At 40.8% G+C, this 72,089-nt stretch overlaps 1 protein-coding gene across 4 annotated transcripts; it reads left to right on the top strand.

The window, feature by feature from the left end:
- The first annotated feature begins 26,021 nt into the window (after positions 1-26,021).
- Positions 26,022-68,504, top strand: LOC148038126 (pentatricopeptide repeat-containing protein At3g09040, mitochondrial-like). Of its 4 annotated transcripts, XM_087669228.1 has the most exons (3): positions 26,098-26,105; positions 64,240-64,371; positions 64,921-68,504. In XM_087669228.1, the coding sequence occupies exon 3, from the start codon at positions 65,057-65,059 to the stop codon at positions 67,874-67,876; it is 2,820 nt and encodes a 939-aa protein (XP_087525354.1). In that variant the 5' UTR covers positions 26,098-26,105; positions 64,240-64,371; positions 64,921-65,056; the 3' UTR covers positions 67,877-68,504. The 4 variants fall into 4 exon arrangements, with proteins under 4 accessions (XP_087525348.1, XP_087525354.1, XP_087525351.1 ...); XM_087669222.1 differs by lacking the exon at positions 64,240-64,371 and having other exon boundaries at positions 26,022-26,105; XM_087669225.1 differs by lacking the exons at positions 26,098-26,105; positions 64,240-64,371 and adding an exon at positions 26,118-26,391.
- Positions 68,505-72,089: the final 3,585 nt, after the last annotated feature.

Genomic DNA, 72,089 nt, shown 5'->3' with positions numbered 1-72,089 from the left:
GCTATGGAATCACCCATGTACACACTAAATTAACAAAACGCCCGAAAAGGATAGGCGTCCCCATCGACTTCTCGCACAAAGAATCCACTTTGTGTATGAGCCCCGGTCATAAAAGTTTACGAAATCCACCGTGGCATAGAATCCACCGTGTAATATGCCTCCTGGCATCAAATTAACTTTCGAACTAACCAACTAACTTTTAATTGCATGGAAATATTACACAATCAGCTCATAAGTAGCATTGTCATATGCATGCCTCACCCTATAAGGCCCAAAGCACCTTCTCACCATCTTGCAAACACTGCTATGTTGATTGTCCAGGTTGCTATCATACACGAATACCCAATCTCTCTCTTCCACTACTTTAGGTGAATCACCAATACCCAATACCCAATACACAATCTCTCTCTTCCACTTCTTTGAGCTTTTGCAATGTACTTTGTACATCCTCTGTCCTTCACTCAAGTTGCTGAATGCAAAGAGCTATGAGCTCCTCTCTAGACATATCCTCCTGCTAAGGTAAAACACTCTAAATACACACACCTCTGTTGACATAGTTGGCTTTTGTCCATACATCAACTCCGAAGGCATAAAACATGTAGTAACACTGTGAGTAGTGCAATCTTCCCAAAGAGCATAGGGTAACATCCTTGGCCAATCCCCAATCCTTCCACCACAAGCTTTGACTAAAGCCTTCACTATAGGTGGATGACGTCTCTTGCTCTTCCCATTTCCTTTTGGATTATATGTAGAAGTCAAAGCTAGTTTAGTACCACATTTAGAGAAGAATTCCCTAGCTTCATCTGCATCCAACTCTCCACAATCAACAATAATCTTACCCACACAACCATATTGGCAAAGTTCTCCTCAAGCAAAAACCTACATATGACACTAGTAGTCTTTATTCTTAGTGCTCTTTCCTCAACTTGATTGGTAAGATCTTCCTTTGTAAGCAAAATATATCTCATCTGCCATAGCCCCACCGGCATAGTAATCAAATCAACAACCCACTTGTCATGTATACAAAGTGGATACATTAGATGTAACTCATCCCTATATTGTATTGAAGAGTACAATTGACACTCATTGCATGTCTCCAAAAAGTGTGATAAATCCTTTTACATCCCTTTCCACCAATAGTACTCTTTAATCTTCTCATAAGTAGCCCATACTCCTCTATGACTAGCCCATACACATCCATGAATCTCATGTATAACCTACAATTGCATAGCTTTGTCATAGATTACACATAAAGGGATTCCACCCCTTCTCTTAGGATGCTTCCAATCTTACAAGATTTAACCGTAGCTTAGAGAAAAATTGAAGAGAATTGAGAGAATCGCTAATTGCAAAAGAGTAGAGTTGGGGCAAAAATGCACAAGAGACCAATTGGGTACAGTTTTTTCCCATGCATGGGTAAGCATATTTCCCATACATATATTTATTTTTTATTTTATTATCTTGGTGCTCAAAATACAAAATACATCTTAAAATAGACCCATACATTTCTCTTCCTTTACAGGTTCTTCTTTCCCAATTCATTTCTCCAAAGTAAACTATCTTTCCTCAAGATAATATCTAAAAACGTTAATCTAAATCTAATCCAAAAAAAAACATAAAAATGCTAAAGAGCATGAATCAAAATATAATAATTATGCCCTGCTCATGAACCCAATATCTAAAAATAATTTTTGCACCATAGGTGCTCTTTGAAGAATAACATCTTCACTTAATAATCTGCTACACCAAGCACAAATCACATTAGTCCCTACCATCAAACTACCAAGCATGAGCAACCTATGTTATATGCAGGCCTACGCATGACAAGTTACAATCGTGCGGTAATTAAACAATGTTTAAATTTCATAAAATAAATTAAATCATCATTTTATTTACTTATAATGCTTCTTATTATTTTGATAACAAGTATATTTGCATCACCACTGAGGCTTGCAAGAAGGCCCTATGGTTAGGTCGTCTAGTTGCAAAACTTGGTAGTACTTCTATGACTCCTACTTTGCATTCGACTTCTATGAGTGCCATCTAGTTGGCATGTAATCCGATCTTTCATGCAAAAACCAAGGACATTGAGGTGCATTATCACTTTATCAAAGAGGTGATTGAGGACAAGTGCATAGAGCTTGTTAAGATATCTACAAATGAGAATCCTACTAGTCTACTCACTAAAAGTCTTCTAGTTGAATATTAATGCATTTCTTAAAAAGATAATGGGCATAGGATGATATGATGCCATGTATATATTGTACTTTTCTCATCACTCTTGGCACATTCGCCTTTAAGTGGAAGGTTGTTCGAGATTAAAGGATGCATGTGCTTAGTCACCTATATTTACCTTGTACTTAGTGCCTGCACACTTGTACACTATAGGCGGTAGCTACCCATCACTATCATCTTTATCCTTATTCTTTACTATGATAGAATAATAAAAGGAAGATAGGTCATGCATTGTGAGTATTGGAGTTTCCACACACGAGTCTTGCTCTCTTGAGTTCAAAACTCCATAGCCATTGCTCTTACTTCCACTTGTGCTCTTCTCACTCTCACTCATATTCACTATTTCACATCTAGTTTTCTTTCTTGTGGTCAAGCTTGCTTGGTTTCTTGCTTGAGGATAAGAAGAACATGGTTTGTTTGAGCTTGAGAGAGAATGTATAATGGCATTCTAAGAGAGAGATAGAAGGGTGTAGAAATGTGGAGAAGCTCTTGAGGGAAAGAGAGCTATGTGGCCATATCCCATTTGCATTGAGTCTTGGGCTCACCTCAATATTTTGGTTTCATTGCCAAGACAAGATATGGATGCCTCAATTTACACTCCAATATGAGGAGGTGCGTAGAACTCCAAAATCCATTTTGGAAGAGTAATAATTTATTGCATTAAATTTGATGAAAACAAGTGAAAACTAAGTAAAAGTTGAAGGAATAGGTGCAAGAAATATTATCTTGCATTGTGAATACTTGCATTAACCATTGGAATTAGTTCCTTCTCCAAAAGTGTATAAAGCTTTCAAAATTCTACTCAATAACGTAATAGAATCCAAACAATTGTGGATTCGAGTGATCAAACCAATGCAACACAAAGGTTCAAGTTGTTCATGTTTGCATTGGCTCAAGAAACACTTTGTGGTTGGCCAAGGCTAGGTGCTCCCTAGCCCTCCATAATTTAATATTAGATATCCATTTGACCACTATGAGATCTCAATAATCAAATGAGTGTCATGTCACAGTGTTAGATTGAATACATCACTGCAACATTGTAATGAACCACAAAAATCTTGTAGTGATCCACTGTGACTAGGTTAAAGACATTTCCATTATTAGCCTCATTGAGCAAAATGTCCTCACCAACACAACCCCAAATTGTCACAGACAATCAACCAATACTAGTGACGGTGTTGAATAGAGGAAGAGGAAGGACGGCACGAGCAAAGTTAGTCCAAACCTAGGCATCATCTATAGACAATAGAAAAGTTTAAGAAATGGGTTAAAGAAGCTCAAAAGGATAAGCCTAGATTAGAGGAGAAAAGGTAGAGTGCTTAGGACCTAATGAGCACCAAACCACCAACTAACTCTAACGAAGTGAAATCCTTTGAGGTGGAAACTACAATCCCTCATTAACACAAAGAGATTATAGAATCAACTCACCCTTACTTCAACAGGCCTACAAGACAAAATGTAGAATAAGCATAACAAGTTTGAGGAAGTGGATCCAGCTTAAGAACTCAAATAGGTTCCACTTGGGCCATGGTATTCTTAGGTATTCTGTTGAAGAGAATCTAATCATTTTAAAGGCCTTTAAGATTGTAGATGGAAATGAGAGCTAGGACCTTAAAGAAGAAAGTGAGGGACAATTCTTGCCCTCAACCAATCTGACTTCTAGAAAAACCTTAGGCACCTTAGGAGTGAGCATGTTCTAGGAAGGAATCAAGATCCATATGGTTTTGCTAGTCTTTGCCTTGGGAGATGTAGCTAAAAGAAGGGTAATATACACAAGAGCAAGAATGATGATAGTCAATGAATAAGTATGGAGCCACTAACAAAAAAAGGAAGCTTCAATCTCACATTGGTGATTGTTCTAAGTTGAAACCATTGGGAATCCTCAAGGATTGGCTAGTGAGATTTATGGGAGTCTAATTCAATTTGGACTACAACATTTGTGGTCATGAAGGGAGTGAGAATTGTGGGAGTCTAATTCAATGCGAACTTTGTGGTCATGAAGGAAGTGGACTATAATCTTACCTTGGAAGGCCTTGAGAGAAATGCTTAGCTAATAGAAAATTGTAAAAATGGATTAATCTTATTTTAAAATGAAATAGAAGTAATGAGGGTTAATATGGCATGTAAAAAACCTTGTGTGGATATAGATGCAATTCTTAGTCTCTTATTGGAAGGCATTGAACCAATTACCAAAGCCAAGCCATTGACCTAGTACATGCCCATGCCTAAGGATGAAAGCATTAGATACACATCTTGGTGACCTAGACCCACCATTCATAAATATAGAGGAGTTTAAGGAAGTGAATCACTAGAATGAGGGCTACCAAGAAGCAAAGTTCTAGTCTATCAATTTATATAAGAAAGAAGTTAAACTAGAAGAGGTTTGTGAGGGTATCTTGGGACTCACAAATGAGCACCATGCAAATGATAAATGACAATATAACCCATGAGAGTCCTTAGAATATATATGAGTTTAGCAAAGCCTTGAAGTTACTTTGTAGAAGGTTTTTTTTTTAAATGGGTTAGCTTACCTCCAACCTCTAGAGAGCCTAATAGAAAACCTTACATGAAAATGGACTAGTGCATACAAGAAAAACTCAACCAGAGTCAAGATGAGGAAAGATCGGCTATCTAGTTGCACAAGTTAGCCTAGCTTAGGAGAGCATAGAGAATAATAATAATGACAAAAAATGTCATTAAGAAAATTCAAGCTAACCCTAACTCAACTTTTGATCAATAGAGTAAAGTCAACAATTCTGACTATAAAGGGCTAGAATATTTGGGGGCTCTAGATCACACAAACACGAAGGAGTTGAAACCTAAACTTCATGACATGTTTTAGGTGAAGGAATTAGCAAAAGTGATCAGTTCCCATTTGACAACCTTGGCTAAAACTCCTCAAGCTCAAAATTTAAGAGTAGTAGTGATAGTGATGGAGAGATCCCTAAACCTAGAGGAGTCAATGTATCTCAGAGATATCTACCATTGCAACAAAGGAGGGACAGAGAAAAGGAGACAAAGGAAAAGGATAAGTTCAAAGAATAGAAAGACTAGCAGAATCAGAAGAGATCCATTGAATGCAATAATAGAGATGGAGTGATGGTAATTTGGGAGCCAAGAGATAGTCTTCAACTTGTGAGCCCATAGAGGGCACAACAAAAGTTGAGGAAGTCAACCTAGTTGGAGAGAGTGAAAAGCCAAGGCTGGTGCATATAGCTTTGGATCTCACCATTAAAGAAGAGGCTAAGTTGATTGCATTGATTAAAAATTAGTGGATTTTTTTCCATAGAATGATTACTTTAACCTTAAGGATCAAAAAATTAATAGATCTATTTGCATGAGATTACTCAAACCTTAAGGATGTGCAAGCTAGCATAATAACTCATAAAATCCCCATGGTGCTAGAGGTGAGATCAAGAAAAAAATGACATTATCCTAAGAATCCTAAGCTTTCCCAAGCTAAAAAGGAGGAAAATAATAAGTTACTAGGCATATGGTTCATAGAAGTGATTGAACACATAGAATGGACATCACCTATCATGGGAGTCATGAAGAGGAATAAAAGCTAGTGTGTGTCGATTATAAAAAGGGATTAAAAGGGTGAACACAACCACCACAAAGGGAAATTATTGTCTATCTTATACTGAGCATATGCTAGAAAGAGTGGCAAGGAAGGAAGGTCACAACTTGTTGGATGGATTCTCAAGATACAATCAACTGCAAGTTCATGTAGATGGCAAGAACAAGATTGCCTTTGCCATTAAATGGGGTGTGTGCCTATATATATTGTGATGCCTTTTTGGTTGAGCAATGTACCAACCACCTTCTTGTGTAGATATTACCCTCTATGTTAAAGGAGGTTACAACTTGTTGGATGGATTCTCAAGATACAACCAAGTGCAAGTTCATGTAGATGGCAGGAATAAGATTGCCTTTGTAATTGAATGGGGTGTGTGTCTATATATGTTGCGATGCCCTTTTGGTTGACCAATGTACCGACCATCTTCTTATGTTTTTATCTACATAGTCAAGGATATGATATGGAAGTTTATATAGGAGGTGTTTGTGAATGACCTATATGAACTCAAGATATTTTAACAAACTTAAGCAAGTGTCATGTGGTGTAGGGAATATCAACCATCATTGAATCCCTTCATGTGCCAATTTTGGGTCAAGCACAAATGCATCATAGGCCATATAGTTTCAAGGATTGAAACTACCCACAGAATCACAAATATTAAGGTTATTATAGTTCTTCCACCACTAGAGAATGTAGAGGAAGTTTGGTGCTTCTTAGGTCATATTGGGTAATATCTTGGAGTTTGTTAGTGATTTAATTACCAAATTCTTAAACAACGTGATAGAGCATCTCCTCTTTACCTTCATGATTATACATGGAAAGTCATCTCATGCTATCTTTAAGCTAATGGCTAGGAAAATTTTAAACAATAAGGCCCTTATTTTGCAATATCAACAGAAACAACCTCTCCTTGAAGGGGAGAATAGGAGACCAAGCTAATAATGGACTTCTGGCATATAAAGCATCAATTAAACTCCATTTAGGTTGACCAATCAAGTTGATGCTATATTTCCAGTGTAGTTCTTAGTTTTGAGCTTAAGGATCACAATTCAAGAATGGTGGAAAGGGTATGATAGCCATATTCAATAGAGAGTCTTTGATGTGGATGATCCAAACATATATTTGTAGAAAGGGTGGGTTATAAGATGAAGAAAACAAAATTTTCAAAAACTTGACCCTCATTGAGTTAGGCATATTAGTTCCTCAAGTAATGCCTTGATAAAAGACCTAATAGAAAAAGGGATGGGCTACTACATTGAAAGCTATATTAGAAGATACTACTTGTCTAAGATGCCAAGACATGAAGAGTGCTTGTAAGAGGGCAAGAGAAATCAAAGCGAGAGTTGTGTACATTGAAGAAGTAGATTATGAATATCATGAGACTCTCCCCCTTGCATTCATTAAAGTAAGACTAGTCTATAGAAGGGAATAATTTGTATTTTTTCACATTGATGAAGTGCCACACTAAATTGTCTTGCCTTAGGATGTATGGATGCAACTTGGAAAACCAAAACTTGTGGCAACTAATGCTTGAATTAGTCTGTACCATGGTAGATCCTACTCTTATTTAGAAAAGTACCAAAGTCTAATGACAATTGAAACTCAAAGTGGGCCAATAGTGTTTTATGTGCTTCTTAACCAAGTGGGTGCAAGAGAATGAGTATTGGTTGGTAGGAAATTTAAGGTGAACATGGATAGTAGGGTGAAGTACAAGGATATAAGAGTGTAGTTTAGTCTACAAGTGATATTTTGGCCACCTCCTACAACCAAAATCCTAATGTATTAAGAGAAAAGAGGAAGGAAATCAACACAGTGTGGAAGTAAGGACTAAGCAATTGTATGATAGCAAAATAAGTGTTACCATCTAAGGCACATACTCATAAATATGCATATACACCAAAAACAAACTATTTTTATCTAAGTTGTATACATGCCCAAATATAAATATGCATACATGAAAGTAGCTATTATTTTATAAGCCATTCAAATGTATACTCACCACTCACATGTGTCTACACACATGTACATGTTCTAGCTCATGGCATAAATCTCCATTTGCTGGGCCAAACTAAATGTGACAAAACATAACCTAATGGAGCAAATTGTGAAGGGACCTTAATGTATGCTCCACTATTCAATATAAGCTAAAAATGAGTCAAGGTCTTTGTATATCACTTGGCATCTTGGTAGGTACAAGGAATGTGATGAAATTGAAGTTATATAATCCTAGTCATTTTACATATTTAGTGCTTTCTTGGGTGGAATTTTTTTCTAGTTACATATTTTTAAATTAATCTATACTATTAGTAACAAGAACTTTTGGGCTTGTCATGTGTCAAAAAAGGATGGTACATCCACAATGTCTATCAAGCCATCCAATTGTCCCTTCAAGCCCATCCCCTTGCACGCACGTGTGTGTGTGTGTGTGTGTGTGTGTGTGTGTGTGTGTGTGTGTGTGTGTGTGTGTGTGTGTGTGTGTGTGTGTGTGTGTGTGTGTGTGTGTGTGTGTGTGTGTGTGTGTGTGTGTGTGTGTGTGTGTGTGTGTGTGTGTGTGTGTGTGTGTGTGTGTGTGTGTGTGTGTGTGTGTGTGTGTGTGTCTCCCTTGCATGTGAAAATGCAATATTTTGGGATGAGGGTGCTGCCAAACATTTGTGTCTTTCTCCCATTTCAAGCTTGCACGAGTTGAATTCAAAGGGGGACATTTAGGGGCACAATCAAAGGTGGTCATAGCTAGAAGCCGAATACGATAGTAGCATGGCCAAAATAGGGCACACCTTCTAGCATTCGAGATGATCTATTGTGTTATAACTTAGCTCAACATGGTAGTGGCAATAGTTGGAAAGGATGATGCTTGAGACATTTGGGTTAAGAAAAGTTTTATGTTGGTGTTCACATGATTGTGTGTGCTTGGAAGACACTACCTCTAACTTGGACAACTACTCGTCCGAGGCCTTAATCTTAACTAGCCTTGATTTCAACATTCTCAATATTGTTGTGAGAAGTAGAGCACCAACACCAAGGTCTGATGCAAAAGCATATGGGCCAAAACTATCACAGCCAATGGTGGCATGAAGCATTGTGGCAACAAGTGGGTTTGGATTAAAACCTCTTTGCAGACTATACTACGCTAAGAAAAAGGTCAACTATCCCTGTTATCTTGGGTTATTGGGGGGGGGGGGGGGGGCTCAAGTTAGAGGAGGGCCATCATTTGATTCACTGGCTCTAGCGGCATTTATTGTTTGCCTACCAAGGCCTCAAATGCCCTCCAAGCATCACCATAGGAATTGCCCGATACCATAAGGAAACTCCATGAAAATCTCTCTTTCTCTCTCTCTGCCACCCTACCCCCCACTCACACACACATACACACACACAAAGGTGTGGAGCCTCCCCCTTCCACCTCTTGACAAGGATGATGATGGCAAGGATTGAGGTAGTAGGGAGTGCATCAACACAATGGTCGGCATCAACCTTAACATTTTAATATGGCGAGCTTCCTACCAGAGGAGCTAGGCTTGTTAATAAACATGACCTTCATCCACCTCAAACCGCCTTTGTAGAAGCAGGCCTCACATCTTCACAAGATCACCTTCTTGCACAACTGTTGTTTCTCTCAAGAATCTAGATCTCCATTTCAATAGGTTCAAGCTCCCAGACATGCAATCTTGCCCATCTTGGGGCCAATGCATAGTGTCTATGTTGGTCATTTCCAACACATGTATCTTTGTTTATGTGCTAGTGACATAAGCACGTGCCTTGTAGCACTCATGTTTGTGACCTCCTTCTCCTCCAATTTTTTGATGCAAAATTTCACAATTCTTATAAAAATTGTCATGTTGGAGCCCCAAGAGAGACACCAGGGAAAACGGGTTTCTACTACAAGAAAATCTATCTTGTAACATCAACAAGCTTTTGTTTCATTCTTTAGAGAACCACAACAAGGAAAAGAACACCACTAGCAAGAGATCTTTATGCAGCATCATAGAAACCTCCCATGGCTTTAACTTCAACAAAATTCATCATTTTCTTCATATTCTTCATAGAATTCATCAATCAACAAAGAGAACACAAAGAAAATACCACTTTGAATGGAAAAATATCACATAGTATTCATCTTCATTGTCTTCATAGTTTTTTCTCACATTCTCTTATAGATAGATACATTATTTGGCATAGAATTGGCTATCTCTAACTCTCTCTTTCTCTCTCAATCAATAGTACATCATATCCTCACTACAATACTCAATAAGCACTCATAATTATCATTCTTTGGTCATGGATGCCTCTTCCAAAAGGTGTGTCTGATATGAAAGGTCACCAAAGCCACTACAGTGACTCTTCATAGCTCATTACTGTCACTTCACTCCAGTCTTCTCTTGAGTGTTCAACAACTACTTCTTCCACTTCCTTGAGCTCTTTTGAACTTACATTCACCTCTTTCCAAGGCTAGAAAATTTTCCCAAAGTCACACATACATTCCACAGAACACTTACAGAGGCATACAGAACAGAATTGAACATGAACAAAGCAGGATTAGAGGCTCTACAGAAGCTCAATAGAGGGTTACAGAAGGTCAACAGAAGGCATCAAAACCACATAATTCATACTAAAACCATTCCAAACTATCAAAAACCATTCAATGAGCTTTCAAATTATCTAAACTTCCATCAATCATTAATCCATGCTTCATACAAAAGAAAATCAAAACACAATAGAAGCTATCAGAAGCAATCAGAATATCATGGAGCCTCATATTTCTACTAAAAAACATCATGAGCTTCCAAAACATAATCAATCTCATCCAAAACACTCTTAAACTCTTCCAAAACAACCAATCATTACTCAAAATCCTTCAAAAATCAACCATTCAAGCCTCAAAACATACAAAAATCAACCAAAAAACCTAGTCATTTTAGTATTCAACGTATCCCCACACTTAATAAGGGAGTATCCTCACGACCTTAAAAAAATGGAGTACAAGTTCATTAAAGATCTCAACTCGATCTTCTTTAGTATCTTCAATAAACCACCCAACCATGACCCCAACTTATCACCTGTATCTAAGAAAGGATACAACGAAAGGAAACACCTTTATCCATTAACACATCTTATATATAACATAAAAATATAATAAATTCATAAAGGATATAAGAGGTTCTTCAACTTTGTATTTTAAGCTTTTCATCCACCATCACCATCACTGCCAATAGTCAAAAAGAAAGCTCTCGAACAAATCAAATATTCAACCACCATGAACTCGTCATATAGAAATTAACACAACACAAACACAGAACAACCATATGATTGGCACCTCTAAAAGAGAGATATATCATTAAGAAGCATAAAAGATACATCCACAGGTATTAATGAAGATGATCCCTCTTGAAGGCTTGATGATTACGAAAACGATCCATGGATAAGGATTCATCTAGAAAAGTTTTTGGAGGATTCTAGAAGAATTGAAGGCAACACATCCTTTCTAGTAAAATAAGGTATCTGCTAGGCAAACAAAGGGCATGAAAATACATGACATCCAGTTGTTGGGAATCAATGTTCACATTGACATTCATACATAACTTTGGAATGACCTTTTGATCATTATGTAAATGCCTATGCATATATGCTAGGTACCAAGCAAAGTGGGCTGTCAATCTCACTAAAGGATCTAGAGATTGTGAATATTGTTGGCCAAAATGGAGATCATTTTGATACGCTTGACTAGCAATTGTCCACTTCCCTTGAATTAATAGCCAATTAATCAGTGGTCCCATAAGAGAATCAATTGAGCTCCATCATCTTTTTCTTGGAATCTGCTGATCAAATCCTTCATACCCACTAACCAACAGAGGGGGCTGAGAAATTGAAGTGGTAAGAGATGGAAGAGGAATAGGTAAAAGAGGATGAAGAGATGGATAGGCAAAATCATAAAACGAGGAATAAGCTAAAGAAGGATTAGCTGAAATTTTAGGCGAATCACTTAAGAAATGTATTAACTGATAAACAGGAAAATTAAAAGGAATATGTATGGATGGGGAAGGACAAGATGGAGAAGGGAAAAATATTATATCTTCAATGAAAGAACAATAGGTAAAGATTGGAATTTAAGATGCGCCCTGAGGTTGGAAAAGGAGAGGTAAAATGACTGTTGAGTTGGATTGATAAAGGGAAAAATAAGCATCATATCAATGGGCCATTTGTTGATAATAGGATAACCTAGGAAAGGATGGATCTATAGCAGATCATCAATGGTAAGCATCAAAGAAGGACAAATCAAAGGGATGGTGCTTGGAAAGATAAGCTAAAAGATCCACCCTCAATTGGTTAGTGTTATGCATATGAGTAGAGGCTTTATTTTGTATTTGATTCAAGACTACAGAATCAATCATTGTATGCCATAAAATGTCAGGGCAAGCAACCACTTTGAAAGAATAGCACTGGAACATCTCATCGATCCTCAACTCCAAATATTTGACATACAAGGCAGCTTGTAAGACCACATCCCCTACATACCAAGCTAGATCTTCATCATCTGGAATTAACAGATCACCTCCTAAATACATGTAAGACATCAGCATTGTATCCAAAGTCACAGGTCTTCAAAGACCATGCGGACTACTTCTGTCAGCAAATCAGAAGACTAGGCTCCACTCCGTGGAAGAGGTAGATCCATCGTTGAGAGCTTAATATAGAAGGCCAACTTCTGCAACTGATAGTGGACAAAAAAGGAATGGTGAGGAGGAATATGCTCCTAAAATTGCTCAAATGAAGACCATAATAAGTCCATCCTGGACTGAAGCCTTTCCACTTTAGCTTAGAACAAAGGGCATAACGTGGCCCGTCGTTGAAGAACTGCCAAGTCCGTAGGGATAAAGTAGAAACTAGTTGCCCAGGACTTTGTGTAGTAGATCGAGATTGAGCCAACTAATCTTTAAGTTTCTATATCTGAGCATGGCTCTGGTCCAAGATAGCTGTGGTGGATTTAAACTACTCTGCTTGGACAGCTATTACCGCCTTCATCTCTTGACCCTCCTTCTATAACCTATCCCTCTCCTCTATCATAGTAACAACTTGAGACCTAGCTTCTACCAACTGAGCTTTCAACATAGAGATTTCATCTGTCTAGGTATCCATAAGCTTAGTCAGTTGCTCCATTTGCCTACAAAGGTCAGAAAAATTCTCCTGAGCAGAGGTTAACTTAGTATTGGCCTTATTCATAGCTCCTCCTAAGATTGTTGAACTTCTTCATAAAATGAAGAATAAAACTGTTGTATAAAGGCAGAACCGAAAGTTCAATGGAGCTCTAGATATCCTTGCATAAAAAAGGAATGGCATCTCCCATGACCAAGCGGTGCACACTGAAGGCATAGTAATGTCCAGCATCCCATCTCTATGGGCTCTGAAAAGATTTGGCGTCTGAAGGAAAGCAAGCAATGTGCTAGAGGATTGAGTAAGAACAGTAATGGGAATGGGAGGAGGAGGAACTGGAACTAATTCGGCCACCCTCTTAAGGCGTTTTCTCTGCACGACTAATGGAGGGGAAGAATCATCATCCTCAATGATCACATCAGCCTCTTCATTAGGAGGAGGAAGAACTTTGGGAGGATCAATTAGAGGGAAAGGGACTTCCTTAACAGGAATAGCATGTGTCAAGAAGACATGAAGGTAAGACCCAAAGGTGACATTAGTCACATTTCCTCAAGTAACTCGAACAAAATGTTGATCCATCTTGGACAGGAGGTAAGTACTCCAATCAATAGTGATACCTTTCAAAACCATACGTGAAGCTGTGAACAACTCCCTGGAGAGGTAATGAGATGGGGTTTTGGCAGGCATAAACCTATCCTAAAGAAATTGGCATGTCTGCTTCCAGAGGGGATTGGCAATCATGGAGACACTGACTCTTGACGCGGTAATAACCTTCTTCGGATCTAGAACATCTTGAGTCTGCTTTTGCAACAGCTTCAAAATCTCCTCATTGGAAAACAACTGATGGGCAGAAGGGATAAACTCCCCATGATATGGCAGACAAAGAGCCTTGCCCAGACTCTTAGGTGTCAAAAGAATAGTAGTACCATGGACAGAACTAGACCTCTTATTGTAAGAGGCTAAAAAGTGATCACAAAGGGCAGGATCATCTAGAATTAGTAGTAAGGAAAAACCCGCAAACTTGGATAAGCCCGCTTTACCGACAAGGTCGGAATCCAATAATAAGGAGTAATCATGCGATAACAAAGGGACATACTGGATCGGGGGAGGGGTACGAGGTGCCATTCAGATGGTTTTACATACACACACCACACACATTGCCTACAAAACAACAAGATAACCATAAATAAGAGATCGACCACACAAAGACGTGACTGACCGACTAACCACCCCAAGCATCTCACATCCTAAAAAATTCAGTATTACCTCTGTACATATGCGATCGAAAGCTTCATGCAATGCAAGACAAACAAACATCCTCAAGCCTCGTAGTATCAGGCAAAAAAGAAAACTATAGACCGTACCAGTAATTGTGTCATAGCAACCAAACCATAATATAATAACAACCCACTCATAACATGACCAGAACTTCTATAATCAAATTGGGCAATAGAAACAACTCGAAAGACTGCACGTGCCCATCCAGCAAAGTGCATTTATTGAAAAGAGAAAAAAATGTAGTGAGGGGAATGGTTTAATGAATGGTTCGTTTTAAGGAATTATTTACAAATGGGTGAAATATTATTAGGTGTTAAACCTTAAAAAGAAAACGACGGTTCCTTCTTAAAATGTTAATCACAAATTATTAGGGTGAAGCAGTGTGTTAAACAAAACCTGGCCTCCTTTGCCCAGACTAAGGTCTATAAACGCGGATTTATTCATTAGAAATTAATGGTGTGTGGAGCGCTTTTTTTGCCAGCGCATGCTTTTTGTGGCTAGTTCATTTTTAATTAAAATTACATGCGTTTTTAGTGCATGAAGTGCATGTTAAGTGAATAGTAGGTTTATTTTAATTTATTAGAAAAATGTGTATGTGGCATGAGTGCACATGGAAAAGTGGGTGATTAAAGTTTATTTTAATAATTAACCAAGGTTATGGGGTGGTTAAAAATAAATAAAGCAAAAAATATTTTTAAAAATGCATAACAGGGTTGTGTATGCAAGAAATTGAATGCGCATGAATCAGTCCCAAGATGCAATGAGTCCAAAAAAACAAAAGCCACTAACTGAAAAAAAAATGTGACATCTCATTTTTTAAAAAAGGAATATCAAGGCAAAGTTAGTGTGGTCCTAGTTTGGTTGTTATTAGTGTTTGTGTGTTTTTTTTTTCATTTTTTAATGTTGTTGTTGTTATTGTTGTTATTATTATTATTATTATTATTATTATTATTATTGGTCAAATTGTGATTGAAACAGCTTTAAGGATGGGAAATATCAAAAAGAAGCTTGCTTAAATATTTCTAGAATTTACCAATAATTTTTCAAAAATTTTGGCTAATTTTCAAGCATTTTGGCATTTGAAAATAATTTTTAGTGAACAAAAAAAATCATTAAGTGATGAACAGAGGAATCGAATATCCACTTATCATTCATCAGTATGAGAAAATGGCCAAACTTTTTCTAATATTTTTTGGGATTAATTTCTTATTTTTATGATTTTTTATGAATTTTATTCATTTTTAAATATATTTAAAAGGAATTTGTGAGTTTTTGAAGTTTTAGAAATGAGTTACTAGCATTTTATTTTGGAAAAAGATTTCAAAAAATGCCCAATTTGACAAAGAATTGTTTTTCTATCTTTATGGAATTCTTTTAGATTTTTTATAAATTTTTAAGGATTTTTAAAGGATTGTTATGTAGTTTTGAAGGTTTTAGACAATTTTATAATAAAAAATGGGGGTACTCGGTTACATGTGAACGAACGGCACGCACCACTGCACAGATAAGGTCGAACATGCGTCCTCGCATGTTGTGAACATTGGCGAACAACTCTCGGACACGACACAACCACCCCTGCGCGCGCACGAACACCCACAAGTGGTGTTGTGGTATTATTTGTGTTTGTGTTAATCTTTTTTTTTTTCCAAAAATAGGGGAAGGAGAGTCGGTGGCAGGGGTGTCTATAGGGACGGAGGGGGCCTGCAGGAACAGGGGTTAGGGGGGGTAGTGGGGAATTGTGGGGGGGGTTCGGTGGGGGAATGGGGGCCGAGGGGGGAAGGGGGGGTAAGAAAGGGTGGTGGGGGAAGGGGTTGATAGGGGGGGGAAAGGGGGCTTAGAAGGGGGGTGGGTTGGGGGCTGGGAATAGGGGCTTAGGAGGGGGGTGTGAAGGGGAGTTGGGTGGGGTGTGGGATGGGTGGCATGTGGGGCTGGGGGATGGGGTGGGGTGTGGGATGGGGGCAGGAGGGCTAGGGAATGGGGTGGGGGGTGGGGTAAAGGGGGCGGGTGGGGCTGGGGGGTGGGGTAAAGGTGGAGGACGGTGACGGCGGGCGACTCAATGGAGTCGGCAGTTATGGCTCTAGGGGCAGCAGATAAGGGAGGAGAAGAAGAAGAAGAAGAAGAAGAAGAAGAAGAAGAAGAAAGTGGGAGACACAGGAGAATAAGAGAGGGGGGGGAGATGAGAGAAAGAGGGAAGGAGGAGGGAAGGGGTCTCGGGGAGAGAGAAAGAGGGAAAGAGAGAGAAAGAGAGAGGGAGAGAAGAAAGAAGAAGAGGGAGGAGAGAGAGGGGGGAAGGGGCGGTTACGAACGGGAGAGGGGGGTTTTTTTTTTAAATTTATGTTTTGTTTGTGTTTTGTGTTTTTTTATAAGTTAAAGAAATAAAGAAACTCCTCTTGTTCCACACGCAAAGGCGAGCACGGGGGTAAGAAAATTTGCAATGCTAGGATCGAAACGGCGGGCGAGGTGTCTGTGCGAATGAAGGATGACCTCGTGGATGCGGAGACACGCGTCCAAACCCGAAAATATGGACACGTGCGAAAGAGAAAAAAACACGAGGCACGCAAAACACACAAAAATTAATATTGGAAAATTCGTCCACTGGAATGAAGTATGGAAAAAAGGAAAAGTGGGTAGGATGACGCGTCAGACCAACTTCAAAACGTGATTCTGACTGGGATATAATGCGTTCACGTGAAAAAATCCACAAAAATACACCCAAAACAAGACATACTGCAGATCTCATCAAGACACTCCAAGTGCAAGAGATGGCGTTGCAGGGACTCGACATCTCCCAAGCATTCATTGATGGTCACATGCAGAGAAGGTAGCTCAAGTTCAACAGGAAAGACGGCTTTTATTCCATACACCAACTGGAAAGGAGTTTGTCATGTAGTTGCCTTATGGAAGGTTCTATATGCCCAAAGGGCCTCTATAAGTCAATCATCCCAATCACGACAATGTGCGTCTATCGTTCTAGTCAGAATCGAGCAGAGGATGCGATTGATAACTTCGACTTGGCCATTGGCTCTAGGGTAATAGGGTGTGGACTTGTGATGACAGATCTTGTACAGTTCTGTCAACTCTTCCATGATCTTATTAAGGAAATGGGTACCTCGGTCCACTAACGAGCTCTATGGAACTGCCAAAATGGATGATGATGTTTTCATGCAGGAACAAGGCCACACTATTACCATCGTCCCACTTCAGAGCTTTAGCTTCACACCACTTTGTTACATAGTCTGTACACACGAAGATATATCTATTTTGCTTCCATCTAGTTGGCAGATCAATTGGGGCCCACAAAATCAATCCCCCACTTCTCGAATGACTTTAAGGGAAGAATGGGTCACAAGGGCATGGCACTGGATTTGGTAAGCTTTCCCATTTGCTGACAGGCATCACACCGTTTGCAGTAATCCTAGGCATCCTTATAAAGGGTTGGCCACCAATATCCTGCAAGTAAGGCCTTTCTAGCTATCGCTTCTCCTGCAAAGTGTCCACCACAGGGCTCGTCATGGCACACTTTCAATACTATGCCGATTTCTTCTCCTACAACACATCTTCATAAGACTTCGTCCTTGCCTTTCTTATATAGAGCACCTCCTAACAGGGTGCAGGGGACTGATGCCAACAAAAGCTTCTTCTTCTCATGGCTCGAGATGCCAGGGGATGCTGTTGGGTTGCCAAGAGGTTGGCTATGTTTGCGTACCATGGGGTAACTGTTTAACTAGAAACAAAGAAGCATGAGGAAGTTCTAGATCATCTTGCTCTTTTTCATCGCTTTGAGGGATTCACGATAGATGATCAGCCAAGACATGAGAGCGACCGGGTTTGGTAACCACTTCAAAATTGAACTCTTAAAATAAAAGGAGCCATCTCATCATTCTTCCCTTCACGTCTGCCTCATTCATTAGGAAGGACATGACTTCATGGTCCATGTAGAATTTGAAATGCGTCAACAATAGATAATGTCAAAACTTCTCCAAAGCAAACACAATTACTAGACACTCAAGCTCCGTCACTACGTAGTTCCGCTCTTTGTCGGTTACTTTTTAACTTGCAAAATAGATTGGTTGATCTAACTTAGAGGGATCCTTTTGGCATAAGATTGCACCTAGGCCTTCAACTGATGCATCAGTGTGCATATGGAACTCCTTCGTTCAATTAGGAGACTACAATGAATCTTTTGTAATAGCCCACATGGCCAAGGAATCCCCTAAGTTGCTTAAGGTTAGTTGGGGCTCTCAATGTGGCAATCTTCTCAAACTTAGCAGGATCTGTTGTTGTCCCTTGTGCAGAGACAATGTGACCGAGAAGAACTCCTGATGAGATGCCAAAGACACATTTGTTGGGGTTGAGAGAAATCCCATACTCTCAACATCTGTCAAAGCACTACTCTAGGTGTCCCCAATGCTCACGGATTAGGCTATAGACACAGAAGTCATCAAAATACACCTCTATGAAATCATGTAAATGGTTCCGGAAGGCAATCATCATCACTCGTTGAAAAGTAGCAGGAGCGTTACAGAGCCCAAACGGCATGTAAGTATAGGTTCCCCATTCTATTGTGAAGGTTGTTTTAGATTGGTCTTCTTCTGCGATTTGGACTTGGTTATATCCGTTGAATCCATCCAAGAGGGAGTAGAGCTCATGGCCTACCATTATGTCCAACAGTTGGTCTGTGAAAGGGATGGAAAAATGATCCTTCTTCATCTTGGAATTCACCTTCCAAAAGTCCACACATATTCGAAGTTTCCCATTCTTCTTAGGTACTACCACAATGGGCGAAACCCATTCACTGTTAGCCATTGGATAAATGAACTCAACTTCAAGGAGCTTCAATAATTTGGCCTTGACCAGAGCGGAATAATTGGGATTCATACGCCTCTGTCTTTGCCTCACTGGTTTGGCATCAAGCTCTAGGTCGATGTGGTGACTTGTTCTAGTGCTTGCCTCTTTATTGCGTCATTCATCAGGGGTTGGCTCCAATCAGTTAGTTTGTACTCAATTGAATAGAATCAAAGAGACTTCAATCTCTAGAGGACTCTCTTGCCAACATCTCTTCTACTTCCTCCTTTTCTACGTCTCTGAATTTAGTCTTCAAACCACTACTACAGAGGGGGAGATATTCCATTTTGAAGGTATCAGTCTCATTTTTCTGAGAATCATTGTTGTGCCATCATCATAATAATGCCAGCTTCTGACAGTTTCAATAGTGTATGTTGTGAAGAACACTCTATCTGCCAACTTCTAGTGGGTTACTAATTGGACAAACGGGAGATTGTCAGTACACCATACGTCCCACGTGTCCTACTGTTGAGCATCCATGAACAAATTCCAACTCTTTTCTTTCTTGTTTTTTCGAACCTCCACTGACCACGACTCTTGAAGCTTCTTCACGATCTCCCACTTGATGATGTCTTGAAACTGCTCAATGAATGCCAAATCTTCCATAGATGGTTATTCTCTCTATTTTTGCACTTTAGTTTGTTCCCAAATAATTTCCCACTAAGATGCATGTCTCCATTGCTTCAACTAAAAGAGGAAATAGTCCACCACATAGAGCATGCATCATGATGGTAATATATGCTTCTGCCATTGTGGAATGAACTTCTTGTGCAAAGTGGCTTTGGTAATGAGAATCTCCAACTCTTCAATGGAAGAATGAACTTTGCAAACATCCATTGGATTCTTCTCTTCTTGGCAATGCCATTTCCTTCATTTTCAGCCTCTTCTGATGCTTGTTGATGGTAAGTTTCCTCGGTTGTGCACCAAAAACATGGAGCCCCAAGAGAGACACCAAGAAAAAGGGGTTTCTATTGTAAGAAAATCTATCTTGTAACATCAACAAGCTTTTGTTTCATTCTTTAGAGAATCACAACAAGGAAAAGAACACCATTAGCAAGAAATCTTCACGCAACATCATAGAATCAATCCTCCCACAGCTTTAACTTCAACAAAATTCATCATTTTCTTCATATTCTTCATAGAATTCATCAACCAACAAAGAGAACACAAAAGAAACACCACTTTGAATGGAAAAATATCACCTAGTATTCATCTTCATTGTCTTCATAGTTTTATCTCACATTCTCTTATAGATAGATACATTGTTTGGCATAGAATTGGCTATCTCTGACTCTCTCTTTCTCTCTCAATCAATAGTACATCATATCCTCACTAAAATACTCAATAAACACTCATAATAATCCTTCTTTGGTCGTGGATGCCTCTTCCAAAAGTTGTGTCTGATATGAAAGGTCACTAGAGCCACTACAGTGACTCTTCATAGCTCGTTACTATCACTTCACTCCAGTCTTCTCTTGAGTCTTCAGCAGCTACTTCTTCCACTTCCTTGAGCTCTTTTGAACTTACATTCACCTTTTTACAAGGCTAGAAAACTTTCCCAAAGTCACACATACATTCCACAGAAAACTTACAGAGGCATACAAAACAAAACAGAATAGGAACAGAGCAGGAATAGAGGCTCTATAGAAGCTCAACAAAGGGTTATAGAAGGTCAACAGAAGGCATCAAAACCACATAACTCATACTAAAACCATTTCAAACTATCAAAAACCATTCAATGAACTTTCAAATGACCTCAACTTCCATGAATCATTAATCCATGCTTCATACAAAAGAAAATCAAAACACAACAAAAGCTAAACATAAGCTATCATAACTAATCAGAATCTATCAGAACATCACAGAGCCTCATATTTCTAGTGAAAATCATCACGAGCTTCCAAAATATAATCAATCTCATCCAAAACACTCTCAAACTCTTCCAAAACAACCAGTCATCATTCAAAATCCTTCAAAAATCAACCATTCAGGCCTCAAAAACAACAAAAATCAACCAAAAAATCTAGTCATTTCAGCATTTAACACATGTAAATATTTCACAAAGTCAGTGTTATCCTAGAAGAGAGTACTAATGTCTCATATGGTTAATTTAATGTAAGATAAAACTTTGACACTTCTTTCCTTGTGCATGAAACTCTTTTAACATTCCATATTGGTGTTTGTTGTGTCCTCTATAGTAGTAACAATGTTCACTTTTACAATTCGAGAGAGAGATAAGAGCATTTCTTTGTGGTTCTATGGTCTTCAATTAGTATTTGATGAGATGACAAGTTTGTGCCTAAAATTGTAGCTAAGGTATTCTCTTTTGATTGCTTTATTTTGAGAGAGATGCATGGGTTTGTGAATGTCCTATTATAGCACATTTGAGCCTTTATCCATGATGGATAAATCTTGAAACAAGTATTGTAATAGTTCTTAGTGTGAGGAAATGTGCATTTGTGTATGCATATGTTTACGCATGTCATTAGGAACAAAGGTTGAGTTTGACAACTATAAAGTAATCTTACTCTCCATATATAATCCATGCATTGAAATTCATGTGTTATGTGAAGAGTTTGGAGGGATGAATAGTTGTAGAAGGTTGGAATGAGAGAGAAGCTTTGCATGACATTGCATAACTCAGGTTATAAAGATATCTTGAGCTTTGGGATGCTTATTGGTTGATTGTTACTTGTGATTACTTGAGTCATCCTTAATAATTGACTTAAATTTTGATGACAATGAGATAGTCCAATTCACTATCACGAGCAACAACATCAATTCCAACAAGACAAGGTATGTGATGGAGATATTGGAGTAGCAAACACTAGCATCATAGTTAGATGCTAAATGCTATCGAGTGATGTCATATATATATATATATATATATATATATATATATATATATATATATATATATATATATAGAGAGAGAGAGAGAGAGAGAGAGAGAGAGAGAGGCCATTTTAGATGCACTAAATAGGCATATGCAAGAAAGGGCATACAAATGATGGGTGATTTAAAGGAGTGGTATCTAAAGCAAAAAAGTGTAAGAGTTCACTTAAGCTCACGTGGGTTTTAATGTATTTTCACTAATATTATGGATGTGCAACTACAAAAAAAAAAGGTAGCATTTTGGATGGTTTCTTATTTGAATTGACATTGCTATGATGCACAATGCTTATTTTTAGCTTTATTCTTACTTAAGATTATATTCAATACTTACTAATAAATGTGTATAGCTAAGCATGTCCCCATGTTTTATGCAACTTCATTCATATAAGGGCATATTAAATAGTATGCCAAGAACGGAGATGCATACAATGCATTTTGAAGTATTGTCGCTTCCATAAGAACCTTTCTTTACATCTTTGGGGGGTGGGGGCGAGGGGTTTGTTGGGTTAGTCACTCACAAGTGTGTAAGCATATCAAGTGGATTTATTGGGAAGTCCCTTTTTAATTTACACATAGAAGGGTTATCATTCAATAGGGGCATCCACATTTTGAATAGAAAAAGGGTATGTTTTATTTATGAATAACTATATGTAATATATATAATATTAATAACATAATATAAGTATACAAGTATAACATTGGTATGTTATTATATTATATTAATGATATGATGCTTCTAATGAGTAAATAGTTGGTCATTCATGCTTTGATGAGCCTCATATGAAGGGTTCTTAGTTCCTTTACCTTTAAAGAGATATGTGATTCCCACCACTCAGTCAAAAAATCAAGATGGAAGCCACATTGATCATGGACAAGGCACACTACGTCTTGTGTTGCATAAAAGGTCAAAGAAGGATAAAGGACTAAATAATTCACTACAATCAAGGGCTATGTCATGCCTATTTTGTGACATCAAACCTAAGGTGCTTATAGGATCCTATTGAAGTGTTAAAAAGATGTAGCCATAAATGTAGCATTATGAAGACTCACTAATTTTGGTACTACAACTTGGTACTCCATGTATAGGGCTTCAAAATCACAACTTGGTACTTTGTACATAGGGCATCAAAGTTCTTTAATTAGAAATAATTGGAGCAAGCCTTTGGGGTTTCTCAAGGTTCGTTTCTTTGTGTCTTCACCACCCACTACTCTCGTGGATGCTTGTAGAGCAATATTGAAAAGTTTGTAATGATCAGGAGGGTACATAGTGTGATTTAGTGAGCGAGCCATAAAACCAAAATATGAGTACCTTTGTGCAAACCATCTTGCCATATGAAGTGTGTCTCAGGATGAAATGTGCCCTAATTGTTACTAACATTGATGCAAAGCATTGGCCTAAATTTGGTGTGGCGCACCAATAGAATCTAGGTGCTGTGCTATGTGAATGTGTATTCTTGCCATTATTGTTGAGTCATTAGTTTCTTACAATTAATAAGTTTGTGACCCTAATCTCTTTGGATTTCTTAGCAAGTGCTTGTGACTTCATAACCTTTGCAGTTTGATAACATTAGTTTTCGGCCTTTACACTCTAGTAAAACCTTTGACCTCTTCTCTTACGAGGCCCTTTGTGATCAAGCCCTTGTGGTCATTAGTTTCTTACAGTTAATAAGCATGTGACCCTAATCTTTTTGGATTTCTTAGCAAGTGCTTGCGACTTCATAACCTTTGCAATTTGATCACATTAGTTTTTGACCTTTACACTCTAGTAAACCTTTGACCTCTTCTTTTAAGAGGCCCTTGTGATCAAGGTCTAAATTTGATGGTTGTTTTTTATATTAGTGCTCATCAAAACAAGTTAAAATTTTTTGTACATGTCAAATGACATATTCTATTATGATTAACAAAAGCTTTTAGGGAGCAGATGTATGTCAGTTTCCCTAAAAGCTTTAGGGGGAATAAGTGCATGCCACATGGTGGGATGTGGGTGGGTGATCTCTATGTGTGTGTGTGTGTAACTTGTTTTGCGTCCCCAAATGTTAGTATATATATTCGTTATATTATATACTATAATAATTACATTATTATATGCATGGATTATATTACATATTATAAAAATTATGTTATATTGTAATGTGTGTGTGTGTGTGTGCACACAGACATACACACAAATATAAATACATAGAATAACAATTATAATAATCACATTATACCTTATACTACGTGCATATGTATATACATGCAACATAATGTTAATATAATGAAATTATCATGTACATACTATTCATTATGTATTGTTTATTCACATTATCATATAATTATAATAATTACGTTATATTATGCTATACATTATATTTATATATTATAATCATTACATTAAATTAAAATTATTAAGTATATAATTATACTTAAATATGTGTTATATTTAATTATATTTTATATTAATGATATATTTTAATTAATATATTATATAATTAATTATAAATTTGAATTATTAAATTAATAACATAATTATATATGTTATTAATAAAATGTTAGTTCAAATAATATAATATAGATTATACTATATATTACGATATGATAATATATGTATGTATATATGTAAAATTATAATTATAAATTTAGGTTATATATTATACACTAAATATAATTAATATATGCGAAATATTCACACACACACACACACACACACACACACACACACACACACACACACACACACACACATGTTATATTTGGTTATAATTATCAATCTTGAATCTCCAAACTAACAACCCCTATTTATTTTCACAATTGGTTAAAAGGTAAAAGCCCGTAGTAAGGCTTTGCCTCATTACTTGAATGATCATTGTTGAATCAACTTAGTTTTTTTTAAAACAAAAAAAATTGGAAAGAGAGGTGAAACTAGCAACTTCAGTATTAAGAAGGTGGACAAATTTTATGCTATCTATATACTTGTGGATGATGGCCAATAGACAAAGTTTGTATAAATATGCCATTATGTCACTATGTGCATGTATGAGATTTTTAAATCTATAATATAAAAAAATATTTATTAATTAGTAAAAATTTTTATTTGTTATATTGAAAATAATATGAATTAACGTACCATGTTATTTTGAAAAAAATTAAAATAATCATACAAATTACATAATTATCTAATTATTAAATAATATTATAATCTCACATTAAATACAAAAATAATATTTTAAATAAAAAATTATTTTAAAAAATACATCATTCAAACATAAATATGGTAAAAATTAGGTGTTATAATAGTTATTTCAAACTTTAAAAATAATAATGATAAAATCAAACATCAATTAAGTAGTACACTTAAATTCAAAATTTTTAAATTATTTACATGGAAGTTTTATGCAATGGTAGATAACACCAAAAGAAAAACAAAATATCATTTTTCTAATGAGATAGCATTGAGACATAAATTCTTTACATGAATACACAATCTAATTAACTTATTTACATAAATATTAATTTTTTTCCAACATTCATATGCTTTAAAAAAAACAAATGATCATTAACATGGAAAAACTACTTATTAAAAATATTATAATCTCACATTAAATACAAAAATGATATTTTATATAAAAAATTTGTTTTCCTAAAAATAATAAATATATAAATCAAACATTAATATTGTAAAAATTAAGTGTTATAATAATTATTTCAAACTTTAGAAATAATAATTATAAAATCAAACATTAATTAAGTAGTAGAAAGTACATTTCAATTCACAATTTAAAAATGATTTAAATGGAAGTTTTATGCAATGGTGGATAATACCAAAAGAAAAATAAAATATCATTTTTCTAATGAGATAGCATCAATGCATAAATTCTATACATGTTTACATAATCCAATTAATTAATTTTTACAAACATTTAAAAATATTTTCTAACATTCACAAATTTAATTTATTTGAAATTTGAAAAAAATCACAAACATTGAAAAACTACCCACAATTTTAACTTCAAAGGTAGACATCAAACACCACTAAACGAGAACCTTATCTTCTAGAAAGTCAAACGCCATTTAGCTTTTCTTTGTTTACCTTGCGAACGCGATCAAAGGCTACAAAAACCTAGCTGTGGACTGTGCGAAGTCTGCGGTAAGTTAAACGACAGGCAAGTTATCATGCAGCAGTGAAATATAGGCACACAGATAGCTTGCAGGAAAATATCAGAATCAGAGTGAGAGAGCAGCTGTGAAAGGACCCAGGGCAACTTTTGGAGAAATGTGTGGCACATGTGCCGGGCGCAGGGAAAGGAGGGATTATCTATTTCAGGCTATGGGTAACAGAATGCGAGACGATTCGCTCTGTGGTGACGTAGTTGGATAGCAGTTAATGAAAACCAATTGATTGTTCAGTTCTGCAGGACTTGCAGTTGACAAAGGTACCATGAAATCTACTAATTTTTCCATGGTGGGGTGTTTCCACTATGCAAGATTGATTGGCCTGTTCAAATGACCAGAGCTGCTTGGAGGATTGAATATGGGGGGACTAGTGCATGTATCAAATTAACGTTGTTGTCACATGGTGGATCATTCCGGCATGCAAGATAGATTGGCCTGTTCAGATGGCCAGAGCTGCTCGGAGGACTGAACATGCTGGGACTGGTGCATGTATCAAACTAACATTGTCGTTAAAGTGTGGCATTCTAACTGTCAAAATTGTCAAGGCGAAGTGAACAAGCGGAATCTATTCTTAAGATATGCATGCCTGAAATGGCACATTTATAGGCAAAGACTCAATGGCCCCCTTTATAGAGGTCGCGGGAATTTTGTCTTGCCAAAACTCAAATGGCTGGAATTTAAGTATCTCCCTCTAGCGCGGAGCTAGCTATCTCCATTTGCACCCGGTTCTTTTGCTCAACCACTCCAATACATTGAGGGGTGTAAGGAATGGAGACCTGATGCTTGATGCCTTTGTCCTTCCAAAACTTTTGCCCCATTATTACTTTGAGTACTCCTCTAAATGCACATTTGATGAAGGAGGGATGGGAAGGATTTGAGAATTAGTAGCTCAAAGATCATGCTCAAATTGAAATAAAAGTATCAGGTGTAGCCATATATATTTTTCTGCTTCCTAGAAGGAGCAACAAAGAGGGGTTTTGGCTCATACACATCAAATGGATTAAATAAACCTAACACCAAGCTTGGCTGAGATGAAGGTGATGGTTACTAGTCGTCTAGAATGATCCCAAAAGTGGTATGTCCTCCCCAAGCTGAGAGGTGGCCATCCTCGCCAGTTGAATGCCATGGCTGATATGCACCTCCCTCAAGTGTGTATGTGGGTAAGTCGTTGGTAGCACGTGCTAAAGTAGATGGAGGAATATGTTGAGGAGTGTAGAGAAAACATTGAGCATGTACGAACATGACTAATACATAATCAACTTAGACAAGAACACATAGGGAAAAGGAGAAACTTATGACGTATCACCTTGATTTAGTACTTTCTATTTTACTTTGATTGCTTCAAGGTAGACAGAGATCCTTAAGTGGGAGGAGTTGGTTATGATGGTCTTGAATTGGGAGGAGTAGCTCAAAGGTCAAATCCTCCAAAGACAAAGGCTTTGGCAAGTCAATCTTTCTAAAAGAAGAGGAAGGACAATAAGGAGGAGGAGGAGAAACCCAAGAAAGAAAAGGAGTCTACTTGCCACATTTGTGGTAGGACAAGTCGTTGAAAGAAGAATTGTTGCGATAAGGACAAGAAGATTCAAGGACAACAAAAAGGAGAAATTTATACAAAGGACTCAGGAGTGGTGGCTATTCCTTTATCAAGAGCTTTCCTACATTTGGAGGTGATTGAGAATTCTACACCAATGGCTTTTGGTGCAACGATGTGGACAATGGCGCTTCTTGTCACATGACTCTTTCCCTTGATGGCATTGCCCATGTGTAATATTTGCAAAGGCAATTCTGATTGGAGATAGTTTGTCAGTTTCTATCAAAGGCAAGGATGACATGCACCTGATTCCGGATGCCCATGGTGGTGTCCATACATTAGAGGCTCTTTATGTGTTGGGCTTAGGCTATCGTCTATTTGCAAGGCATGAGGAGAATGGAGTCTACAAGAGGTGGACTTTTTCGGACTCTTCTTCTTTCTTCTTAGACATAGACCGATGCTACCTGAACTATGAGTACCTTCAGAAGCTGGCTTGTAGGCATTTTGTTTTGGATTGCTAGATGTTGGGGTGATCTACCTACCATGTGTATCTTGCATACGAGGCAAAGAACATAGAGATGTGATTCCCTACAAGGCCTTGTGGAGGGCAAAGGATCCCTTGGAGCTTGTTTTAATGGACATATGTGGAATGGTGAGGATAGAGTCTCTTAAGGGGAGTTTGTATTTTATGCTAATTGACAAATTTAGCAAGATGACATGGGCGTATTTCTTGGAGCTCAAATTAGAAGCATTCTCGTATTTCAAGTATTGATTCATCTTCGAGGAGAATTGGTTTGGCTAGAAACTAAAGACCTTGCAATTCGACAAAGTTAGAGAGTTTATCTCCAACAAATTTGCTCGATTTTGTATAGATTGTGGCATTTGTCAAGAGTTTGCCAACACGAACACACCTTAGGAGAATGGCAAATTGGAGCAAAAGAGCTAGAGCGATCAAGATGGCTTGTACACTGTGTTGGTTTCTTCAATGGAATGGTGTGTCCCATGTGGAGTGTTCATCCTTCCTACAAAATCAATAGATTTGTGTACCAAATCTAAAGGGGATAAGAAAGATTTACCTTCTAGTAGCTTTAACAGCTCGGTACATGAGGATAAGATTGTACTTGGCTCGTATGATCTCATATTGGTTGTAGACTCCTTGGTAGTCCAGTGTTTCTGCTCTTATGTCGGATCCTTGCGGAGCAAGCTATGAAGCCTACTCCTACTCGAGTCTTTGCATGGAGGGTTTTGCAGATTGAAGGGGTGTACACATGTTCAAAGCCATCTTTTCTCTGTGAACCTATTATTGATGACGAGCTCTTCAATCAAAAGCCTAGCTCTCTTCAGTTCGTATAACAAAGCACAGACTGATACAGAACATAGTTAGGGTTAGTGTAACTTAGAGACAACAAACACTGAAGAAGATAACGAATAAATGAATGAATGCTGAATATATATGATGCTCAATGCAGTAAACACACTATACAAAGGTGGAATATTGACCCTTGAACTGCCACATCTCAAGGACTGGGGCAGAGAGTATGAGCAAGAGAGTGTGCTATAGTGTGATGGATCCTGAAATGTAGTAGACAGCCTATGTGAATGTCTGGCAGTAGCAAATGCAGGAGTAGGGAGTTGGAATAGTGGATGGGCAGCAAATAGTGGAGTTTTGTCAGGAGAAGAGCAAGCGACAGCTGCAACACCAAAATGCAGCGATAGATGATGATGTAGCAGCTGTACGACAGCCAGAACAATAAAACATAGCAGATTTCCCCGACAGGACCTACGGAGCTGCGTGTGGACAACCAGAGTGCCCTTTCTCTGGCAAAGAACCCGGTGTTTCATGCTCACACGAAGCACATTGAGGTTCAGTACCACTATGTTCGAGAGCGGATCGTGGATTCGGAGCTGGCTGTGGCCTATTGTCCCACCGCGGACAATGCGGCTGATCTCTTCACGAAGCCTTTGCCTCAGGCTTCTTTGCTTCATCACATGTGGTTGTTAGGTCTTTAGACCCTCCCAGGATCTGAGAGGGGGTGTTAGCCTGCTCTATTTCAGTATCAGTCTGTCATCTCCTGGTTGTGAGCTCCTGTCAGAGTCTGGCAGGAGACAGAGGAGCTCTGTCAGTTTAGGTATAGCTGTTTTTTGTGGCAGTCAGCCTTTAGAGGCTGCTTGTTGGTGCAGTCGGCCAGTTCGGCCAAGTCGGCTAGTTTCTAGCCAAGTCGGCCAGTTTTTTGGCTAGTCGGCCAGTTTTATGGCTGGGGGGCTATATATAGCAGCCCCCCCCATCAGCCATACACATTGTTTTCGCAGGTTCAGCACAGTCTCTCTCCTCTCCCACTCTGGCATCGGTTCTGCCCTTGTTTCCAGCCTGATCTGGTGCCCTCACTGACGCTTTGGGCTGCGTGCAGGGACTGATCAGTCCATTTCAGAGTATTCAGCATTCATTTCAGTCAGTGCAGATTTTCTTCCTTCATTCTCTGCTTTCTCTCTCCCTCTTCTCTATGTTCGTGTTTTCTTCTTCCGTTGCGCACTCTCACAGGGTAAGCTTGTACTATTTTGTGATGTGTTGGGTATACCATCCCTACTTGCATCTTTTGGGTCAAAGTTACTTAATGGGCCGCCATCCCTAAAATTAACTTTCCATCACCTCCCCCCCCCCCCCCCCCCCCTGTTAGAAGTGGTGCAGCAATGGAAGCATAAACATGTGCTGAAATAAACTGCTAAACACAAGACAAAAGAAAAGAAAGAGATAACACAATACAGATGAGAACTCAGATGTATGCTCGGGAAATGGAATCCATATACCAAGACATGAGACAGTACATATACAATGTGAGTCACCGGCTGTGGAGGCACTGGCACTTGCTCCCTCTCTCCAAGAACTGTCCAGTAATGAATGAATAAGTGGAGGAGGGAGTCAGACAATATATAGGACAAATAAATGCCCAAAATATGACTGATCGGCCAGCATTAAATGCTGGCCGACTAGTTGCAAATAATGCCTAAACCATAATAAACAATGGCAAATAAAATGCCTAAAAATGTCTCTGTGCCCAGCCTGTCGTACCACAAGTACAGACTCAACCATGAATTGACTAATCAGCTAACACCCTCTCTCAAATCATGGGTGATCTGATACAATACAATATACAATGATAATGTTGCATCATAGTACATACAACAATGTCCACCAGAGCAGAACCATGGATACCCAAGTAGTGGGTGTGCAAGCCACCACCAAGGTGCCTTGGTGTCGATGTCGATCGTACCAGCTCTTGAAGATAGAGAAGATCATAGCAGCTCTCAATGTCTGTTAACAATGCCCCTGATGTAGCATACGTGACTATCTTGTCACCAACGCCGCAGTGCAAAAATGACCATGGATTCCTCATCTTTGACTAGACCGCCAAAGTGTTCCCTCATGTGAGCTCCAGACGAAAGCCACCTGCTCTCTGTCAAGTAACTAGGCCATCATGAACCTGGATGTCAATCCCAGCTCCAGGATTTGTACCTTCTAGACTTCGGTCTATGCGTCAGGGATGTTTCTCTCTGGATCCTGTGCATCTGTATAGAAATATAGATGAGGCGTGGTTGCCCCATCTCACCACCCTCTCACACTCCCTCTCTGGCACTGGAGAGTCGTGAGGAATGACCTCATCACCACCACTAGAAAGCAGCTGAGGAAGGGGCCACTAAGCCCTTCCCACTATCCGAAGAAGAGGATCCTGTCCGCACCTTGTTGGACTTTGCCTTGGCTAGAGGAGCCGAATCAAAATCTGAGGTAGATGATGACTCATCAGAGGAGTCCGCATCCCGCTTCGCCTTCTGTTCCTGTTTCTTCCTGGAAGCCGCTAACTCTTTGCAGTCCTTCTGTAAATGACCTTTCTTGCCACAGTGATAACACTGGGCCTTCGACTTCTTTGTCTTCAAACCCCTCTCTAAAACTGCAAAAGCCTCACTGGAATCTCCATGTAGCATATCATTAGTAGATGTGCACAAAGGAGCCATTTGGAGAGGATGTAGAACAGAAGTAGAGAAAAGAAGGTATTTGGAGAGGGAACACAGCCAAAACACGAGCACAGACTACAAAAACCAAAAGTTCATATACAGTATAACCCAAAATCTGATCAAAAGAAGACAAAGGCTGCTGTTAGAAGTCAAAAAATTGGTTCAAAATTGCCAGAAACAGCAAAAACGGCCTGTTTTGCCAGTCGCCCAGCCCAAAAGAGTGCTGAAAACAGCAAAACGCAGGCTGTACACTGCATAAACAGGTGTAGGGAACTGTTGCCAGCAGCTTGATGATGAAAACACAGGCTGAAACAGATGGACAGGCTGTATGGATGCTGACATCAGCAAAAAACGCAGGTAAAACTGGTTGCCTGATGGGAGCAGCAGCTGCCTGATCAGCAAGAGGGAAAACAGTCCTGAAATCAACAACAAAACACAATAGAAACACGAATCCTAAAATCTAATACCATGTCAGAAGTGGTGCAACAGTGGAAGCATAAACATGCGCTGAAATAAACTGCTGAACACAAGACAAAAGAAAAGAAAGAGATAACACAATACAGATGAGAACTTAGATGTATGCTCGAGAAATGGAATCCATATACCAAGACATGAGACAATACAGATACAATGTGAGTTACCGGCTGTGGAGGCATTGGCACCTGCTCCCTCTCTCCAAGAACTATCCAGTGATGAATGAATAAGTGGAGGAGGGAGCCAGACAATATATAGGACAAATAAATGCCCAAAATATGATTGATCGGCCAGCATTAAATGCTGGCCGACTAGTTGCAAATAATGCCTAAACCATAATAAACAATGGCAAATAAAATGCCTAAAAATGTCTATGTGCCCAACCTGCCGTACCACAAGTACAGACTCAACCATGAACTGACTAATCTGCTAATCCCCCCCCCCCCCCCCCCCAAGAAAAAAGTTTCAGTGTGGTTCCATCCTTCTTTGTAGGGCTTGGTAGGCCACTAGGTAGCTAACGAGCACCCTTTGTCCGATGCCTTGTTCTCTCTGTGGTAATTACTTGGGCTTTCTTGGTAAGATAACCATCGCCTCTGTAGACTTGGTAGGCCATTGAGTAGCCGACGTGCACCCTTTGTCCGATGCCTTGATTGCTTTGGGTGGGACGCCTTGGGGTAAACATTGGCAGTATTACCTTTTAGGCTTAGTTTTGGGCTTGAGAAAACACGCTTTACATTTGATTAGCATTTTGAAACAGCCCCAAAACATGCTTAATTAATGAAAAACACAAATTTAGTGCGTGGTTCGATAGAGCTTCAGTGGTCCCCCAAAACCCTAAATTTTTGGGGCACCCACATCAGCCACTTACCATATGCTGTCCAGCCATCATCGACTGCCCTAGGCGGCCCATTTTCAGCCATTGCCTTGCTGTTTGAAGGTCTCCATTTACTACGCCATCTTAGTGCTTGATGAGACTGTGTTTTCAGTATCTAGAGCCAGGCCACAAGCTGTTGCCATCTCTTCCACTGGGTGACTGCTGCAGTACCTACGTTTTTGCTGTCCAACAAGCTGTCTATATGAGCAAACACCTCTCTTGTTATCGCTTGATAGTTCTTTGCCTCGGGTGATCAATTTTTTGCCTTTTGCTTGTGGTATATTGCTGCGTCTACTAGATTTCAGTCTCTGGTTGCTGTGTTTTGGTGACTAGCATGCTACCCTTCATTATTCAGCATTCTCTCATCTTTGAGTGGTGGTTACTACATTTGGAATCCATCTTCGGTGGACGTCACTCTTTCTTCTCTTTGTGTTTGTCTTTGTGTTTTGTATTTTGCATTTAGGGTTTGAGTTTTGCTTGTCTTTGTTGGAGTTTTTGTGTTTCAGTCTTGGTTTTACATGCTATGTTTCCTTAGTGCAAACCTTAGCATATCTTCACATGGACAACAAATACAGGGTGCTAGCAGTTTGCAAAACAAGATGGGAGTGAGTGGTGGGTGGCCTATCTCCTATAGATGGATGGGCCTGTGAAGATATGCTAGGGTTTGCACTGAGGAAACACATCATGTAAAGATTGAAATACAAAAACTCAAATAGAGACAAGCAAAACTCAAACTCTAAACGCAAAATGCAAAACACAAAACTCAAACACAGAGACAAACATAGAGAGAAGAAATTGTGAAGTGAATGAATGTTGTAAATGAATGTAAGAGTGTACAGAATGCCCAAGGGCAAAGTAGTGTAATGTCGGAGAGTGACGTTTGTCGAGAGATGGATCCCAAGTGTAGTAACTACTAGTCAGAGATGAGAGAGTGCCAAGGCAGAGAACGAGCGATAACAAGAGAGGTATTTGCGGATGTAGATGGCTTGTTGGATAGCAAAAACACAGGTCTTTCAACAGTTGTTCAGTGGGAGAGATTGTTGTGCTAAGAAATGCACTTAGCCACTTAAATAGCCCCAAAACATGCTTATTTTAGGCTTATTTTAGCCAAAACCCTAAAACGGGGAGCGGATCTAGAAGTTAAGTGGAAGAGGATCTAGAACCCTAATTTTCTATAAATTGGCAGCCAACCCTCCACTCTTTCACAATCTCGTTTTTCAGGTTTCAGGTGTTACCAGCTTGTTGCCCATACCCCGGTCACGGAGAACATCTCAGCCCTTGTTGTCCATCACAGTTCCCTATAGTTTGGCGCCTGTTTTCAGCCCTGCACACGCTGATTGTTGCTATTTCTGCCTGGTAACTGACTGTTGTTCATCTATACTGCTGTCGTACAGCCTGCCACGCCAGCAAACTGCTGTGTTTGCAGGCTCCAGCTGCCGCCCTGACAGTTTTCTCTCTCTTGTTTGCAGTCGTTGTAGTCTTTCTCTCTCCTGCAGGCTGTCTTGCCTGCGTTTTCAGTCCTTCTCTCTTCTGCAAGCTGTCATGCCTGCGTTTTTAGTCTTTCTCTCTCCTGCAGGCTCCATTTTTAGTCTTTCTCTCTCTTGCAGGCTGTCTTGCCTGCGTTTTCAGTCTTTCTTTCTCCTGTAGGCTTCGTTTTTAGTCTTTCTCTCTCCTCTCTTGCAGGCTGTCCTGCCTGCGTTTTTAGTCTTTCTCTCTCTTGCAAGCTCCGTTTTTAGTATTTCTCTCTCCTCACTGCTGTCTGTATCAGATCCAGCTTCTCACTGTTGCGTTTGCTGGTGTTCGACATCCAGAGGCTGCCTTGCTGCAATTCGGGATCCGTTCGGAGTACGACACACTCTCGAGCTCATTACCCCTGCCTTGATCCTAGAGATACAGGAATTCGAGGTCCAGTATTCATTCACTGCATAGTGTGTTTGTTGCATGAGCATCGTATTATTAGTAGTCATATCATTTCATTTATTCACTGTGTTTATTGTCTCTGAGTTACTCTAACCCTAACCTTAACTGTGTTCTTTTTATCAGTTAGTGCTTTGTCGTACGGTTTCTGTTTATGTTTCTGTGTTAGGGTATTTTTCTTTACATGGTATCAGAGCCTGGTACTCTTTGAGAAGCCTAGGCCTTTGATCTGAAAGCTCTTTGCAAGAAGCAAGAACAATAGTAGGTTCAAATGACTTCGAACACATCAACACCGATTCAGTCTCCAGATCAGCCTATGCTGAGAACCAAGCGAGAGTGGGCCGATCAGCTTGCTCCACAAAGTTTCGATATGGTGGGAGAAACATCTGAGTACATGGAAGAAAAGATAGGCAAGCTGACCTATGAGGAATATAAATTGATCATAGCCTATCGATAAAAGAAGATTAAGGAGCTCGACCGAATGATTGCCCTTCAAGAAAAGCTTTTAAATGAAGGTATGCATGGATTTCACTCTTCAGATATTGCGCGTAAGTTTGATGATGTTGCAGGGCCGTCAAGACCTCCATCAGGGATGGGTCCCCCTCTCGGAGAGCAAGATCCGGAGTATGGTCCATTTTTTCAGACTCTTCTATCCTCTTCGGTGCAAGGTACTTTTGATTCGTCTTTTGTGTCTTCTTCTTTTATCTCTTTTGTTTTGCAATATACTGGTAGAGATCATGTGGAAGAAAGAGTCCAGTCTGTTGACCACGGAAAAGGTCCTCTAGAGGACCAATTCTTGTATGTTAACACACGTCACGGGGATTATAAGAAAAAGCCAGGTAACTCTTCTTCTGTCCTTCCTTCTCTTCCGTCTACTTCACATAATTAGATTGAATTTGGTGTTCCTTTCACTTCATTACATGGTGTATTATTATCTTCATAGTTTCATTTTCAATCTTTAAATGATAAAAATGAATATAAAGAATTTGCACCTCATACATCTTACTCTCAAAACCCACCCATCCCACCACATTCTTCCGCTGATTCACCACTTCCATTTGCACCATTTATATTTTCATTTCAGACACCTCATGTCACTCCGCACATTACACCGGGGGGTTATGGAAACATAGGCACATCCTTTAGGACCTCATCCTTCCCTCAGCCAGGTGGTGTTCCACCTACCTCATATACACTTTTGGGATCATTGCAGCCTGGGTATCCCACTCAGTCTCTCCCGAGTGTGAATCAGTTGCCTCCACAGTTTGCCTCCATGACATTGCCTAGTGGATCTTCTGGTCATAATGCTGTGTCCTAGCCTTACTTTGGACAAGGCTACTGTGTCCTAGTGCCTCCAACTACACCGGCACCTTATGGAAACATTCATGTTCCAGTGTCTCCGCATCAATCGGCACTCATTGGACACTCACAGCCTACTTCTGCCTACCCACCTCTTCCCTCTCCTTCTTACTCTTATCAGACACTCTCACCTCCACCATCTTTCCCACCATCATCTTACTCCACCCACCCGACATCTCATGGTTCTAGCTCATCTTCTGCCAAGAATGCATTTAATGACAAGACTCGTTTTAACGGGTCAAACTTTACTACTTGGTCGAATTTGATGAGACATGTCTTTGATTCACAGTACCTATGGGATCTAGTGTAGGGGTTGGAACCCCAAACGGATCCCACATTTGTTCCATACGAGGTCGTCCACTCATGGAAGGCTAGGAATGCCTCCACTATTGTCGAGCTGATGTAGGGCTTATTGCCAGAGTTTCATTCTTAGCTTCAGCATTTTGACTTAGCGTCAGAGCGATGCACACTTGACTGACCGCTATGCGGCTCGAGATAGGACCCGTCGTATTAATCTTGACCATGAGCTTCAACTTTTCAAAGTCATTGCCTCAATCTGCTTGCGAATGATACTGCTAATCTCGTCAGGCCGAATATTTATTACCATTAGCATCTGTTAAGTATATTCCTGGGATGACTTGAAAGTCAAGTTGGCTGAGTATCGGCGTCTCCTCGTTGAATTCTCCACTACGGGAACTCCCAAGTCCTCTGACGATCAGGTCACATTGTCCCTAAATAAACTCCCCAAGAAATACTTCAATTTTGTGGAAGGAATAGTTTCAAAGTCTACCATGCCTACATTCTATGAATTTAAGTGTCAGCTGTTGCGTTACGCACGGTTGTTCGATCAGTTTCATATGAATTCCTCTTCAGAGGGGGCTATTCTTACTTATTCTCAGAAAGGGCAACAAGGGAAGTGCAAACCAAACCAAACCTCCACTCAAAATCAAAATCAATCTCAAAAGCTAAATCAATTTGGGGATTCTCAAGGAAACTCCCAGTCACAACTCAAACCTGGGTGGCAGAATGTACCTAAAAAGAATAGGTATTGTCAATATTGTCAAAAGGCTGGCCATTTTGACGACGAGTGTCGATCAAAGGCACGAGACACAACACCAAAACCTAAGTCTCAAATCCCCGTCCCTCAGTTGGGCAACCCCCAAGAGGGGAGGCAGGGTGATGGCAAGGGGCAGTTTAAAGGTCAGACTCACACTGCTACCGCACAATCATCTCAGTTGACAACGTTCTCAACTCCAGAGGGCTTGTCTAACTGGTCTGCAGAGGCCCATATCGTCTCCATAGAGACATTAGATGCGAGTCTCGTCCACATCTGTTAGTTGTCTCCCGACGAGGTTACTGCAGAGGCCCACACATCACAGCCAAGCACTTCAGTTCCAGTTTGGATTGTGGACAGTGAAGCTACACATCACATGACTCCTATAGAGGACATTTTCTGTACTTGAGCCCCTGCAGCCGGGCGGATCCGTGTGTAGGAAACAACTCCTCGGTCAAGATTCAGGCTTATGGTTGCGTCAGTTTTGCCACTGATAGGGGTCCGGATCTGGCTTTGCTGGACAATGTATATCATGTCCCTCAGCTTGGGATGAACTTGTTATCTGTTCAGCAGCTTTGCCGGTTGGGGCAAGCAATTTTCTTTACAGCGACCACAGTTGAGGTCCTTGACTCTCTGACTGGTTTAGTGATTGCTCATGGTGAGGCACAGCCTAATAGTCTATACCGCATGTCACACTTTCTAACCGAGCTGACCATCGAAGGCTCCGTGTTCTATAGCTTCTAGGCCTTAGCCACATCTCGGGAGCCTACACACAATGAGCGTCTTTGACATTTTCGCTTAGGGCATCTTGGTTATGACTCACTTTATGAGTTGTCACACCGTGAGCTGGTTGAGGGCCTTCCATGCCTGAAGCTAGCTCGAGATGTCTGTAAAGCCTGTCAGCTCGGGAAGTAGCACCGTATTCCATTTCCTCAGCAGTCTACACATAGAGCTGAGGAGTCTCTTAGATTGATTCACGTTGATCTTTATGGGCCGACATCCACTGTTGCTTTGAACGGCGCGCTGTACTTCTTTTTGATAGTGGATGATCATTCTCGATACATATGGGTGTACTTCCTCAAGTATAAGTTAGATGCTTTCACATATTTTTCTGCTTGGGTATTGCTGGTTCATAACTAGATTGGTTGTAGTGTTGAGTGCATGAGGAGTGATAGCGATGGTGAGTTTATCTCCCACGAGTTTTTCGAGTTTCTACAGAAGCATGGCATTTCTCGCCAGCTCACCTCTACCAACTCCCCCTCTCAAAATGGAGTCGTAGAGCGTAGAAACCGCACAGTCATGGAAATGGCATGCTTTATGCTGTTCGCAGCAGAGCTTCCTGAGCGCCTTTGGGTCGAGGCTGTTAACACTTAGGTGTACATCCTCAACCGGTGCTCGACTGCGGTTCTTCCTCAGAAGACCCCGTATGAGACATTTTTTGGCTCTCGGCCTATTATTTTCCATTTCAGAGTCTTCGGGTATCGTGCACACACACACACGCCTGATGACAGATAGGAAAGCTTACTCCCCGAGCTGATCTCCTTATTTTTGTGGGATATTCCTCTGAAGCGAAAGCCTATCGTTCTGTTGGTAGCATAACACATGGTAGTTCTCCTCAAGGCAGTTTCCCTACCCTTGCTTGCTTGCTTTGCTTGTCTTGCTAAGCCCACCGTTTTTTTTGCCTCTCACATATTCAACACATGATTGGCACATACACTCACTTTTATCATCCTTAGGCCCTTATCCTCGTCAGTGCGAGGGATTGGCTTGCTAGTTTTGTGACTAACTTGGGTTTAAAACTCTCTTTATCTTTTCTTATTTGTCACTTAATCGACCGCTGCTCCTATATTACTAATGTATTTTCAAAACACTTTTCTAAAAAGAAAAAAGAAAAGAAAACAAACAAGTCCATTGTTGATTCCATCCGCCTTTGTAGGCCTTGGTAGGCCCTTGGGCAGCCGACGAGCACCCTTGGTCCGATGCCCTAACCTCTCTGGGGTGATCACTTGGGCTCCCTTGGTAAGATATCCATCGTCTCTGTAGTCTTGGTAGGCCACTGGGCAGCCGACGTGCACATTTTGTTCGATGCCTTGACTGCTTTGGGATGGGACGCCTTGAAATAAATCAAAATTTAGGTTGGCCTACTTTTCTCGCTCTATTTTGGGTCTGAGAGGGTGTGTTGTGCTAAGAAATGCACTTAGCCACTTAAACAGCTCCAAAACATACTTATTTTAGGCTTATTTTAGCCAAAATCCTAAAATGGAGAGCAGATCGAGAAAGTTAAGTGGAAGAGGAACTAGAACCCTAATTTTTTATAAATTGGCAGCCAGCCCTCCACTCTTACAATCTCGTTTTTGCAGGTTTCAGGTGTTACCAGCTTGCTGTCCACACCCCGGTCACGGAGGATATCTTAGCTCTTGCTGTCCATCACTGTTCCCTATAGTTTGGCGCCTGTTTCCAACCCTCCACACGCTGATTGCTGCTATTTTTGCCTAGCGGCTGACTGCTATTCATCTGCACTGCTGTCGTACAGCCTGCCACGCCAGCAAATTGCTGCGTTTGCAGGCTCCAATTGCCGCCCTGACAGTTTTCTCTCTCTTATCTGTAATCGCTGTAGCCTTTCTCTCTCCTTAGGCTGTCCTGTCTACGTTTTCAATCTTTCTCTCTTGCAAGCTATCTTGCCTGCGTTTTCAGTCTTTCTCTTGCAGGCTATCTTGCCTGCGTTTTTAGTCTTTCTCTCTCCTGCAGGCTGTCTTGCCTGCGTTTTTAGTATTTCTCTCTCTTGCAGGCTGTGCTTTTAGTTTTTCTCTCTCCTACAGGCTCCGTTTTTAGTATTTCTCTCTCCTCACTGCTGTCTGTATCAGATCCAGCTTCTCACTGCTGCGTTTGCTGGTGTTCGACATCCAGAGGTTGCCTTGCTGCAATTCGGGATCCGTTCGGAGTACGACACACTCTCGAGCTCATTATCCCTACCTTGATCCTAGAGATACAGGAGTTCGAGGTCCAGTATTCATTCACTGCATAGTGTGTTTGTTGCATGAGCATCGTATTATTAGTAGTCATATTATTTCATTTATTCACTGTGTTTATTGTCTCTGAGTTACTCTAACCCTAACCTTAACTGTGTTCTTTTTATCAATTAGTGCTTTGTCGTACGGTTTCTGTTTATGTTTCTGTGTTAGGGTATTTTTCTTTACAGAGATGACATCAACCTGTTGCTAGGCACCAGATGTTGAAAACATAGGTTGATTAGGTGCTATGATGATGTAGCAAATGGAGACCTTCTAAGGCAATGGCTGAAAATAGGTTGCCTAGGGCTGGATAGTGATGGGCTATAGTCATGATGATTGGACAACCGATGCTAGATTGTTGATGGTTGAAATCTCCATGGTAGAGTGAGAAACTTGCACAAAAGGATAAGGTTGAATGATGGGCAATCTATCTATTTATAGATATTGAAGGGTGTCCCAAAAAATTAGGGTTTTGGGGAACCATTGAAACTCTCTTGAATCGTGCACCAAGTTTGCATTTTTCATTAATTAAGTGTATTTTGGGGTTGTTTAAAAATGCTAATCAGCTATAAAGCATGTTTTAGCTCAATAGGGTCTAGCTTATGAGACATAGACACTCTCTAGGATCATGTTTCTTTTTAATGAAAGTTTGCTAATTTTGATTTTTGGGACTGTCATTAGAGCTAATTAAGTTATAATGCATTTTTAAGCTCAATATCAGGTTCATATAATCCTTTTGGTTTTTGTGAATCATAGTTTTTTTTTGTTACTGTTGGTTTGTAGGATGCACTTCTAGTTAACATGGAGACCATGATTGGTATTAATATGTTAATGTGCATAGAGGAGGCTCTAGATGTAGACAGACATCTTTAGGTTATGGGTATACCCGTTACATTACCTTTTGCTTCATTTGAGCATATTGTTGGTGCTAATAAATCACAATTCCCTCTCCCTCCCTCTTCTCATGATAATTTAGAATATCTTTCTTTTGCTTTTAGTAGCTTAGGATTAGATTCTACAGTGCATCATCCACATTAGATTCAATTCCTTGGATGTCAAGTACAATAGGATTAGAATCTTTTCTTTTTGCTTCAAGTTTATTCTCATTGTGAGTTTCACATGTTATTCACCCATAGGTATATGTCACTTTGCATCATGGCACTCTAGTCATGGGAATACCACTTGTACACTACATATCTCATATCTACCCGCAAGTGTGCACATCGGCCTATCTTGGGATGTCTATGTTGGGCATCCCCTCATATTCCCTTGGCCATCTATCCATTACTCCTTAGATGCAAGGATATTGTCACAAGGATGTGAAATTTTAAGATACTTTAATCTTGCCGATGAATTAATCAAATGTACAAGGTTGTTTAGCACATGTGATGCTCATGGCAATCACCTTCTCCAATAATTTCTCAAAAGATCTCAGCATTTCTCTACCATTCTTAGTAGATCTCAGCCAGATTTCATGGATAGTAGGAGGATTTTTGCTGTAAACTGTAATTTTTTGTAGAAAATAGGATTTGACAGCCACCTTGGGATCCGTTGGGTTTGATTTATGCCTACGCTCATAGAGGAGTATCGGCGATCCTTGGTAGGACACTAGGGCAGTTTTTACTCTCCTTATGAGAGGTTTTTTTCCCAAGTTATATTCTTCTTTATTTTATGTGCTTATATTATATAATTCGTTCACTTATTGTGTTTTACACCTTTCGGGTATGAATGCATACATGTTCAACAGTTAAGAGGAACCACATAGATGTGCATAGTTGAGGATAAAAATGAGTGTTTGATGGATTTAGTGACAAAATTGTTATAGAAAGATGTTGTGTATCGTTGGTCTGATAACCAGCAAAAGTCTTTTGATTTGTTGAAACATGCTTTAATACATGCACCTGTCTTGCAATTACCCGATTTTAATTAACCATTCTTTCTAATAGTCACTGATGCTAGCGGATCAGGAATAGGAGTTTTCCTCATGCAAGATTCACATGCCATAGCCTATTCTAGTTGCAAACAACCTTTTGAATTGAAGTATTCCACCTATGATAAAGAATTGTTAGTTGTAGTTCAAGCCTTATGTTAATAGAAACACTATCTGATGGAATCCGAATTTATAATTAAAACTGACCAGCAAAGTATTAAACATCTCCTTAGTCAGCCACAAAATTTTTACCATCATAAATGGGCTACTTTCATTCAAAGTTTTCATTCTCTTATTCAATATCAGCTAGGAAGAGAAAATGTTGTTGCCGATGCATTGAGTAGAAGACCAAGTATCCATAATATTTCCGTTTTAACATCGTTGATTTTCTCCAACACCTGGAAGGGCCCATAGTATCTCATACTCAACTTCGGATACAATCTTTCTCTTTCTTTCATCTTTTTCAGCCTTGCCTTTTCAAAATGTAGCAATACATAATCACCCTCTGCAAACTGCAAAGCACGTCTGCGGCGATCAGCTGCCCTCTTTTGCTTTTCTTGCGATCTTTGAAGTGCATATTTTATCTTTGCATAGGCTACATCCAAGTTTTCTACATAACGATCAGCCTCAAACATCTTATTCTTAGTTTGCAGAATAGGTGGTACCTTCTTGCTACCCTTAACCACCTTAAATGGAGCTTTGCCCGTAGAACTATGCACTGTGTTGCTGTAAGCAAACTCAACCAAGGGCAAATATTGCTCCCACTGTGTCTTGTGGTTTGAAACATAGCACCTCAAAAGATCTAACACTGTAGAATTTGCTTCCTCAAACTGACCATCTGTCTGCGGATGGAAGGATAATGAGAATTTTAGCGTGGTACCCATATTCTCAAACAAGCCCTTCCAAAATAAACTGGTCATCCAGGGGTCTTGATCACTAATGATCGACTTTGGCATATCATGATACTTAAAGATGTGTTGCAAAAACAATCGTGCCATATGATCAGTCTTTCTTTTCTTCTTCACCGAAATGAAATGGGCTTGTTTGCTAAACCTGCAAATGATAGTCCATAACCCATTATTCCTTGTAGGTGTCTTAGGAAGCTCAAAAATAAAGTCCATTGCAATGCTCTGCGAAGGCCTATCTAGAATAGGCAAGGGCTGCAATAAACCCAACATCTTTTGTCTATCATGCTTTACCTTCGGGCATACGATGCATGTCTCAACAAACTGTTCTACATCACGCCTCAAAGCTGGCCAATAAAAGAAATGCTCCACTGCCTTGATCGTGGCATCAATACCTCTGTGTCCTGCCTATGGAGAAACATGACTTTCAGTGATAACTCTAGGCCTTCACTGCTTTGTGACATAGAGTCGTCCATGCATCATCAGAAATCCATCTCTTAGTACAAAGTGTTCATGCCTTTGGCCATTGAAAAGCTGATTATAAACATTAGCAAAGTCCGAATCAACAACATATTTCTCTTTCATGGCATCCAACTCAGTGTGAAAAACCATGCTGACGACTGAAATTTGTGGCTTACGTGATAGTGTATCAGTCACAAGATTCTTTTTACCATCAATACGTACAATCTGAAAATGAAACATAGAGAGAAAATTTGCCCATCTTATATGCTTCTCTGACAACTTTGTTTGCGTTAGAAAGTATCTGAAAGTTTGATGGTCTGTTTGCACTATAAAATTAGCCCCCAACAAATAATGTTTCCATGTAGACAATGCATATGCTTCTCTGACAACTTTGTTTGCATCAGAAAGTACCTCAAAGTTTGATGGTCTGTTTGCACTATAAAATCAGCCCCCAACAAATAATGTTTCCATGTAGACAGTGCATGAATTACATCCAAGAGCTCTTTCTCATAGACCTGCAAATTCTTTTTTGCACCGTGGAGAATTCGGCTCTCATAAGCCACAACTCGGCCGTCCTGCATAAGAACAGCCCCAATGCTATTACCACATGCATCACATTGAACTATGAATGACTTCCTTAGATCGGGCAACACAAGCACAGGATCTGAAGTCATCTTTTCCTTCAACTTTTCAAATGTTGAAATTTCCACAGCTGTCCATCTAAATGGCACATCCTTCTTCTGCAAGGCATGCAATGGGGATGCAATTTTAGCAAACCCGCGTACATACTTTATGTAGTAAGAATATAAACCCGCGTACATACTTCATGTAGTAAGAACATGAACCCAAGAAGTTGCAGATTTCATGCACATTCCTCAAAGGTGGCCACGATCGTATTGCTTCAACCTTTGCAGGGTCCATGCGAATACCATCAGCCGATACAATATGCCCCAAAAAGTGGATTTCATGCAAGAAGAATTCACTTTTCTTGTCATTGATAACCAGCCTATGGTCACGCGGTTCATTGAACACACTGTCCAAGTGTTTTCATACTCTGTCTTGTTCTTTGAATAGACAATCATATCATCAAAGAAAGTGCCCATAAATCTTCTAAGTGGCCTGAAGATATGATCCATCATCCGATTAAAAGTGGCAGGAGCATTTGTAAGTTCAAAAGACATAACAAGAAACTCATACAATCCAAAAGATGTCTTGAAAGCTATCTTAGGCACATCTTCCGGTCTAATGTGTATTTGATGATACCCACTTTTCAAATCTATACGGCTAAATATAGCTGCCCCTTGCAATCTATCCATAACATCATCGATCTGAGGAATCGGAAAGCGATTCTTTATTGTGATCTTGTTTAGAGTACGATAATCAATGCACATACGCCATGAACCATCCTTTTTCTGCACCAAAAGCACTAGAGAACAAAAAGGAGACGAGCTAGGCTGAATCAACCCTTTTTCTAATAGCTCATTTATCTAACTCGTAATCTCCTGTTGGGCTCCACTAACTGTGTAGGGTAGCTTATTAGGTGGGCTACTTTTAGTGATAAGATCTATGCCATGATCTTTTGGCCTTTCAGGTGGTAGCTACCCTGGAAGTGACTAAGAGAAGCAAGTAGCATATATTTTCAAAAATGACATGCGATCCTTCTCTAACTTAGATATGTTCCCAACATTCTCACTATCATCTTTATCCTTTGTAAAAACCAAGTACACTGAAAGATGATTTTTCATTACTTTAGAAATGACAGTTGTAGATACAATAGGGATAGATTCACCTTTCAACTTTACATCAAGTGTGAGTACCTTTCTCTTATGCTGAATAGTAATCCTTTTTGCATAAGAATCAATCACTGTATGCATACGGTGATACCATTGCATACCAAGTAATACATCACAACCCTCAAGTGGAGCAATGAAGAACTCTTCGCGTCCATATATCCTTGTCTGTGCAACCAAAGCTTTCCAATGAGCGGTGTGACAGGCTCTGCATGGCCTTTATATGCCATTCCAACTTCCCCCATGGGTCCCATCTCATCCTCTCTAATGCCTAGACGGGCGGCCATGTCAATAAAGATGAAGTTGGCTCGTGTACCATTATCAAAGAAAATCAATGCATGCTGATCCCTAATTTTGCCCCATGCTTTGTACAACTCAGTAGCATCATCATTGGGCTGATCACTAACAACATTGGACACCAATCCCACTGATGTTTTGGGATTCTTTCCTTTAGAATCTCCTTGATTTTCTGATTTTCCAACTTGCTGCCTATTGGGACAGTCCCTAGCAATGCGATCCTCTTGTTCACAAACAAAACATTTATATGCAGCCATCAATTCCCTACATTGTGCCAATGTTTTCGAGCCATTTTTTTGTTGTTTTGGCCTCTTTTCAGGCTGATTTTCAGATCTTCCTCTTTTCTCAGTCTTAAACAACTTTTTATTTGGCTTTTCCCCACTCTCTAGGAAGCCCGAATCCTTCCCACGCAGCAAAGCATCGGCTGTAGTAGGAGTCTCTATAAGCTGAGACATGCTAGATACGGTGGATTTAATGCTAAAATCCCTGACTCCTTTGGGCAGCCCACAAATATATTTTTCCACTTGCTCATGAAGGGGTATGGGGCGATAAGAAGTAATAGGCAGCAATGCATCCCAAAATTTCTTATTATATTGCTCCAAATTCTTACATTTCTTAGCATCCAACTTATTCCAAGCTGTCATGATGTCTACCTCAAAGGTACTTGTCAACCAATTCGATGCAAACATTTGCTTGAATTGTATCCACGTTGACGGTGCTCTACCTTGCATCAAAAGAGTGAACCACCACTGTAATGCATTCCCTTTCAAGAAAGTGGCTGCCTTTCGAATCTTTGAGGATTCCATGGAGCTCCCCCCTAGATAGACTGCATCAAACTGTTGAATGAAAGTCAAAGCTTTCAGCCTATCTTGTATACTGCTGAAGGACTCAAATTTCACTTCTTTTCCACCCTTATCATAGTCTTTTGCTGCCCCTTTGGGTGTCAAGTTGTCATACATTGGCTGCTGCAAAAAGGGTGCATTTGGTGAATTTACATCAAAACCAACGCCAAACGGGGCATTTGCATGACCAACATTCATTTCTTGAGTCCCATAAGCATTTGGGGATGCAGATGCAGTACCAAACATGCTACTTTGTGCCCCAAGCATTAAGCCAATGCTGCCATACATAGGGTTTTGCATATTTTCAGCCATATCCGAATTCATTGGGCCTTGCACTTCATGCATTGGTTGTTGCATACCATAGGGATTTGTGCCATACATTCCCGTATGCGGTCCTTGTCCAACCATAGAATGAAAAATTGTGCTTCCACCAAAATATCCTGTCTGCCCCATCATAGTATGCACGCTTGGTTGTCCAAAATCCATTGGATTGGCACTTCCGTGATGGCCTTGCATTTGCATTCCTTGCCTCGTAGGTACCAACTGTTTTATTTCATTAGCTTCTTTGGGAGCTTCAAATGAAGAGTTTGCTATTATCTTTGGTGCATCTTGCTATCCCGAAGGTGTAGAAGACGTCTTCTTCTTCTTGCCTTTGCTGTCCTTCTTTGGAGCATTTAAAAATTGGATAAATTGAGGATCCTTTGCCAATTCAACAAAGAGATTTGTTGCTATCCTTATCCGATTCTTGAACTGGTCATCAAATTCCTCTTCACTTTGCTGGTTATCAGCCTCCTTATGCCTTGAAGACCGTGCATCTTGCCCAACAACAACATTTTCAGCTTGCTGTCCATGGTCTGAGCCTTTAGGCATTGCATTTCCTTCATTCCCATATGAACGTTCATATTGAGAGGCATCATCATTGCTTGAGTCCATCTCACTGTATGAAGACATATTGCTGTAATTTCTTAGCTAAGAGTAAAAATCAACACTAGCACAAAGCTTTGGCTTGCAATCAGGCGCTTTGGGCCCACTAAATCAAGGGATTGAGTGGTATCCCGGCAATGGAACCATGTAACCAACCTTCCCTCTGTGGATGGGTGGTAAATCCCTAATTACAACTTAATTACGGCAGCAAACAGTTAATGTAAATTTGAAAATACAAATTTACCTATTGATCTTGGACAATGCACACCTGATTGGCCCAAAATTGGTGCCCCTTTTATTGAAAAAGAAGTTGATTTACAATGGGATTCTTCCAATCCTTTTGGTATTCCAACTCCCCTTGCTGTTCAAAATCACCAGCAAGTCTTTAATCTGATTTGCCCCTTGATTCGGGCAATCAATTGGCCTTCATCCGCTTTGATGGAGATGGAAAATGCCCCAAATTTAATTATTTGCTGGTCCCTCCACTTGAATAGGCTAAAAATAGCTTCAGCCTTGTTGAATCCAAGTCTTGAAGCTTTCAATTTTTGGCACACTTCCCGAGGCTGTTGCTAAACCCTAATTTTTGCGCAAATTAGAGTTATAGTAGAGAAATAGTGGAAAAAAGCTGAATAAAAAGTTGTTTAAGGCTGAGAAAAGAGACAAATCTAAAAATTAGTCCACAACAGTTTGTAGATGCAAAGAATTGAAGAAAATCAGTCATTTACTGCTGTTGCCCTATCTCAATAGCTTGTAAATGCTATCTCTTACTGTTGAGTGGTCTTTTCCTGCCCTTGGCAGCCTTAGAAGGTCCTCCAATGGTTGCAAATCAGACCAGTAGCCTCTTCTCCCTCTCTCTTGCAGGTTGAATTTAAAAAAATGCCTCTCTCCAATCTCTAAAGACGTTTCTCAGTCTTGCACGGGCACTTTTGACAAGTGACAGCCTTCCCAAATGGTTTTTTCAATATTTTTTATAATTAAATATAAAATTTCAGCCTTTAGATACTGAAAATTAATCTAATAATTATTTCGGTGCCTTGAAAAATAATCTGAGGCCAATAATTAAATTGGCTAGGTAACTTTTATTCCCGAGTGTCTCTGCGCCATCTTTGACCATCAGATTGGGGTTAGGTACCATTAAATACTACTTCTCTAGTGTCACTAACTGAGACTTATGGCCAAATGGATGACCTAGGCCAACAACTGGCACCAGATATCACAAAGTACCTGTGTAGCATAACTTATAGCAACTTTTGCCTTTGACATCCCATGATTTCTTTGGATACCGGGCTCATAAATTTACTTTAATTCCAGTTGCATCTCAAATGCGATGGCTTTTACTTAACCATGTGATTAAAAATTAATCCACATGTTAAGTGAGGTTTCAAAAATACATGTCCTCATCATAGCTGGCCTCTTATTTGGCCTTTTATACGGCCCTAAGTCTAACCATGAGAATTTCTTCGCAGCCACTTACTTTCCTTTAGTTGGTTAGTTTGCTCTTAGAAGAAGAGCAAACAAGAAAGAACAGTGGGGTGGATGTAATAGCCTTTGAACAGGCTTTTATGGTGAGGTAGAAGGACAAGGGCAGCCAGTCTAAAAATGCTCCGTAGAGTTCTGGAAGTTCATGTACTTCACAGAGCAGTAAGAAACATGGGGGCACACGAGCCAAGAAGGGCAACTATCACTATTGCAAGAATCCAGGTCATTACATCATGGAATATAAGAAGCGTATAGCTAAGAAGGAGGAGTTAGGGATCTCTATTTCTGATGCATCTTCCATTGCTGCTGAGTCTACATCTTTTGTTGTAGACCGTGACTACTTTTTCTACACTTGCAGTTATGACTCTTCTTGGGATGATAGAGCATTTAGCTCTATTGAGGATGCTAGCACCTGGTTCTTTGACAGTGGTGCTTCTAGGCACATTACATCTTGGAGGGATATATGTTTCCTCTGTTATTGCACCTCCTGTTGGCAAGTTTGTGTAGTGTGCCAACAATGCATCTTACCTTGTTAGAGGTATTGGGGAGATTGTTTTGACAGCCATTGATGGCTCTACTCTCCGTTTACAGGATGTATTATATATGCCAAATATAAAGAAGAATTTGTTATCTGTTTCTTCTTTGGCAAAGGGTGGTATACAGGTGACATTTGATGATGTCATGGAATCTATGAGTTAGATGCTTCGGTCTATCTAGCATCACTCTTACTCCTGCTATGTCATAGACAAAGTTATGGCATGCTCGCATAGGGTATGTCAACTATTGCAGTTTGATGCTTATGCAGTGTACATAGATACTAGATAGCTTAATCTCTCTTGAAGAGACCTCCCAAGTATATTTGTGAGGGATGCATTTTGGAGAAAATGCATCGATCCTCATTTCCTTGTGATGCTGCCTTTAAGGCAATTGCCAGATTACAGATTGTGCATTCGGATGTATGCGGACCTATGTAGACAAAGTCATTAGGTGGTTGTTATTCTTTAGTCACCTTCATTGATGACTTTACTCGTTTTTGTTGGGTCTACTCATTGGTGAAAAAGTTAGAGGTGTATGATGCATTTTTGGCTTTTATTACACTTGCTGAAAATCAATCTGCCTGCAGGATTAAGACTCTCCATTCGGACTTGGGGGGGAGTACATGTCTTGCTGAATAATTTTTTGAAGCAGAAAGGCATTGTCCATTAGTATACTATTGCATATACTCCATAGTAGAATGAGGTTATAGGGAGGAAGAATCGTTCACTCATGGAGATGACTAGATATATGTTGAAAGCTAAGAGCTTGCCACATGGTTTTTGGATGGAAGCAATCATGTGTGCTTGCCATGTTTTACCATTCAGTCTATGGTTGCTTTCGCTACCCATCATGGTTGGATAGTGCATTAGCTTGATATTAAGACTGCATTTTTACATGGGGAACTTCAAGAAGTGTATGTATAGCAACCCATTGGTTTTGCAGTTGAGGGATTTGAACGCTCGATATGCAAGTTGAAAAAGGCTTTGTATGGTTTGAAGTAAGCTCCCCGAGCTTGATATGCAAAAATTGATGCCTTTTTACTCAGCCAAGGGTTCATTAACAGCTCTTAGAGTCCACTCTTAACGTATGTAAAGAGGGGGGATCCTTGCTGGTCATATGTCTTTATGTAGATGATCTTCTACTCACAGAGACACATGTTGATCAGATTTCAGCATTCAAACAAAGTTTCCAGCAAACTTTTGAGATGTCAGACTTAGGGCCTTTGCACTACTATTTGGGCATTTAGTTCATTCATGATGCTAGAGGTGTTAGATTGTCACAGTCCTGATATATTGGTAGACTTTTTGAGAGGTTTGACTCACAGGATTGCAAGCCAGTTTGCACACCAATTGAGACTGGACTCAAGCTGTCCTTGCATGATGATAGCGATTTGTTTGACATCCATACATATGCTCCAGCAGTTGGATGTCTCATTTATTTATGCAATACAAGGCCAGATATTTAGTTTGCAATTTCAGCCTTGAGCAGATATATGCACAGCCCATGCATGTCTCATTGGCAAGCTGTGAAGGGTGTTTCTCGTTACTTGCAAGGGACTAGGACTCTTGGATTGCTTTATGCCAAGGGGGGACTATTGGAACTACATGCTTACAGTGATTCAGATTGGGTTGGGGATTTTGATTCACGTCACTCTATAAGTGGAAATTTTTTCTTTCTTGGCTCATCTTGCATCTCTTGGCTTAGCAAGAAACAATCCATTGTTGCCACATCGTCTTGTGAAGTTGAATACAAGGCAACTTTCACTACCACATTTGAATGTGTATGGCTGAGACGCTTGTTGGTTGATCCTGATGTATCTGTCACAGAGCCTACTCCTTTGTTTACTAACAATTAGAGTGTCATTGCAATGGCACGGAACCTAGAGTTTCATGCATGCATGAAACACATAGAGATTCACTATCACTTTGTCAAAGAGAGGCTACATGTAGGAGATATCGGTCTTGTCTACAATCCTACCACCAGTAATGTGGCAAACATCTTCACCAAAGCTCTTCCTCATGACAAATTTGAAGCTTTCCGCAATGCTTTAAATTTGATCTCATTTGGTGATGATCCTTGTATATTGATCACTCTTCACTCTAGGGGGGTTTGTTGGGTTTGACTCACGCCTACGCTCACAGAGGAGTGTTGGTGATCCTGGGTAGGACACCTTATGAGAGGTTTTTCCACCCGGTTATATTCTTCTTTATTTTATGTGCTTATGTTACACAATTTGGGCACTTATCGTGTTTTACATCTTCTAGGTATGAACGCACATTAACAACCCTAAGGTTTAAGGGTTGTACTTTGTACTTGCACATTACGCTTTGATTATTGTATTGGGAGTTGAGTCTTCTCTCTCACACTCTCTTCATTGTCAACTGTGTACTCTTAGCTAAGCTTGATCTATCCCATCTCTCATACCCATGCCGACAGGAGAAGGCATTGTATACTGAAATCACCTGAATTTCATGCAATTGATAGGGATTTCAGATGCCAGCCCATCCATTGTGAATTGGGGCAGTATTTGGCAAATTGGTGGTTCTGTTTGTTCAAGTCCTGGGTGAAAATCAAGGGGCAACTGGCCCAATTTGCTTGCTAATTGTATGTATGCAAGGGGCTTTTGGATCAGCAAAGGAGATTGTGGAATCTCAACTTGTACACTGTCCATTAGCAATCAAAGTCAAAGAAATACCGAAAGGGGCACCAGTTTTGGGGCCAACTGGGTGTCTATTGTTCAAGATTGTTAAGGTAATGTGTGCATTTTAGTTTATGCTCAATTATTAATTGCTGTAATTAAGTGATTGATCGGGTTTTGCCGCCCTATCTGAGGAGAAAGGCTGGTTTCAAATATCCATCTTGTGATTACGATACCATTGCACTCATTGCATGGGCCCCTCATACGCAAGGATACCCATCCTTTGCTTCTCATGCGTCTATCCATCCTCCGTGGTTTACTTACACAATTAACATGCCTATGCCTAGTTAGCCTTGACACACATGGATTCACATACTTTTCCGATATATGGTGGGCACTATCGGACGAATCTCCAAGTGTACTGTAGTCCCCCGTGTAGTTTCTCTACTTATTATCTAACACATACTCCAATTGCTATGGCTAAGTAAAACCAGCCTTTCTCCTCGGATAGGGTGGTAAATAACCCGACTAAGCATTAATTATAGCAAGCATAAAATTCACATAAACTGAAAATGCACACTTTACCACTTCAATCTTGGACATTGGACGCTCAGTTGCCCCAATACTGATGCCCCTCGCGGTATTTCTTTATCTTATATTGCAAATGGAAGGAGTACAACTGGGATTCTTTGATCTCCTCTACTAATCCAAGTGCCTTTTGCTATCAAAATGTAGTAACCGGGATGCACAAAGATCGACACAGTCAGTGTTCGTTAGCAACAGTGAGACAGAGAGTGAGAGAGAGTAGAGTAGAGAGTGTGCACGATTTTTGGGTACAATGACAAGTGTACCACTTTAGGTTTTTAGATAGATATATATGTGTAAGTACAAGTACTAAGGGTGTGTTCACACCTGAGCACATTAAAAGGCACGAGAGCCTTTATTCCCAACAACCTCCCACCTAAAGGCAATGTGCCTTAAGAGGATAAAAGAATCTGCTAAGTCTAGGTATATACAAAGCTGAAATACATATATCTATCCAACTCCCATTATCTATCGGCAATGAGCAAACCGCTCTGTTGAAAGACCCTTTGTGAGAAGGTCTGCAGGATTATCATTTGTATTCACTTTGACAAGCTCAATGCTCTTGCTGTCAAGTACATCTCTAATGAAGTGGTACTTCACTTGTATGTGCTTCGTCTTCGCATGAAAGATGGGATTTCGTGCTAGCATGATAGCACTCTAACTATCACAATGGAGAACATGTAGCTTTGTAATGCTAAGCTCTCCCACCAGACGTGAAAGCCATAAAGTCTCCTTGCATGCCTCAGTGGCAGCCACATACTCTGCTTGTGTAGTAGACAATGCAAGACACTTTTGTAGCGTGGAGATCCAAGAGACTGCTCCTCTTGTGAAAGTAAACACATACCGTAAAGCCAACGACAGATGCCTTCTGCTTTCCAAAGTAGATGCACAACTTCTTTGTGCCTTTGAGGTATCTCATAATACCTTTCACTGCTTCCCAATGCTGTTTGCCATGTATTTGCTAACCACTCCCACTGCAAAGGCAATGTCAGGACGTGTAGCAACCATAGCATACATCAAACTGCCAACAGCTGAAGCATATGGTATCTTGGCCATTTCAGCCTTCTCATCATTAGATGTAGGGCTGTCCTTTGCATTGAGTTTCACATATGGAGGCAATGGAACCCCAATCGTTTTCCCCCCCTCCATATTGAAACGTTGCAAAACCTTGGAGATATACTCCCGCTGAGATAGATAGAATAATTCTTTCGATCTATCTTTGAGTATTTTTATGCCAAGAATGTGATTTGTATCACCAAGATCCTTCATGTCAAAGCTGCCATGAAGACTTTGCTTCAGTGAGTCCAAGGCATGAGTCTCCCTGTCAGCATTCAACATGTCATCAACATACAAAACTAAGATAATTAGGCTGCCATTTGCTGCCTTCTTCGTGTACAAGCAGTGATACACTTGACTTCTATAGAAACCTTGAGACTGCATGAATGTATCAAACTTATGATACCATTCTCTTGGTGCTTGTTTCAGCCCATATAAACTCCTTTTGAATTTACATACCATCTTGTCTTTCCCTTTTTCCACAAACCATTCAGGCTGTTGCATATATATGTCTTCATGCAGATCACCATCTAAGAATGCAGTCTTTACATCCATCTGTATGAGCTCCATATCTTCAACTGCAACCAAGCCCAAAATGGTTCTCAATGTAGTCATTTTGACTACAAGAGATGTAACGTGTCCACCTGTTCACTCATAGGACACGTCTTAGCAGCCCATCGGGAAGAGGGTCCGGAAAGCATTGCCTGGCACTCCCATGGAATGTCACGGGGTTTGTGATCTAGGTCTTCCCGAGTCTGCCACGAAGCGGAAGGATTCCGGTCGTTCCCACTTAGGACCGACCTGAATCAGGGTTTTCCTAGCGGTTAAATTCCTAGAACGACAGCTAGCGTCGAACCCTTGGCGAACTACTTTACGCAAAAACGTCAGTGTCGAAGCGGATCCATGCTGCACTTGGTTCAAGGAAAATGGGAAACGAGAGGGATGCGAAGCTCGACCTCCCTGTCCATAAGACATAGTCCCATTCCGTTCCCCTAAAACAGCACAAATCGGGACTCTAGCTTCCTAGATTCTAAGTCATCGTTATCTTGCTGTCAACTTCTTTGAGAAAAGTTCCCGGCCAATCGGGACCACCCATCCGTAGGACGGACCCATGGCCACATCCACCGCACTTTCCTCGGGGTTGCTTTAGTTGTCTAATCTACCACATTTAGTTTGACACGCAAAAACCAGCTTCCTTAATTAACCAATTAATCATCGGTTCCTTCACGTAATCTTAGCACTGACATAGAAAAACAATGTCAAACAAGTTCCTTTTCAACAATTGATCTTATTTATCAGTCTTTAAAATACATTATAATAGTCCAGCCTGTAGGCTAATCCATAATCCGCCCGAAGGCTATCCATAATCTGCCCGAAGGCAATCCAACAATCCTCAGGGATTACTAATCCAAGTTTCCGCCCATAGACTAGTATGCGGGCCTCGAGATCCAATCCCGAGTCACATCGGCCTCTTGTGCAAGACCCGGAGGCAAGGGATTTATGGCCAGAGCCCCCCCTGTCACCCAAGCGTCCTCCTGCTCCAAGTAGTACCCGCGGAGAGATCTCTCGCGGCGGGTTCGGACCACGTACCTGGCGTGGCTAACAACCCCCTTGGTTAGGGTCAGGCAGACAGTCGGGGGTAACTGATGCTGCCTCTCCCTCTAGGCCTTCAACCTGAAGCATTAATTATTTTTCCATCTTTAGTTCATTGAGCAAAGAGTACAAACAGTGCTTCTAACTGTACAAACACAATCAATCCAGTGGTCGTTTATTTGGCTAACTGCTAAGGAGTGAATCCTTCTCTCTGAATGGATCCAACATTCGATCCGGGATCAATTGCGACTTGGCAAGATCTTGGGCAATCGTGTCGCTCTAACTCGATTTGTCAATTGCTTACTAGGCAATTCATAGTTACCCTATCTTGGCAACTTAGCCTCACAGAAGGGTGATGTAGCAGGATGACTACTCATCCTCTTGCAAATTAGACTTGCACTAGAACCTACCATCCTTGGTCCAAGGAGTGGCAAATCTATCTTGTGGTTTAAACACAAAGCCATGCGACGTTGCAACTTATTGCATAGGAGTCGCATCTGACTTGCGGGATCATTTCTCCCATCAAACGGCGTTCCTTGGTCAAGAAATACGTTTGGTCAAGATGTAGGGTTTGGGAGTCCTCTTGACCCAACCCAACCCAACCCTAACTATACTAGGCCGACAACGTTGGGCCCTAGGGTTTCTAAACTCAATCCGAAGTCTAGTATTAGGCCAATTTACCCTAGGGTAAAAACCCTAGATCGTTATTGTATGGGCGTCTAACTAACCCTAACATTCCGTGAATGTGGTAGAATCTTGGGATCGAAAGTCTTGACTTGGCGTCCCAAGTGCGATACTAGGCAGAATTTTTAACGTAGCTAAACCTCACCTAGCATTTTGAGGTGTTCGTCGTACCAACTAGTTATGCTTTTACGAAACTCATATAAAAACCTACGTTGAATTGCATCAAGAACTATACCTATAAACCCTTTGTCTGATGCATTGAATTCATGATTTAGTATGAAATGCATTTTTTTCTAAAACAACTTCGATAAAGAAATTCATGAATATCACGAGACCATTAAGATTTTAATTTGTCTTTCGACACTTAACGAACCTAGGATGCAATTAATATCGCATGCAACAGGTAAGTTCATGGTTTCCTTTTCATGCAATGCAATTCTTTGGACAATATTCTAACGGATGTTAACGATTATTTACTACGAATCATATCTAGGAAATCATTGCCTAAATGCATTATGCGCTTGTTCTTTCTTGCGAGGAAAACAAGGATGCATTTAAACAAATTTTCATCCCTTTAACCTACGCAATATGCGTTTCGGATTGTCACTTTGGAAATGCAAGCAAAGAGCAGCATGCAACTAAAAACTCGTAAGACGAATGAATAATTGCATTTATAACTTCCCCATGAAAATTAAACGTGTCCAATGCATTTCTTTTATGCAGAATTAAACTTCTAAGAACCTGGGTATGAGTACTCGCAACGATGTCCACGTGTAAACTTGGGTTGGAGGCTCCCGCGTGAGCACCTTGCGTCTTTTGTTTGGGGGCCATCGATGATGTAGACTCTTGACTCCGCAACTCGTCCTTGCCTTTATCCGATCTATGAACTTCCTCCAGCCTTTGGCAAATCAATCTCAAAATTTGCCTACTCCCTCCCTTGCGTAGAAATTATCCGTACAAGGCGTGGTTATAAAAACCCGGGGATAAGCCGTGTGTACAAGGCTTATGGAAGCTTTGTCTTTAGAAGCTTCTAAAGAAGCTTCCAAGAAGCTTCTAAAGAAGCTTCCAAGAAGCTTCTGCGTGAAACAGAATGACGTGGAGGGGAAATGATTGGGGAGGAGGGATGAAGGCGACGATTTAGGGAGATGGAGATGACGATAATGATGATGGCGATGGCGATAACGCAGGCGGCAGCAGGCCAGCGTGGCGTGACGTGGCGTGGTGACTGATGGCGACGGCCTGGGCAGCACGGCGGCTTCACGTCTGTCCTCTCTCTCTCTCTTTCTTCCTTCCCCAAAGCTTAAGGGGGAGGTTATATAGAGTAAGGGGGGGAAGGTAGCCACACACATGGCTTGTGTGCATGCCTCCTCTCTCATGCTTCCCCACACCACTTAGCTCCACTCCCTCTCACACTCCTTTCCCCTGCATTGCATCGGCTGAGGGGAGGGGGTAAATAATAGAACAAAATTTGCCATAACTTTGACCATTATCCATTTTTCCCTCTAGAAGAGGTGTTCTCGCACGGGCTTGCGGTCTTCAAACCGTGGCCTCTTATGCACCATACTGGTAGAGTTTATTAACGCGCGAGAGTGGAGCATTTAGCCCAGGGTTTTTCTAGTCGCGGGGAGATTATTTTAAGCTGCTCTTGCGCGGAGCGTGTAGTGGTCAAAATTCATTAATATTTTATCCGAAAATATTACATTCTCTTCCCCTTAGAGGAATCGAGATGTCCTCATCTCGAGAAGATTTGGGGGTATTGTTGGTTGAGAGTACTTTCATCCATCCAAGTGGCATCCTCTTCGGGATAATCTTTCCACTGGACGAGGTATTCTCTCAAGGTTCTGGATCTCAATTGCCTCTCCCTAACATCTAAGATCCTGTCAGGCCGTAGCTCAAGGACTCCTTGGCTAGGCATTACAACTTGTTGATCATCAAGCATGTGACTAGGATTAGGCACATACTTCTTGAGTAGGCTGATATGGAATACATTATGGACTTTTAGGTTCTCAGGGAGTTACAGTCTGTAAGCATTAGGCCCTAGGTACTTGAGGATCTTATAGAGTTGGTTCACAATACCTTGGACTTAGCTTTTTGTGTTCACCCAAGGATAGGGAATTTTTCTTTGGACGTACGCGAATGAAGACCATGTCATCTTCAACGAAGGATCTATCTTGACGTTTCAGGTCCGCGTAAGCCTTCTGTCTGTCCTTGGCGGCTTGGATGTCCTGTCTTATTGACTTCATTTGGTCATCCATATCTTCCAGCATTTGCTTTGAAGCTTTAATCCTTAAGGTTGGATCCGAGAAGTTTAAAGGACTTCGACAATCGTGCCCATACAATGCTTGAAAAGGGGTCATCTGAATGCTTTGTTGGTAGGAAGCATTGTAGGCAAACTCAACCAGTGGCAAATATTGAATCCACTTTTTGGGCTCGCGGCAACAATGTGCCCTTAGCATATCCTCAATGACTTGGTTGACTCGCTCTGTTTGACCATCGGTTTGGGGATGTTAAGCTGTACTGAAACAGAGTTGAGTCCCAATGGCTTCGAAGATAGCCCTCTAGAAATGTGATGTGAAGAGAGAGTCATGATCACTAATGATTCTTCTGGGCAGCCCATGCAGTTTGAATATCTCCTTGATGAATAACCTTGCAATGTCTGAGGCTTTATAGTTTGTCTTAACAGGAATAAGATGTGCAACCTTGATGAGCATATCCAGCACAACCATAATGGAGTTGTATCCTCCCTGAACTTGGGGCAGGCCAACAACGAAGTCCATACTGATGAATTCCCATTTCATTTGGGGAATGTCAAGCGGTGGCAACTTCCCTGGCATTTTGACACGTTCGGTCTTAATGCGTTGACAAGATAAACACTCAGTGATATATTTGAGAACGTCACTTTTAAGCGTCTCCCAATAATAGCTCTTTCTGACTGCATTGAGGGTCTTGGCATAGCCAGGATGTCCTGAAAAAGGGGAGTCATGAGCTTCCCAAAGTATTTTCTGCTCGAGTGACTGGCTTGCCGGTATACATAATCTCGTTCTATAGTAGACAAGTCCACTATTGATAGAGAATTCTAGATACTTTGCCTGTAGCTTCAGGTCTTGATCCTTGATAGGGATCTCTCTTAGCATCTTCTGATAGGTTGGATCATGGCATGCCTCTTCTTTAGCTAGCTCAAGTATTGGGTTGTTTGCCATGGATATCTTTGTGGCTAGAGATCTAGCTGTTGATGGATCTTGCAAGATTAGAGAATTCAAAAATGCCTTACGACTGAGTGCATCAGCAACTACATTCTCCTTTCCAGGCCGGTATTTGATTTCAAAATCATACTCCTCCAGCACTTTAATCCATCGACGTTGCCTCCTGTTGAGCTCATTTTGGATAAAGATCCATTTGAGACTTTTATGATCCGTCACTAGGGTAAACTTGTTACCTAGCAAGTAGTGTCTCCAAAGCTTGAGAGCATGGATGACAGCTAACAGCTCCAGATCATGAGTAGCATAGTTCCTTTCATGGCTCTTCAGTTTCCTCGAAGAGTATGCTACAGGATGACCTTCTTGCATAAGTACACATCCTAAGGCAAGTGAGCTAGCATCCGTTATTACTTCAAACTCCTTACTAAGGTCCGGAAGTTTCAAGATAGGTGCTGATGCCAAGCTTTGCTTTAGTTTGTCAAAGCTAGATTGTACAGCAGTTGACCATACAATCGATGTTTGCTTCTTCAGTAGATTCGTCAGAGGCGCTGCAATCAAGGCATAGTTTTTTATAAAGACCCTGTACCATCCTGTCAATCCAAGAAAACTACATAGTTCTTTGACAGTTGTTGGTGTTGGCCACTCTAGAACGTCTCTGACCTTGGCCGGGTCTAGTGAGATTCCTTCCGCTGATACAATGAATCCCAGATATTCAATCTGTCGCTTGAAGAATGCACACTTCTTCTTCTTGGTATAAAGCTTGTGTGCTCTCATTGTTTCAAGAACAATGCGAAGTTGGGATTCATGATCTTCTTCCTGTTTGGAGTAGACTAAGGTATCGTCAAAGAAGACGAGTACAAAGTCATCAAGATATGGCCTAAAGATATCATGCATCAACCTGTTGAGGGTGGCAGGAGCATTTGTTAGCCCGAATGACATGACTAGGAACTCAAAGTGCCCATATCTTGTGCTGAATGCCGTCTTTGGGATATCTTCTTTCTTGATCCTTATCTGATAATATCCAGACCTGAGATCAATCTTGGAGAAGATCTTCGCTCCTTGAAGACGGTTAGGAAGTTCATCTATTCTTGGAATGGGATATTTGTTCTTAATGATTGATTGATTCAACCCTCTGTAATCAATACATAATTGAAGCGTTCCATCCTTCTTCTTCTGGAACAGCACTGGAGCTCCCCATGGTGAATTGCTAGGACGAATGTAACCTTGTTCTAACAGTTGCTTAAGTTGCTCCTTCAGCTCAATCGCTTATGGGATGGACATTATGTATGGTCTCTTTGCAATAGGTACAGCTCTTGGCACTAGCTTGATTTCATGATCAACTTCCCTTTGAGACGGAAGTTTTGTCAACTCTTCAGAAAATACGTCGGCGTACTCCTTTAGCCATGAAGGTTTTTCGCTAGACTCCTGATTCTAATCTAGCTTATTTAGCTTAATTAAATAGACAGGTAGCCCCTTCCTAACTCCTTTTATTATCCGAGATGCTTTGGCTAGTTGAATTTTTGGCCTACCAGCCTCTCCTTGAGTTGTGACCAATTCCCCTTCAGAATTTCGAAAGGAAACTTGGCCCTTGCCACAGTGAATGTGGGCATCATTAGGTTTAAGCCAATCCATTCCGAGCAAACACTCGTGGATACCTAGGTTCATAACTCTGAATCTGACCGAAGTCGACTTTCCTCCCAGTAGGAATTCCACCTTAGCAGTTTGCCTGGTATAAGTGACCTCACGACCATTTGCTAATTCCACAAGTAAGGTAGGTGTATCTTTTGTGGCTATTCCTAATCTTCTTGCATAGACTGGTGAGATAAATGAATGTGTACTGCCACAATCAATCAAAGTCTTAAAGCTTTTACCTTGGTAATCCGATGGGGTTTGAATCACCGAGAATTGGCGATTCGGGCCTTTCTTGTGGAGAGCGGCATGAACAGTTGCCCTCTCAAAGTCAGCTTCCATGGTCGGGTCTTCTTCATCCCACATTTCCCTGTTGGCAACACTGGTGGTTCTTGACCGCATCACATCTCTTCCTGCTCCTGCAACGTTGGATATGCTCGCGGTGTTCACTTTCAGCGTCTGTAGCTGCTCTGTAATCACATCCATCAACTCCTTTTTGATGTTTGCAACTGAGTTGGATAAGTAATCCTTCAAGCTTTCTCCTCCTGACGTACTGGCAGTAGGGTTTTGAGGAGTCTCTGTAATCACTGCATAAACGGGAGGAAATGACCAGGCTCATTGCAATGGAAGCAACGGAGATTGCGGCCATTACCTTGGGTAGTAACGAATTTATTGACATTGTTGGTTCTAGCTTTCTTCCTTTGTCCCTGATTTTGGCCTTGTACTCTCTTCGCCTGGGACCTATACACTCCTTTGTTCTGATTTTTGTAAGACCAAGTCTTGTTATTTCTTGGCCTGGTCTGCACCTCCTGTATTATGGGTGCAGCTCGAATGAGCGCATCCTGAAGATTTGTCGGACGCATTGATTCGAGATGGGTATTTATAGGTGGGTTTAATCCGGTACAAAACTTTGACACCTGCTATGTCATATCCATTTGTGGCGCATACTTCAAAAGAGAGACGAACTTTGAATAGTAAGCATCAAAAGATAGACCAAGCTGTTTCAACTTATAGAACTCGTTCATCTTCTGTGTGTAATAGGCAGGTGGTAGATATCTTCCTCGCACAGCTCTTTTTAGCTTCTCCCAAGTAACTGACCCTTCCAAGTTCCCTTGGTCTCTGCACCAATGGCTTCCACCAAAGTCTTGCTTCGCCGGTAAGCTTCAATTTGGCGAGCATCACTTGGTTAGTGGGTGTAGTACCGAAACTCGTAAGACGAATGAATAATTGCATTCATAACTTCCCCATGAAAATTAAACGTGTCCAATGCATTCCTTTTATGCGGAATTAAACTTCTAAGAACCTGGGTATGAAGACTCGTAGCGATGTCCACGTGTAAACTTGGGTTGGAGGCTCCCGTGTGAGCACCTTGCGTCTTTTGTTTGGGGGCCATTGATGACGTAGACTCTTGACTCCGCAACTTGTCCTTGCCTTTATCCGATCTATAAACTTCCTCCAGTCTTTGGCAAATCAGTCTCAAAATTTGCCTACTCCCTCCCTTGTGCAGAAATTATCCTTACAAGGCGTGGTTATAAAAACCCGGGGATAAGCCGTGTGTACAAGGCTTATGGAAGCTTTGTCTTTAGAAGCTTCTAAAGAAGCTTCCAAGAAGCTTCTGTGTGAAACAGAATGACGTGGAGGAGAAATGATTGGGGAGGAGGGATGAAGGCGACGATTTAGGGAGATGGAGATGACGATAATGATGATGGCGATGGCGATAACGCAGGCGGCAACAGGCCAGCGTGGCGTGGCGTGGCGGTTGATGGCGACGGCCTGGGCAGCACGGCGGCTTCACGTTTGTCCTCTCTCTCTCTTCCTTTCTCCCCCCAAGCTTAAGGGGGAGGTTATATAGAGTAAGAGGGGGAAGGTAGCCACACACGTGGCTTGTGTACATGCCTCCTCCCTCATGCTTTCCCAACACCACTTAGCTCCACTCCCTCTCACACTCCTTTCCCCTGCCATGCATCGGCTGAGGGGAGGGGGTAAATAAAAAATAATAATTTGCCATAACTTTAACCATTATCCATTTTTCCCTCTAGAAGAGGTGTTCTCGCGTGGGCTTGCGGTCTTCAAGCCGCGGCCTCTTATGCACCATACGGGTAGAGTTTATTAACGCGCGAGGGTGGAGCATTTAGCCCAGGGTTTTTCTAGTCGTGGGGAGATTATTTTAAGCTGCTCTTGCGCGGAGCGTGTAGTGGTCAAAATTCATTAATATTTCATGCGGAAATATTACAGGAGAGAAGATCTCATCAAAATCAATTCCATGTTCCTACTTGTACCCCTTTGCAACGAATCTTACTTTGTACTTTGGTGAGGAACCAGAAGTGACCTTCATCTTGTAAACCCATTTGCATGGAAGTGTTTTTTGCCTTTTAGGCAACTGCACGAAGTCCCAAGTGCCATTTTTCTCAAGAGATCTCCAAAATGCCACTAATCGCAACACAAAAGCACAGAAACTTGTAGGAAAGCTAGATTAGCTCCAAATCCACTCGAGCAATTCGAAAATAGCTTTTGCCTAGATCAGCCTTCGATTTGCATGTAACAACTATCATCCACTCTTGGACAACTTTGCTGAATGGCTAGGCAGAGATAAACTCCAACCTATCCAACAATTGCATTGCTAGGCACAAGGCACCTCTGTCCTACCTGGGAACTGCACTGTCAGCAAAGGCACTTACGTGATGATGGATCTCTCCTGGCAACCATGATCTACCCAAATATAGGCTACATGATGAAGAAAATCTGTGTTTTCACACTTTTAGTTGTGTTTTCTTTCTTTTCGGGCATCTGTTAGCTTTTGAGTTGAATAATTACATTCAACATTAACTTTTAATTATTCAGCAATTAATGTATTTAAGTTTAACTGTCCTGGTCTGAAACTTCGATCCATGCCCAAATTTAACAAATCAAAAGAAACTGTTATTAAGGTTCCTTTAAATTGAATCAATCGACTATGTGCACAAACTCATACATTAATTAATTCATTGTTTAAAATTCACAAAGCCCTAATTATTGATGGACCTCCTTATGTCTGAGACAACTCATGCAATGTCCTAGACCCACCAAAAGAGAGTTCCAAAGGTAAATCACATTTGGGTGACAAAGAATTATTGTATTGACCATGTAATGGGTTTGCAACCATCACATTTTTTAGTACACGTCTTTATTAGAGAACAGGGATATTATATCTTTTAGTGTCTCATATCTTGATCAAATTGTGGGAAGGCACATTTTTAAAAGCATGTCTGTTGGGAGGCTCATTGACACTTTGGACTAATGGCTCATGCATGAAGTAGCATTTGTTCATATTCACATTGCTCGTGTTCTCCCAGGCCAGCAACGTGTTGCAGGCTGAGGCTCCATCTGCTGATACTGGAAGTGTACATTGGCAGTACAAGAGTTGCAACTGGAACATACCATCACTGTATTGGGTCAATTGTGGCTGCGTCAGGCATTGGTTTCAGGTGATGGTTGTAATGGCTGGAATGGTGGATTCAGCAGCCATTGTGATAGTGATGCTTGACAGTGCATCATCGTTACTTTTCTGCTTTTTAGAAGTCTATATCAGTCATTTCTTTCCTCTCTCTGTATTTTCTCTCTAGCCCTCAATGTGAAAACTCAAAAGAGTCTGATGTTTTGATAGCAGTCAGAGAGAATGCAGTTTCCAGCCCTTGGAATTGAGAAACATCCTTTTGGGCAACAAAGCTGGGAACGCTTGCACACAAGTGTCTATGTTTCCACTCATCTTGATAGTACTTAATGTTTGATCTGCATGTTAGTGTGCCCTGAAAATTTACTGATATATGAAATTTATATGCTGAGATCCTGTGTTCTTATAATGTCTGCCACCTTTGTTAGTTTACAGCTCTGTTTTGTATTTGTAGTTGAGTACTTTGGGTTTCTGAAAAGTTTCATATGTGTGATCTGCCTGCTTGAATCCAGAAGTGCTTCTTTGGCAGCATCTTTTGAAATCCTGGAGCATACCAGATTTGTTGTACTGTTTTTTTTTGCAGGATAGAGGCTGCCCATGAATACTCTGTGCAATCGAGAAATTTGTACAAACTTTGTAAGGATGGACCACTGCATGCAGCAGTGCAGGCTGTGGATCATAGTATTAGACAAGGAATACAAGTATCTCCTGATATATTTATGTACCTTGTAGATTGGTGCATAAGAGAGAGAGATATAGTGGTGGGCAGACGTGTGCATTCTGTTGCACTCAAGCATAATTTTATAGGGGACAGCAAGCTGAGATGCAGACTTATAGGGATGTATTCATCTTGTGGGAGTATTGATGAGGCATTAAAGGTGTTCCACTCTATACAGGAACAAAATATCTATTCTTGGAGTGCAATTATTTCAGCACATATTCAGCATGGTTTGTGTGAACAAGTGATGTTGCTATACAAACAGATGCAAATGTCAACTGTGAAGCCAAATGCACACACATTGGTAAGTGTCCTTAAAGCTTGTGCCAGTACAGCAGGTTTACTACAGGGTAAGGTGATCCATTCTGATATAATTGAAAAAGGACTTGAGTCAGATTTATATGCTGGGAGTGTCCTTATTGACATGTATGCCAAATGTGGAACAGTTGAAGATGCACACAGCATATTTGTCAGCCTACCAGCAAAAGATGTGGTCGTCTGGTCAGCATTAATTGCAGCATATGCTCAACATGGTCGTGGTTTAGAAGCACTTCAAGTATTTAATGATATGCAGCAGCAAGGTATAAAACCAAACAGGGTGACATTTGTGTGTGTTCTCAAATCATGCGCACTTGCAAATGCTATCAGTCAGGGCAAGTTAATCCATGCAGAGCTCACCAAACAGAAACTTGACACAGAACTGATTGTTGGAAACATCCTAGTAGATATGTATGGTAAATGTGGATCTTTAGAAGATGCTCTTAGTGTGTTTGATAAAATGCCACTTCGAGATATTGTAACATGGAATGCTGTCATATCAGCACATACAGATCTCGAATGCTATGAGGAAGCCTTTCACCTGTTAGCTTATATGCAGAAGTTAAATCTTGAACTGAACAATGCCACAATTCTGTTCTTATTGAAGCTTTTAGCTGGCGTATATGATCTGAAGGGCATAAACTTGATTCATGCAAACATTATTTATGAACAGGTTGATGTGGATGTACGTATCAGAAATACTTTGGTCGATGTGTATGCCAAATGTGGGAATGTAAGGGATGCATGCAAAATGTTTCATGAATTGCAAGCACCTGATGTTGTCTCTTGGAATACAATGCTTGGAGGATATGCTGACAACGGGTTTTGTGATGAAGCATTTGGTTTGTTTAAAAGAATGATAGAAGATGGGGTTGGAGTGGACAAGGTAACATATATTTCAATACTGAAAGCATGTGCTAGCTCAGAAGTGACAGAAAATGGCAAGCTAATACACATTCATATTATGAAACAAGGCCAAGAGTCAGATCCTTTCATAGAATGTACCCTGATTGACATGTATTCAAAGTACGGTTGCATTGAGGATGCACGCAACGTGTTTGACAATATTTCTGTGCAAAATTTAGTGGCATGGAATGCAATTATTTCAGGCTATGCTGACTGCGGGTTTTCAATAGAAACCCTTCACTTGTTCAAAAAATTGAAATCAGAAGGTGTGGAACCAAATAAAACTACAGCTCTTGCTGTTTTGAAAGCTTGTTCTGATCTAACAGCAATAAATGAGGGGAGGCTGTTCCACAGTGAGATCATAAAGCAGGAGTATGATTCAGATTTACAAGTTGGGAATTCTCTTGTTGGATTTTACACCAAGTGTGGGAGCCTTGTTGATGCACATAGAGTTTTCAACAGAATGCCTGTACAGGATGTGGTCTCGTGGTCTGTTCTTCTTTCAGGTTATGCAGATCATGCATTTGGTAAGAAGGCTCTCAATCTATTTGAGTTGATGCAACAGAAAGGTTTGGAACCAAACAAGGTGACCTTTCTCGGCATCCTCAAAGCATGTTCAAGTGCAGGAACATTAACACAGGGAAAACTGACACATATACTTGTCATGAAGCAAGGACTAGACCAGGATATTTCTATTGGGAGCACTTTGATTGATATGTATGCCAATTGTGGCAGTCTAATTGATGCACGTGAAATATTTGACAAATTACCTCAGCAGAATGTTGTGTCTTGGTCTGCCATGATTGGTGGGTATGCTGAGCATGGCCATGGTGAAGATGCTCTGACATTGTTCAATGACATGCAGTGTGAGGGACTAGAGCCAAATGAAGTCACTTACTTGTGTGTTCTGAGGGCATGTGCAAGCCTGGCAGCTCTGAATCAGGGAGAGCTTGTGCATCACAATATCATTGAGCAAGGTTTGGAGTCAAATACATCCATCGGAAGCACACTTGTTGACATGTATGCAAAATCTGGAAGCTTAGAAGATGCTCTTAAAGTCTTTAATGTGCTGCCTAGAAAAGATATGGTTTCATGGAATGCAATCATTGGTGCATATGCTGATCATGGCCAACACTGTACAGCCCACGGCTACTTTGAGGGCATGCTTGAAAAAGGTATTTGGCCAAATGATGTGACATTTATTTGCCTGCTAACTGCATGCAGCCATGCAGGTTATTTTCGTGAGGCCTATGATTACTTGGAGTTGATGATAAAGTATTATGGACTGTCAGCCACAATTCAACATTATGCCTGCATCATTGATATGTATGGTCGTTCAGGTTGCTTAGAAAAGGCAGAAAAGTTAGTTTTGAAATTGCCATTGGAACCTAACTCTACTGTGTATTTGAGTTTGCTTGGGGCTTGTGCGAAGTACAAAGATGTAGAGATAGGAAGAAGAGTCTTTGATCGTCTTTGCAGGTCTGGTTTTATGACTCCCACTGGATATGTGCTGATGTCGAACATCTATGCAGCCAATCAGTTGTTGGAGGATACAGAGGACCAATCTGAAATGTTCCCTCTTATGATAGATACATAATCCTATTCATATTATTTGCTACTGATTCTACATTGTTCAAGGATGGTTGATACAAGGTTAACCATTGCTGATATGGTGTTGATTATGATAAAAGAGGCTGCTATGCAGGAACTTACTGCTAGATATTTAATTGCCCTTGTTTAAAGCTGTTACACCAACCCAAGCTTATGAAGCTTGTGTTATAATTTGTCTGTAGTGATAGGCACTCGTTTTGTATGGACAAAGTCCGTTTCTTATGCAGATCAAAACACAGGGTGTCCCTGAATTATGAGTGGGTACCTTATTTGGTCTTTTCTACCTTAAAAAAGTCTGGCTGATTATGTTAATGAAGAGAAGAAAAATAACACAATGGCTTTACATTGGTGCAAGACTTGAGAGCAAAAAGGAAGAAATAAAGTTGTCAGGGAGAATTCAGGGTGTAATACTCAATTAGATCTACAGAAAGCAGCAAAACAAACTCACCAAAAGGCAGAGAAAGAGAATGATGGATTGACAGTTCTATATGCTCATGTACAAAGTTTCCTGGCATGTCTATGCATCCTAAAATGGAGCAGAGTAGAAGGCAGAAGGGGAAGTTTTGCTATAAACACTGGAGAATTTAGGAAGCTGGGACATAGGACTCAGGTTTTTTTTCGGCAAAGAAAATGTGGCTAATTATATTACTTCAGAAAAAACCTGAATACAACGAAGTGCTCATGCTCAACCGACTAGCTGGAGCTGATGCAGAGTCACAGATATATCAAGTATACAAGCCTCTCAAGGCAGTCTGGGGGGGATGGGAGCAAGAAGCCATGGAAGGGGGGGGGGGTTGTGATAAACCTGCACTCGTTACGCACTCAACACGGCACAGAAAGGTAACACGATATATGAGCTCAAGGTATACTCTTGTATTATTCAATCCAAAAAGCGGGACAACATAGACACATCCCAGGACTACACCCTCGTGACGCCACACATAAGAGGGTTCACCACTGGGTATAGGGAATCACACGTAGAGTGGAAACAAGGCAGGGCTTTGAGTCACTACTACTCCCTATATAGGTGCAATCGGTAGCAACGGCATGGTATAGCTACAAAGCCCTTACACTCACCCCCGCTTACTGGATTGCTGACCTCAGCAATCTAAGGGTAGCGTTTGTTATTTGACTCATCCGGGGTCTTAACGCAGCTTTTCCTAGCAAGCTGGTCAGTGTCTGCCAGTCTAAGGGGACCACGGGGTCTTAACACAGTCTATACTCTCAGACTGGCCAGTGTCTGCCGCACTAGGATGTTGGGGGCTTTTTTGTTTGATGGAGTTATTTGTGATGATTGCTACCATGCGAGTCCACCCTCGACTCGATTACATTTGAGGAGTGGAGGTACATTTGGGGTCTATGATTGAGAACCGCATTATTTTGTTGGAGTGCTGGGGCGGCTCAAGGGTCGGTAGAAGGAGCAGGTGGGTTCTCCTCGAGCCAAAGGGCGAAGGCATCTTTTCCGCGTTCACGGGCCTCCGCTTCTGAGATCCAAGTGGCCTCCTTGAGTGGACGCCCACGCCACTTGGTGAGGTATTCGGGGAAGCCTCTTTGTTCCCGGCGTCGGAGGAATGCTTCTACTTCGAAGGGACCATTGGAATGGAGCATTGGTACGCGCCGTCCCCATTGGTTGTCGGGATAGAACCTGCGCAGAAGACGAGCATAAAATGCGTTATGAACACAAACACTGTCTAGCAGGTCCAGCTTGTAGGTGACTTCGTTCAGCGCTTGAGTGATTCGGTAGGGTCCATAGTAGCGGTGATTGAACTTGGGGGTCATGTTTTTGGGAAGTGACATATTCTTAGAGCTCACTAGGACCATGTCTCCTTTGGCGAATAGTACAGCCTTTCTCTTCTTGTTTGCTTGCGCTGTCATGGTTATCTTGCTTTGCTCGAGGCTTTGCTTAGCTACTGCATTGCGATCTCTCCATTTCTTCAAGAATTCTTCGGTATCTTGATCCTCCGCTTTGGCCACTCCGGATGCTAAGGCCAGTGGTGTAATGACTTCTTTTCCTGTGGCTAACTCAAAGGGAGTGTACCCCGTTGCCGAATGGATGGAGCTATTATAGTGGAATTCCAAGACATCAAGGTACAAGGCCCAATCTTTTTGGTCCACTCGGGCATAGCTGCGGAGATAATCTTCGATGCCTTGGTTGACTCGTTCTGTCTGTCCATCTGTCTCCGGGTGGAAGGATGATGAGAATCTCAGTTGTGTTTCCAGAGTCTTGAAAAGTTCCTTCCACATGTCGCTCATGAATCTTCCATCTCTATCTGATACAATGGCCAGTGGTAAGCCATGCAGTTTGAATACATGTGTGAAGAAGAGGCGTGCTACCTCCTTGGCATTCAGTGGTGGTTTGGCCGGGATGAAGTGAGCCTGTTTGGAGAAATAGTCTACCACTACAAAGATGATTGTGTACCCATGGGACTCAGGTAGTTCCACAATGAAGTCTATGCTGATGACATCCCATGGGCGGTTAGGTATTGGTAATGGTTGTAGTAGTCCGGCTGGTCTTGATCTTGGTGCTTTGACCATTTGGCAAGTGGGGCAAGTTTTGATGTAGTCTATCACTTCTTCCTTCATATTCGGCCAAAAGAACTGCTTCCTAAGGGCCTCCAAGGTTTTGCTTTGCCCTTTGTGGCCTCCAATCTTGCCGTCGTGTATCTCATGCAGGATGAGTTTCTTTAATTCCACATTGTTGGGTATATACAATCTCTTGCCTAAAAATAGAATACCCTCTTCTAAGGTGTACATTCCATGTGGTGTCTTCTCTGCTTCCACCTCTTTGATTATTTTGTGCATTTCTTGATCTTGTTCTAGGGCCTCTTTGACAAGTTCTATGAAGTTGTTGCTGACCACACTGACAGCTTTCAGGTCAGCTTTCCGGCTCAAGGCATCTGCTATCTTGTTAGTAGAGCCGGGCTTGTGCTTAATCTCCAGGTCGAATTCGGCTAGGAAGTCTAGCCAGCGGGCTTGCTTTGCTGATAACTTGGGTTGGGATTGGAAGTATTTGAGGGAGATATTGTCGGTGAAGACTATTGTATGCTTGTCTTGAACATAGTGCTTCCATTTTCTAAGGTAGTGGATGACTGCCAACATTTCCTTCTCATGTGTGCTCCACCTTGTTTCAGCATCGGTAACTTTCTTTGACTCATACGCAATGGGGTGACCCTCTTGGACCAGTACACCCCCTATGTCGTAGTCAGATGCATCTGTAGAGATTTCAAAGGGTTTGGTGAAATTCGGTACCCTTAGGACGGGAGTTTTGGCTCATGCACTTCTTCATCTGCTCAAAGGCTTCCTGTTGCGCGTTCCCCCATATAAAAGAGTGATCTTCTTTGGTGAGGTGGGAGAGGGGGGGCAGTGATGAGGCTGTAATCTTTGATGAACCTCCGACAAAATACTGTGAAGCCGAGGAACTCCCGTACTTCTCTTATAGTTTTCAGTACAGGCCATCTTTGGACACAGCTTCCACTTTCTTAGGGTCCACTTTGATTCCATCTGCTCCTACAATAAAGCCTAAGAACTCCAATTCTTTCACTGCGAACTCACATTTTTCCGACTTGGCATATAACTGATGCTGCTGCAGTTTCTCAAAAACTCGACGTAAGTGCTGCTTGTGCTCTTCTAAGGTCTTGCTGTAGACTAGGAGGTCATCTATGTAGATAATGACAAAGATATCTATCTCCGGTCTAAAAATTCCATCCATGAGGCCACAAAATGTGCCTGGCCCATTGCTTAGGCCGAACCCTAAGACTAACCACTCAAAACTACCATATCGGGTACGGAAGGCTGTTTTTGGGATATCGTCTTCGGCTATGCGGATTTGGTGGTATCCTGATCTAAGATCAATCTGACTGAAGTACTTGGCCCCGTGCAGTCTATCTAAGAGGTCTTCCACTAGGGGCATAGGGTATTTGTTTTTTATGGTGATTTTGTTAAGAGCTCTATAATGTACACAGAGTCTAAGTCCCCCATCCTTCTTCTTCACAAACAACACTAGGGCACCAAAGGGGGATTTGCTAGGGCGGATGAATCCTTGTTCTTCTAGTTCATGTAGTTGCTTCTTCAATTCCATGAGCTCAGTGTGGTTCATGCGATAGGGAGCTCGGGCCGGTGGGGCAGACCCTGGAATCAGCTCAATCTTGTGATCCACATCTCGCCTGGGTGGTAGACCCTTGGGTAGCTCGGCTGGCATT

Source organism: Lygodium microphyllum, chromosome 3 (genome assembly GCF_053477565.2).
Source record: "Lygodium microphyllum isolate KBCC chromosome 3, Lygodium_microphyllum_v1.1.10, whole genome shotgun sequence".
In the NCBI taxonomy this organism is placed as follows: domain Eukaryota; kingdom Viridiplantae; phylum Streptophyta; class Polypodiopsida; order Schizaeales; family Lygodiaceae; genus Lygodium; species Lygodium microphyllum.
This window is presented reverse-complemented; position numbering and strand designations above follow the sequence as displayed.

Coding starts and splice junctions, on each gene's coding strand:
- LOC148038126 (XM_087669222.1), top strand. CDS start 65,057: ATGTACCTTGTAGATTGGTGCATAAGAGAGAGAGATATAGTGGTGGGC.